This window comes from Osmerus mordax, chromosome 26, assembly GCF_038355195.1.
Source record: "Osmerus mordax isolate fOsmMor3 chromosome 26, fOsmMor3.pri, whole genome shotgun sequence".
In the NCBI taxonomy this organism is placed as follows: Eukaryota; Metazoa; Chordata; class Actinopteri; order Osmeriformes; family Osmeridae; genus Osmerus; species Osmerus mordax.
The window spans coordinates 6968381-7029328 of record NC_090075.1 but is presented as its reverse complement, the minus strand read 5'-3'; the positions used below and the strand labels follow the sequence as shown (position 1 = coordinate 7029328).

At 44.0% G+C, this 60948-nt stretch overlaps 1 protein-coding gene across 1 annotated transcript; it reads right to left on the bottom strand.

Annotated features, from left to right (window-relative positions):
- Window positions 1-2128: 2128 nt before the first annotated feature.
- Window positions 2129-32510, bottom strand: pex5la (peroxisomal biogenesis factor 5-like a). The gene is made up of 14 exons (XM_067229767.1): window positions 32397-32510; window positions 24441-24552; window positions 21453-21662; window positions 20641-20764; window positions 19980-20073; window positions 19428-19457; window positions 17633-17728; window positions 9968-10084; window positions 8954-9097; window positions 7253-7323; window positions 5677-5892; window positions 4427-4592; window positions 3017-3174; window positions 2129-2330 (listed from the first exon to the last, which is right to left on the bottom strand). Exons 1-14 carry the CDS (start codon window positions 32463-32465, stop codon window positions 2129-2131), a joined length of 1809 nt encoding a protein of 602 aa, XP_067085868.1. The 5' UTR covers window positions 32466-32510.
- Window positions 32511-60948: the final 28438 nt, after the last annotated feature.

The window sequence follows — 60948 nt, the reverse complement described above, 5'->3', positions numbered from 1 at the left end:
TACCAAAAGGTTTTAAACACACAAGGGCAAAGTTAAACTGAGTGTCAGTTTTGTGTGTTATCCCATTTAGTGCATTCTATGCCCCATTGAGTGTTTTTGTCCTATTAAACAACACCAATGATTCTGCTGACTGGCCAAACTACTGGATAACAAAAAAGTGCTTACAGGAAAAAATAAAAATGAATAAATTGGCAAACTTTTTGTGAGTGCCTCTCTTATGTGTTCCCTCCAAATCTCTTGGCATACCTAGTAGAAACCATGAAAGCAGTCAAACTTGGAAGATGGATGACTGGAGTGATGGTGTCTCTGCTAGACCCTGATAACATTCTATCAACGTGCAGAAACAGCACTTCCTTTTGGTCCATTGAATCATGCAGGGCAGAGGCATTTGACAATTCGAAATGGCCGCGTAAAACATGACCTTTGCATAGGTACCAAAACCCATTTCTTTCCTCTTAAACTATCAACCTAAACTGACATTGTCAACCTCAGCTGGTAAACATGGCAACACAAATCTACTTTACAGAGAATGTAAGAGACTTCTTCTCTGCTGTATGGTGATGGGGTGGCATGTGTTTCCCAGAGTGACTGTCAACCTGCCATCTGTGACGCTGCGGTCCCACTGAGCCGTTCAGCACCAAAAGCACACTTAAAGGGCTAGTATTTGTGTTTGACGTGAAAACAACAGCTCTATCAAATAACAGGGAGGATGTGGATCCTTTCATTTGGTATTTTAGGGGCCTCCACACTTCAATCACCAAATATGGATATGCAGACAACGGTGATACGGTGAAAGTTCAATAATTAATCCTCTAACATGCACCCTTCATCTTTTAAGAAATAGGGAGAACACAAGTACACAGACTGGGTTCATTGAGAACTGCAGAACTACATGTGTCATGTAGTACTTTACATTTACATTTAGTCATTTAGCAGACGCTCTTATCCAGAGCGACTTACAGTAAGTACAGGGACATTACCCCGAGGCAAGTAGGGTGAAGTGCCTTGCCCAAGGACACAACGTCAGTTGGCATGACCGGGAATCTAACTGGCAACCTTCGGATTACTAGTCCGACTCCCTCACCGCTCAGCCACCTGACTCCCCACTTTGCAGTTCTGAGGGAATATGAGGGTTTCCAGCTTCAGCTAGCAGTGAAGCTAGGAGAACGCTGCAAAAATATCTGGCTTCAGAAGCATTGGGCAGAGTGTAGTTTAGAGGAGGCAGAATCAGGAATAACCAGTCTGAAAATGGCTTACAATTTGTTGCCATAAAAGTAGTGTAAATAAATCGTTGTCCACATGCATTTCGAGTAAGGCTTTAACAATCCGGCTTGCAAACTCCGGTCGGATCCGGAAATATAGCAGTTTGTTTTTGAAAGTGCACACTCAAAGAAATAGGGTAATTCTCAAAATCATGAAAACTATTTTCTTCTCAGACAACCGTCGTTCAGTCTGTTTATGAAACTGCTTTTCATGCAGTGTTATTTCTTCTCCAGGAAAAGAAGAAGAAGAAAAAACGAACAAAGAAAGTAATCTATTGATCCTCTACTTAGAGCTCTCTGAGTCCCTCGGCTTATGGTGTAGTCTTTCTGGATCATTCTCACTAACTCCTTCCTTTAGAGTCTGTGTGACAATCTTTACTCTTTCGAAAGTAATCGGATAATAAAACAGGTCTTGTTGAACTCCAATCCTGCTCAGAAAACTCGGCATTCTAGCATTTCTCTCTCTCGCTCTCTCGCCCCCTCACTTCCTTCTCTCCTTCAGATCAGTTCCGCTCAATGAGTCCGTTTTTAATTGCTGAATTCTCGAAGGCATCGCTCGTACAATCATTGCCTGTCCTTGTGCTCTTCGGGGAAATCACAAATTGCAGTGCAAACCCATCGCAACGTCTCTCCAAGCACATGCAGCACTGCAGAGGTGTTTGGGCGAAGGAAAGAAAAAAAAAGAAAAAAACGGTCTAGTTCTCGTCACGTGCAAAACAGGGAAACGCGTCCTACGCGCGGCACCGAAAAAAAAAAAAGAAGTACTAGGGCCCCGCTCGTTCAGATCTGTACACTTTGGATTATTGGCTGTGGATGGGGGGGGGGGGGGGGGGGGAGTCCAAGAGCATGGTCAAGGAGCGACGCCTTCACATGTCCAGGTTGAAGGCTTTCATGAGGAGGTCCAGGTCTCCGATGTTGGCCGCCTGGAAGAGATCCGGCTGGTCCATCATGGAGAGGGCGATCCTCAGGGCGGCCCAGATGTTCCCAGACATCACCTGGTGGGACAGCTGCCGACTCCTGCTCTTCCTCTGCAGGCTGAGGGCCGTCAGGAAGTTGCTGGCTGCCTCCCTGAGGAAGAAGGAGGTGGCCATTTTAGAACGGGTTCAAAACAATACCACAAGCTACTTGAAGCCGCTATAGCAGTATACATACTCACTGGTAGGTGAGTTTTGGGGGGGGGGGGGGTTGGTCACATTGAAGTGATTACTGTCATGTCTATGGCAAGGCCATGGTTTTTCCCCAGTGGTTTCTTCCTGTTTTCCCTACCCCTAATGTTTTCAATCTGTCTACCTGGATACGTTTGTATTACAGTCCTTGTTTTGTCTCTCTCTCCTGGTTCCTGGTTCCCTACACACCTGTGTCTTGTCCCAATCACTCAGCGGTAGTCTTGTGTTCACCCTGCCCTCCTGTTTATACAGCATGTCTGCTTCCTGTGTAAGTCTTGTCATTTTTTGGTTTCCCTTTGTGTGAGTTGTCCTTTGTGTTACTGAGTTTGGTCAAATCAATGCATTCTTTTATTTAATCCTGCCAGCGTTTCCCTGCATTTGGATCCACCTGCTTTACCACACCCGTGTCAATGACAGTCAGCCGATAACATCGCAAACAAATGAAAGGTTGGTTCAGTTGACCATTCATCACCCTCCTCTCGCACCCTCGCACACCATCAGACCACCAAAGTCCTTTTCTTTCCACAACTCTGAAAAAGCCCCCAGCTGACTCCAGCAGTCTTCCCCGCCTCCCAGGGGCTCACCCACCTGTGTGCCCCCAGGTTGATGCAGCTGATGCCCAGGTTGTAGCGCGACCTGATGAACCCCGGCTGGAGCTCCAGGGCCCGGGTGTAGGCCTCCACCGCCTCTTCGCTCCGGTCTCCGTTAGCTAGCGTCGCCCCCAGGCGGTTCCACAGCAGGTAGTCCTGGAGGGGGGGAGGGAGGGGAAGGGGACCAGGGCACAGTCGCCAGAGGATGAGTGGGCGGGATCAGGAAGAGAGCTGTGATTTGAGCTGAAGACATGGAGGATATTGAAACTTTCGAATGTGGGGAGAATGGCATGACTGATTTCTCTGTAAGATGCTTCGTTTGGGTTTAACAGGTCTATTATGTTCCATTTCTGTTCTGACACCTTGTAAAGTGGTTTTGAGAGGGACACAGGACTCGCGGGTGCCATCTTTTCCCGGCATCGCAAGTGTGTGAATGACTATCATTTCACAACTTCACCATAATGTTCTTGCTCTGTGAGACCGCTCGTGACATCCCTGGAGTCTCAAGGATAGTTTTAGGATGCCTTTGGCTGTTACGTCACACATCTCGTCGGCTGTGTTTACCACCTGGGGTGAGATCTATATTCACGGGAGCCATGGTCAGATACAGTGCCTTGGCTTCTGGCCTAGCCTAGCAGCATGCTAGCATACTTTCGCATTGTATTCAGCTCAAAGTTATCAGCAGGGGAGCGGGTATTACCAAGTCAAATGCAAAAGGGGGGTGGATTTATCAGCATGTTGATATGCACTCTGCCCCGGGACATGGTTGAGGGAAAGGGTTTGAACAGTGTGAGACTGTAGATAGAGGTGTGTGTGTGTGTGTGTGTGTGAGGAAGAGAGAGTGGGACAGTGTGGGGACTGTGAGCTGTGAGGATGTGTGTAGGCGTGTGTCGGAAAGTCAGGAGTTCATCAGACTGGATTTCTCAGCTGAAAGCTCCTGTGTTTGGGCTGGGGTACATCAGGCCTCAGCGTGACAGTTAGCACGCTTCAGCGCCTCGGTTTGCTCGAGTTCCTCCTCCCTCTCTCCCTTCCCTCTCACTCCCTCTGTCTCGCTCTCTTGGTCTGGGTATCTCTCTATCCCTTTTCTGGCCTTTTCCCTTTTTTCTCTCTCGCTCTCTCTCCGGTACTTTCTCTTTCCCCTCTGCTTTTCATCCTGTTCTCTGAGGAGGTGTGATTTTGGGTCACTCGTGCCGGCAACAAGCCGTGTGTGAATGTGAGAGAGAGAGAGAGGTAGGATCACTAGAGGGATGGTGCACCGTACAGTCTTGGAATACCCTTTTCGTATCGTTCCTTGGGAGTTTTGACACGCGTTTCTAGAGAAACCAAAGAGCGGTTCGAGGGTTATTGAACATGGTAGGTACCCACGGGCGTTGTGTGTTCTCCCTCCTCGTACTCCGGCGCCCCTTACCTCTGGCCGTACCGACAGCGCGGCGTTGAAGGCCTCCACAGCTTTGTTGAACTCTGCACTGAGGTTGTAGAGAACCCCCAGGCCCGTCTGCAGGTCCGGGTCGATGCTATCCGAGTTGTGCTGGGCCGCCTCCAGGAACACCTCCTTCACCTCTGGTAGCAGGGAGCTGTCGGTGGGGGAGGTAGGCGTACAGACAGACAGGGCTTAGAGTGCCGCGCACACACACAGTGGCTGAGCTCCGGTTCGAACCCTGGCCCACGCGGGTGGAGAGTGCCCCCTCGAGAGAGAGAGCTGCTGCGTGCGGTACTTTGCGGCGTGTGGGTCCCCACCTGCGCCACTGTTATTCAATTAGCTTTTTTACCCCTGTAGGCAGGGAGGGAACGTAAACGTGACGGAGGAGAGGAGCAGGGAAGGGATAGAGAGCGAGAGAGCAAGGGGTAGATTGAGAAGGAGACAGAGAAGGGGCGAGAGAAACTGGGAGGAGAGAGGAAAAAGAGGGCGAGAGGAATGCATTTCTAAATGTCAATGTTACAGTGGCTGTCACAAAACGTCCTTTTGGTTAAACTTGAAATAAGACCATTGTGATTTGCTCAATGAACCCATGTACGGTAAGAGTATTATTGCTCTGCTGGCAGGGAAATTATACCTTTGCTAGCGGAAGCCAAAGGACCTTGAAATAACTTTCCCTTTCATTGACGACAGAGTAATTGGCATCGCAGTAAAAAATGTATAAAGTGGTTGGGCTAAAGATAACATTACTGAGATGGTGACATAAAGAACACTATTGCATGAAATGTGCCAGTCATCCTCGCTGCCATATAGGCTTGGTGCTTGCAGACTAGATGGCTAAAACACTTTAGCGCTGGTTTATATGTGTAAAATAAAAAAGCATCTACCGTAATTGTTGATCACAAAATGAATTGCTGCACTATTGCACAGGGGTGTCATGCTAAGTATTGTTGAATTATTCCGGTAACTGTTAGCAAATCCATTAGAACTCAGCATTATTACTGTAGTTATTTTACAGTTTTAGGACACATCGTACAGGTTAATAGACAATCTCTGATAGGTTTACGATACTTGATAATCCACTCCACACCCAATAAATTGTATGCACCCTAACTGTAATTCAATTAACGCTTACAATTCCCTAAAATGAAAGAACGGAAGCAGCAATCTACAGCACTCTCACAGTCTTTAAACTCAACCAGTCCTGCAGTGGTCAGTCCATCCAGCACCTGTACTCCTACCTTTCATACCTGCCCACGGTTGAGACGCGAGACATCCTACGTTGGGCGCCTGGCGAGCCAGCCAGGCCTTTGCCCTTCAGGATGTGCTTGTACTTGGGGTTGTGCTGGAGCCAACGGAGCAGGGCCTCGCAGGCATCCTGGCGCATGCCCGTGTTGGTCAGGCTCACCGCCAGGGCCATCAGGGCCGGGAGGTTGTTGGGGTGGAGCTCAAGACACCTGGACGGAGACAGGGGGGGGGGGGGAGCAAAGGAGCAGGGGAACGGAAAGGGGTCCGGGGTTTACTGGACTTCAAAGGAGATGGGATGGTTTGACGGACACTAATTGGGACAGGCCAGGGCTAACGAACATCAGGTGGTGCCTAATGAGGCCTGGGTCAGGTTGGAGGGGCCACGCCTCTCCTGTGCTGCCTTGCAAGCAGCCTCGAGTTGCTGTGTTGGAGGAAGCGGTAATAGGGTTGGTGCTGCCCAAGTACCGGCTTCTATTTTGTTTGTGGAGTCCATTAGTGTTGCATCGCAACTTAAGTTATATTATGTTCGCTCTTCTAATCATTGGGTGATGGGAACAACGCCACAATGTGAAATGATGAGTGAAAGACTTGAGAAAAGCCCAAATAAGATTTCTCTCTCATCAAAATAATGTTGTTGATAATACTCAATTCTCCAGCTGTCCTAAAAATCCGCTAATGGTTCTTCCACCAAAGTATTTTGGTCAGGCTTGTTTGTCGCATTTATGGGGACAATTATGTAGCCGTTGGAGTATAGATGAGAAACACAGATTCACTTTTCAATTTTACGTATTCGTAGGAAGAGAATGACTCCCTCCTGCCGTTAAAACAAATTCAGAAGGGTATGAGCAGGATTTCAAGGCTTTACTGCGATAGGAAGGACGTCGCTACGACACGAAAGCCTTAGCCTTTCAAGGTTAACCATAATGTTTCAGAGAGCAGCATTCAGCGAGGCGTCACCTTCCTGTTCGAAAGAAATGAAAGCTCAGCTTCTTGGCCCACACTAGGATCTCTTAAAATACCACTCTAATTGGATCTCCGGTGAAATCTTATGACCGCGAGGCGGAAAGAAAACGCGTCGACTTCAGAAGCACGTGAAGCGGGGAAAAAAAAGCGTTTCGTCCCTTTGCCCTGTGTTTATCCATGCCTTGCTGTTCCACATCTCCCTCCATTCCCATTGAGGTGCTCACCCTCTCACAGGCGAATGGAGGCGTCTTCATCTAAGTGCACCTACGAATGGTCCTGAGTGGAGCTTGGAGCCCATTGGCCCTGGCATGATGTCATCTGGCCCGTGTGACTCTTATCATGAGCCACATGACACAAAATTCTTGAAGTCTGTTCACCGGCTTTCCAGCGAGAAAGCAAGCTGCCTGTTGAGCCATCTGAGCTGAGGGGGTGTGACAGTTCAGCTCACGTGGGGAATGTCACGCGCCGAGGCGCGCGTTGCCAGGGATATGCGTGGCGTGTCCGGTTCTAGAAAACCACCCCCAAATCTCTGTCAGTGTCACCTCAGTGTCGTCCCGGTGTGTTCCACCCCCCCCCCCCCCCCCGTCATGCAGCACACCTGCTCACCTCTGGAGGGAGACAATCGCTGCCTGCTCGTTCTCGTTTTCCGCCTGGGTGGTCCCCAGCACTTGCCAAGCCTGGAGAGAAGACGACGATTTGGGAAGAGAAGAACAAACGGGTCAGTCATCGGCCGGGCTTTCCACCGCCTCACAAAAGACACGGCGTGGGCCTAATGCTTGGCTCAGCAGTCTCTGAGATGCACAATGACTCACAATACCACAGAACCACAGAGTCCGGCCCGGCTAGAGGAAGCACAGGTGGCGTGGAGCATATTAAACAGTTCAACTGAAACCGAATCTTTTTGGGGTTTTATGAAGTCGTTTGAGGACAACTCTAAATAAAACAGCTGTGATTAACATGGGCGGGGGGGGGGGGGGGGGGGGTTAGCGTGAAGGGTTTGGCTTCATTGGATATATTTTCAGTCGTCTCGGGTGATGTAGCATTGGTGAGTTTCCTCCCTGGCTTCATGTTTGTGTTTCCTGTTCATTCACATCGTTGACTGTATCATCCCTGAGGCGAGAGTAACTGGTAAATTAATAAATGAAGTTAATGAATGAATTAAGAGTCATGATTCACTGATAAGACACCACTTTGGCAATAGGCAACCTCTCCTGAGACGTCAAATGATAATTGAGGTGAGGTGACTTCTCATGCTCTGGCAACAGCCCAAATTTGTTAAGTGAGTTTGACCATGACTCATGCTCAGCTATTGCTCTATGAATCATATATGTGACCGGGACAAACATCATAGGCAGACTTCTTGATTGGAAGTTCGGGGAGTCCTTCAAGCTGGGGGACCCAAGTCTGAGCCTGATTGGCCTATTGTACTACATCCGAACAGCGATGACCTAAAACCACATTTGACATTCAAACCAACTATGTTCTGCCAAATGATTTATTTAGGTTAGTCTGTGTGCTACCTTGTTCTGTGCTATATGACTGATACTCAATTAGGAACATAGTAGCCTAAATCCAACCATATCTGTGGAGAAAATAAGTGGAATAAGTGGAGAAATAAACTATAAGCGTTTCAGAGGTCTTTTCTAGCGGTGCGATAAGCCTCAAAGCACACCGAGGCAGGAATTCTGGAATCATATTAGTTCCATACACAGCAGGATAATCCTTTCCTTGGGATATCCAACTCATTTGTGTGTTTTCCCTGGGATTCTTGGGTGGACGCCCCACACCTCCTAATAAGGTCACCGGTGTTGAAATTGGGAGGAAATGACTGGGAAACAAACCTGGGAACGAGGCTATTACTCAGCCCATTGGGCAAATTGGAAATTGTCGTTGGAATATGAGAAGGAGACAGGGTATTTTTTGCTACAGTAAACAACTCTATTAGCTGAAGAACTCCCCGGTTCCTCCTTCGGCAATCAGCCCCCGCCACTTTGCATTCCCGAGTGTCCACCTAGTGTAACACGGTGGATGGAAAAGTTCTTTTTTTGTCTCTGTACGGGGGTGTGTGAAAAGACTGATTGGAAGTCAAGGCCTGATCCCCTGAGAGGGGTGTGTAGGGAATGGAAGTGTATATGTGTGTGTGTCTCCCTGCAAATGAGTGTGTCTATGTGCACTTATTTATATGTATTTATACATGGCTATGTTCGCATATTTGTGTGTGTTTGCGTGCGTGTGGGTGGTACATGTGCATGTGTACCAGCATGTGAGTGTGTGTGTGTGCTCCTTCAGTCAAATATTCCTGGTTACCTCTGAATCCTGGGGGTCGTGCAGTATGGCCGCCTCCAGTAGAAGCACAGCATTGGGCAGGTCCCCCTCTCTGGCCTTCCTAAGCCCCTCCTGAAACGGGCCGGGCCAGTCCTTGTAAGGGTTATCCGTGTGAAAGTAGTAACCCTGCCACACACACACACCAGGAAACAGCAAAACAAAACATCGACTAGTCTCTTTTTTTTATTTGTCTCCTCATTCTAATTGACGGTGACAGCGAGCCGCAAGTGTTCTCTGGAGTTGAAAATCGAAGCAAACCTCTGAATTGATCTTTTCTTTTGGCCATCTGCTTAGCATCAAACCTGGGCAAAACACCTCAGGGCTCCATGTTCTCTTTAAATGTTAAACTTTGCATTTTCAAAGCATTATTACCCTGGTGTGCTGTTGCATAGCTCTGAACCCAATGACTTTGAACTTAGAATTTGAAGCGCTTGGGGATCAATCAGAGGACCTGATATCTGACGATTTTGCTGATATTGAAAGGATGCTTAATTTGGTGTACAGTTCAACTGTATGGTTGAGGAGCCTCCTTCACACACAAGTAGTCATGGGACTTGAAACATCCCTCCTTCCAGCGGTTTTCGAGTTGTCATGTCGATTCAAGGTGAAGAGTTAGACTCAAAACACAGCAATACTCCATGTTCTCCCTGAACTGTTTGATTTACAGATTATTGACCATTATATGTCATGGCGCCGTATGTAGTTTCAGGGAAAAGTACATTTCTGTGCCCTATGTGCCAATTGGATTGAATACATTGTCTAAGACAGTCCGTCATTTACTGTTAACTAAAACGTTCTGTGGCCCTCTACAAGATAAAATCAACGTTAAATCTGTAAATACACGAGTTGACAGTGTTTCATCAAATCCTTGTCACGAACATGTTGTCTTTGCGGAATGTGCGGACGTGATCGTGGCTAGAGTGACCGAGCTTCGACAAGTGCGAGTGTCTGAATACTGAGCGTGCGCGATGGGAGGTGGAAGGTCGCGATAGAGACCTTCTCATGGGGCGACACGCTGGAGGGCATCTGGGCCTGCTCGTTCTCCGTCAGCCAGTTCCGCCGCGCCAGCTCCTCCCATTCTGCCTGCATCTTGTCCCAGAACTCTGTATCCGACTGCCGAGAGAAAGGGGGGGGCATGGAGGGCATGGGTGTATGAGAACAGACGGGATGGACGGGGGGGGAGGGGAGAAGGGAAGAGAAGAAAAAGGAGGATTAGTTGACACGGGACGTGCAGCTCGGATGCCCTGATAATATTGCGTCCTCCCAAACGTCCCGTCCTCTCGGGTGACAATCTAACGGACAAACGCCACGCCTAACGACTCCGTCGCGAGAGGTGGCACGGGCGACGCAGAAGAGATCCGAAATGAGCTCGATCTTTTGGATTTTCAGTTGAAGACGTTGCTGCCGAACGATTGATGTCGCGTGCTAGTCTACGTTTCACCGGGTCGGACCCTTGTGCAGGCACAATGGAGAGACATCAAAGAGACACCTGGCTTGAAAGAGACATTTCATCTCTGGAAGGCTGTGGCCACACAGGGCTGTCGCAAAAAAACGGGTGCAGATGAGTGTGGAATGATTTCACTTTCAGTATTCAACGGCACAGAACGTGTATAGCAGGAGCAGGAGCGACTAGTGTTGGCTCAACAGATCTTTACATCTTCATCTGTTTACCAAACTTTTACAAATTCTTCAAAACTTTTTGACTGAATCTGGAAATGTTTCATATGAATGTGACTTCTCGATAAAAAAAAAAAAGGTTAATGGAGATAAACACAACAGACACTTTTAGCCTAAGTTAGGGTCAATTATTTGGGCAACTGAGTGTCCAAATCCTTTTCCATTGTTATTGTGATTTGTGCTTTGGGTACTAGAGATTTTAACTCGAAATTACAATTGTTGCGGACTAAAACATGTGTTCTAGTAATTGCATATCAGTGCACAGTTTAGAAATCCCAGATTAGATTATTATTGGTGTTGGAAATAGACCAGTAGTGACCAGATGTGAGCTGTCGGTTATGGCAAAATGTTTCTCTCTACCCATACACGTTCGTAAAGAACAGGTGGATGAGAACTCCCTATGCTCTTGATGCTATTAGCCCCCCCCCGCCTCTCCCCAAAATATCAGCCATGCAAACCACATCCATTTGACTTCACTCTGTAGCCACGAGGGTAGTCCGACATCCTCTGTTTGTGTCGCGATCGATGACAAAACAGTCGAGGGAGCAAAGTGAGAAATCCAAGTCAGAGAGACACCTGCGTCCAAACGATGCAGAGTGAGAAATCCAAGTCAGAGAGACACCTGCGTGCAGACTTGCCCAACGACCGATTGCCAAGACTACTTCCACACTTCCTCCACCAACGGATGACAACTCTCGACAAACGCTTTGTGACTCAGCATTTTCGGGAGGTTTTCTGACGGCGATGGGATGTGCAGCTTTGCCACATTTCGCCCTCCTAAGTGGATCATCGCTCTTCGGGGCTTCGTATCGAACTAAGTGGGTCGATTAACGATAATTGGAGCACCCCCGCCACAGCTCAACATGCAAGCAGGTCAAGGAGGAAGGTGGAACCCGGGTTTTATGGCCCATTATCCTGGCCAGCGGGCAAGGACTGACAGACTGCACCAGTCAAGAGGAAACGGTGGGAGCTGAAGAGCACCTCCAACGTGAACATGCTCTTCGTCTGATAATGAGCTGGAGAGCGGATGACAGGGTGGCACCTGACATTCACCAGGAACCAGAGTTCTGCACATCATTAGAAGGAGCTTTGATTTGAAGCCATACCGTCCACGCTGTAGATGTTGATGTCATTACGTTTAGTAGCAATACAACGGCATCATTCGTGGGTTTTTATCGACTGACATTAATGAATCATTAATTGGTCCTCAGATCTGCACATCGCTGTCCTCATCCCTCCTCCTTTTTTAAAGCCTGAACAATAGCAAAAATATATGACATCCATTACTGTCTAGTCAAGAATAATTTAGAAAAAAGAACGACGGAAAACACATTTACAGCAGAATACTGTGCCTTCTCTAGTTCTCTATCAAGTCCAGTTTAGTTGATTTCGTCCATGAAGTACATGCATTTTCAGAGAAACGTTACCTTGCTTTTGTCTGACAGCTCTGTCACTGTAGATACGGTGGCTTTTGTATGCTATTGATGTCTGAGTTGTGCCCAGCCAATCGCCACAGTGGAGTTCTATTGAAGTCGGCTAGGTCTATGATTCCCGGCTGTCTTCCTGTCAAATAACTCCAAATGGAGAGAAATACAGAACAGGGGCCTCTCGTGTGTCATTGAGTTCTCCACAGCGAGGAACTCATCTGTACGTGACAGTGTGTGTGTGTGTGTTTGTATGTCAGTTTGTGTGTAAGTGGGTGGGTTGACACCACACGGGGTGAGGGCTGGGCTGAGAACAGTGCACGTCTGTTGGTTTGTTTAGCCAGTGTGTGTGTGTGTGTGTGTTTGTTTTTGTTAGTGTGTTTTTGCATTTTTTTCTACACATATCCACCGTGTGTGTGTGTGTGTGTGTGTAGTGTGTGTGATTTATCCCTCGTGGCATGTGACACTAGGCCAAAGCCATGTCTATTGGAGGTGAAAGATACCTTGCAATTGGCTGCAGACTTCCAGACAAATTGCTTGTAAGATCTTGAGGTGAAACTGTGCAGGTCCTGTCAGCTGACAGTCTGGGAGTGTTCCCTAATTGTGGTTGAGGTGGCGGGTTGGAGGTGACAGCTGTTGTAGGGGGATAGGGTGACAAAGGAATTTGGATACTTGACAGCTTGACTTTGAATTCCATAAATAATTAAATGAAGACAAGAGTTTAGATGTTTTGCCTTGAAGGCAATAGTCAAAACTGTTGCATGTTAAACAACAGAAAAGCAATGACTGTTTATGTTGTCTGGTGATGTCGAAATCTGCCTCAGGATGTATTCACGTGTATGGGTTCCCATTAATTCTCATAGATCCTGTTAACGACTGTTTTATTACGAATGTTCTACTCTTAGATCACACTCCTTTTTTGGCTGCAGGCCACGGAAGGCATTATAGTTTTGAAAGAAGCGAGAACCGCTTCCAATTCACAGACCTACTTTTATAAACTGGACCATACATTGGGAGCCTACTTCAAAGCAGTGCCTTTGAGTTAACTGGTTTCTGTGAATTTCAAGGCATTTTTCCTATGCCCGGAACCCTTCAACTGAGAGAGCAACACTGTATTCTGCCGATCACAACCTTGGCCAAAAACAGATATTGTGTCACATCGCTAGACTTATGACTCTTCTATGCTCAGGGTAACATATTTTAATGAGAATGGGTGTGAGTGTGCACCAAACAATATTTCATTTCATGATTAAACAAGCATGGACACGGGGTCACTTTATGATTAAAACGACAACATCTTTGAGAGAGGCAATTAGGAATGTGGCCATTTTTCACTCTTGCGACAGTCACCCTGCAGAGGGCCCACCCTAATGGAGTGTACGGCCTCTGCGAAAGACAGCGTTGTCAGTCTTGCGTTTCGGACGCTGCTCTGCCTTTTAATTATGCTGTCCGGATGTTGTGTTTCACTGAAACAGGTCACAAATGAAACCATCCACTTACCCAGAGCTCTGAGGGGAAGCCAAATAACACTATACACCCGGGGTGACGACGGCACTGACAAGCTATCAGGCCACGGCGGCGATGACGAGTCCTGATAATGAAAACACGGTCGTCACATGTCCTGGTTCCAGAACGATCACCAATCAAAGGTGCACTGATTCCTGGGAATGTTTTGGGACACAGACAATGGTGCGTTTTCCCTTCAGATCAGCGTTTCTAGCCCTCGGAGCGGAAGGTAATTTATATCCCGCATATCAATGGAGCAGCACCCAGTCTTCTGACTTCGATTTCATCATCTCAGATGAAGTGTAAATGTGAAACGCAATGCATTCAGCATGGTGCTCCCTGCCTGCCAAAACATGTCACAACGGCATATAAATGAACTGGGGAAGATTCCTTTTTAACTTCATGAATATGTTGTGGCCTACAAAAGTAATTATAGAAATGATGCTTGAGATAATACCTGTCTTTGGTCAGTGGAGTCAGTCCAAGTTTGGAGCAAAATGTCTCCTTGACTGGCCCTCGAATGCAATTACTGTGTTCTGCCCAATCCATTTATTATACAGTAGAACTACTTTTCCATGGTACAGTTAGAGAAGTTAATGACTGCAGTTGCAGCTGAAATGTAGAAAGAAATGAAAAGAAATGATGTCACCAACCCCACCCACCCTCGTCCCGGACACAAACCCACGCACGCAAACTTCTTCATTCAGATATCGTTTGTAAGTTGTGTTCAGTTATTAATATTGACCCCACTATAACTGGAAACGCTATTTTCAGAGTATTATATTCAGTCATGGAGAAAAGACAAAGACGATTTTCTGGGTTTTGTCTGTTTACTTAAAGTGAGTCATGCTGTAGCTCCTGAACAAACGGCAGCAACGGGAAGCACAAGTGTCCCGGTCGCTGTGTTTTGGGCTCGTCTGTTCGAGTCCGTGGCTTCGTGAGGAAGCCCACAGGTGCAAGGCTGGTGGCTCTTCCTGTAAAACCACATGCTGTAGCTATGAAAAAGCTGAGGAGGATTTGCACGTCAGCGTAGGCAGAAAGGACAGAAAATGTATAGCTGTTTTGCATTGGTTTCAAAACATCAAACACACCATTTCAGACATGTAAATGGCCTGATTTTACGGTTTCAGTTTTCTACACTTATTTGTATTGCCGATTTCTATTGGGAGTGCATAATTATGTTGATATCCAGTTAATTTACAAGAATTCTCAGTTTTGAAGTTATTAACACAGAGATTGACCTATTTTTTCTGATGTCTTACATAAATGTATGAAATAATTCAGATCATTAAGATCTTAAGTACGTCTCGTCTAGTTGTATTTGTGTGCTCACAAGCCTTTCCACATCAAACTTGTTACTTGTCAGTCATTGTACAAAACAACAGTACATTGTCTCCTACTTGAGTTAAGAACAAGAGAGTTATTTTATATTAAACCATAACAACTGTAACTTTACACAACTGGAGTTCCGCACTTAATCATCAACAATCTCTCTTCCAACACGGGCCGCCTCGGAGCAATCATCTTAAAGCAAGAAGCTGAGTGCGTAGCCCGCTGCTTTAATCAAAAAACACAGGCCGACTGTTACCTTGACGCAGTTCTTATCAGTCTCTTCACAATCCCTGCCTCTCAGCAAAAACACAGTGTTTCCGGATGGAAGAGAGTACCAGTGGCTTTGGTAGGTTCCTGTTTGCTGTTTATTAAATAAGAACAGCATAATTTCCTTAGCATAATCTGATTCCTATTCGCAAATGGCTGAAATGGTCACAGCTGCCCTCAGCCACCATCCTCAGGTAACTATATAAGCTATATTCGCTTCATCAGCAATAAAATAAGCGGGTATTCTGTCGGCTTCCATTCCTTGGTCATTTCCATAATGTTGTCTCGACATAATGATTTCCCCAACTCATTAGGTCCTTTCTGGTCAAATGGGCCATATTTTAGGGATACATTCCTCTGGTTCCACAGTGCTTTTATGATTTCCTTGGACATTTGACAAGTCAGCTAATTGAGTAGAGGCCTGTGTGTCAGAGAGATGTCCTTTTTGGCCAGTTTCCCTCAATTTCCTTAATAAGAATGAAGGCATATACTGTATGCTTGGTTACCTATGGGACATGAGAAATAGGAAACAAAATGGCTGAATGGTCACATACAGCCCAGCTATTTGGGTCAGTGCTCGGGGGGGGGGGGGGGGGGGTGCCTGATCGAAGTAGCAAGATAGGGTTACCAATCGATGCCTCGTTGGTCTGGGTGCATCTCCGAGTCCCATCACTTATCGGAATTAGCTGCCCTCTGGTCAGTGCTCCTACCCTAACCGCGCGATTTGAGTACCAGGAGACCACTCGCTTGGACACGGAGTACCACACCGTACGTGACATCATCCGTCACTTTGGAATGGAGCACTCCCCTGGAGATGCCCCTCTCACTTTCTCACCTTCTTCCTTCCCCCGCTCCATTATTCATTGACTTTTACACATAACCTGGAGTGTAACATCCTACTGCAGCCCTTGGTACAGTGTAGGTAACTCAATAGGCCTGGTTTTTCGAACGTCAGCCAACACTGAAGATCTGGCAAAGAGGTGGCCAAGAGCTTTTAGTGGGATTACAAAGGCCCTTGGTCCACAGTAGACAAAATCAGGCGCCTCTCAAATGATCTCAGTTTCGAGGGGTTCCAATGAATTGTTTTTTAACTTTGCAATTCATCAAAATACTTTTAAACTGTGACAAGGCATTGAATCTGATCAGAACATTTCAATCTGCTCATTAAAAACCACCAGTATGTACAAAGGTGTATCATCACCTTATTGAGAAAAGACCTTACCAAAGTTAAATGGCTTCAAACTGTGTGTGGAAAGTGGAAACTCACATTGAATCAACAAGGGACCCCTACGAACAATGTAAAACAACATCATGCCCTTTTGGTGCCCAACGCTCAGACAACAGCAACCGCTTTCAACGAAAACACATCGTTCTGAAGCTCAGGGAAGAAATGCCTGGAACAAACTGGAACATACCATATCCATGTCTCCTGTAATTGGACTATTGGGTTTCTGAGAGCACAAGATTCACAAGATTCCACCAAGATTCCCTTTCTTTCAACGGGCTGAGACGACAACTGCGTACGACTGAAAAGTCTCATCAGATGCATTAAGCAATGATGAATCAAGCCTCATCTAATTACTGTAACTCCCCCCCTGTGATACCTGACACGTCTCACTCCAAAATGACTGACCCATTTACCTTTCTATTGTTAGACCGTGGAAAGTCTTGCATATAATTTTTTTTCTGGGTCAAACAGACCATGAACTTGGAATTTGAAGCATGGAAATTGGCATGGACTATTAAGCTGCCAGGGTTATGTTATTGGAGTGGAAATGAACACACAAGTGATCACCTCAAGCAGAGATAAGAAGGGGTTGGTGAGGCAAAGGGAAATCAAACCTGGAGGGCTTCAGGTAGACCACATCCCATACATGGGATCGGAATTTAGTTGCGCAGCAAATTGAAATGTGACATCAAAGGTGTTTTTTCTCTGCTTCAACAACATCTTAGATTTCTTGCAAAGCAATTCAGTGTTTTCAGAGCGGCTGTTTTTTTGGAAGCGGTCGAATCGTGATGATCGGAACAGACCCTTTAACCTGACTCACAGTAATACGGCTTGTGCAGGCTGCATCTTATGAAGTCATTAACTTTCAGCATCCAGTTTTTTTGTTCTCCATGTTTACTGATCCCCTTATAGCTTCTCCTCCAACGCCTCTTTAGAAGGAAGTTATTATGAAAGAAAGTGCAGGCAATCCAAGAGAAGTCATGAAATTCACCCAGTGAAAAATGAAAGCCCAAGCTCTTGACACCAGAGCAAACACTGGGACAACGAGAGCTCTATTAAAATTTTGACATGAACCACGAGTGCAAATTGAGAAGCCTTTATTTGTTTAAGCTATTTCATTCAGTTCCTTGAAAGAGGCTCAATGTCAACATGGGTAAAGGAACACCAATGGCCAGTTGGTTGTTCCAGCACAATTCTTTGTCGGTGCCCAAAGTACGTTGCACTTACTTCTACAGCTGCTTTGGCACGTTCAAACTCTTCCTCCAGGGACTGGTTCCTGGATAAGAGGGCACCGCCCCACTTCGGCTCCTTAGTCAAGCGGCCCTGTCGCATGCAAACACACATACACCCACACACACAAACAAACACACACAACAAGGAATACAGACAGACAGAAGGGTTGCAGGGTCAGCCTTCTGTGCATTGCTCGCGAGGGGTGAATATCCCTGCCTCGGCAAAGCCCTTGACATGCTCAGACTGGCCCGTGGCTGGCAGAAATGCCTCCGTCAGCAACCCCCCCCCAGCACTTCTCTCCTGATCCCAGCCCTCTTTACTCCACATATCCACCTGACCCTTCTCTCAATTACACATCTATACCCACTGTGCAGACGCCTTGGTCCTCACCCTTACATCGTGATCCCTTTGGCATTGTCCATGCGTAATCACACTTGCAAATATGCTGACCGTGCCTTTTAGTCAGGAATCCAATAAGCCTTGCCTTGTTCTACTCTTTTAAACCGAACTGGACCAGTTTGCATTGCAATGAGCATGTCTGTTATGTACAGTAGGTCCTACGTGTTTATGCATGTTTTGTAATTGCAACGACACTTAAAGAAAGCGAAATATTTACTGAGTTGTGGTAGTGGAATAGTCGGCTTGGTTGTGGTACATTAAGTGAGTTACTGTAATTGGCTATATCTGTGGCCCAGGGGCTACATAATCAATTATGAAGGCTGAATAATTGAATTCAAGTACATATTCCAAGTGGGGAGCCATTTTCCACCTGATGGGTAGGAGGCAAGACCACCGTCTCCCTCGCTATGCCGCAGCTGCCGAGAGATTCTGATGAGTAATCTGTTTTACGAGACCTTGTGTCAGCCCAGCCATTACCTGTAACATTCCATTTTCCTTTTCCGGAGCTGGTCATTAAAAGTCTCTACCTGTGCAGTGTTTAATTGGAGTTGGCTTATCTGTATATTAACGGCCTCGACAGAATTAGCCTCCCTTGACTTGAAGCCCTCAGCCTAGGTCAACAGGTTTAGAAGGGCAGAAGAGAAAAAAAGCATGCAAGTATTCCGTCAATATTTCCCAACTTTCCCAATGACGCATGCATTGTGTGTTGCCTTGTGTACAGAAGGAACTGCCCTATGCTCTCCGTCCTCACAGCGACATCCAACTTCTCGTGCAACACACCACTCCCCCTTTGTGCGTACGTGTGTGTGCGTACGTGTGTGTGTGCAACTGCGTGGCACCTGCCAAGTAGGAAACACGAAGCCTCCATTTACAGTTTCGCTGTCAGCAAGCTACTATGACCCCCTTGGGAGAAGCAAAGTTTAGCATTTGTTTGCGTAAAACTCATCATTTTCAATGGCTATCTTTAATCCCGGATCTATTATTTAGAGGGATGTTTAAAAGGTGATGTATGCTTAGCTGGCTCAGTCACATCCACACTAATGGGCCCAGAGTTAGGCCTCTGAATAATTCATAAACTATTAATCTAATAATGGCAGCTAGAAACCAGACTCCTTGGGCAGAGGCGTTTAGGACCCGTTCAACTGAGAAGCTTAAACGCTTCAAATGTGGACCTCACAGCACCACAAAAGCCAATAGGGACTTCCCTGACAATGCCCCCCAAAAATGAAATATATGTATTTGTTATCGCAAACCATTCATAGTTTTTCAATTTCGGTCTTCCTGAATTTGAGTTTTCCTTCAATTGTAATCTGTCTTTGTGGTGCTTTCTGGCCGATGCAAATGTGTAGGTCTTTTGTGAACATATGAAAGGATGCATAGAAAGGCTTACATGTCTTCCACTAATATACTGCCTGTTGAGCTGAAATGGAAGAAGTTAGGGTGTTAGCAAAGGATGGAGGGTTAACATGGTCACACAACAAGGAGTCTGTCTGCACAAGCTTTAAAGGTAGACTGCAATATGACGCCAAACCCCCCAAAACATGCCTCTCACCCGCCAGAGATATTTACCACTCCCAGAGTGCCTGCAGGCATGTCACAGACACCCAATGATTGGCCAAACATCGCATTACGCCTGCAGACATTGGCCGGATTGAGTGGCCCATTATTCGATTATCTCTGGCCAGTGTCCCTGTTCCTTTTTGAGGTTGATGTCACATTGCACAGTCTACCTTTAACATTGGGAGATGGGGGACAAACAATAGGTTTCCATGCAGCCTGATAAACCATCTTCAAATACGGTTAGTAGATATGAGTGCACATTTCGCCTACCATGGCAGTCAAACAGTCCACTTAAAGAAATACCAATTTCAGCTATAAACAAATGTGCGGTAACGGGGCAGGAAGGATGATTAAAACTGAAGAGCTAACAGAATGTACTTACTTGAGTTGCCAGGGCAGATTCTGTATCGGATTTGGCATTCGCTTCTAAGGAGGATTTAGTTGATGACTCTGATTGTGTTTTACAGTCTATAGACCTGGGAGGGAAAGATTCACAATGAAAGAAAGACATTTTTTTGTCATTCCAGTACTCTGCTTAATCTAGTATTAGGCAACAAAATAATACATCCTGATGTATCTCGACACAATCCTTTCAGATCTTCCATTTTCAACAGTTTTGAATAGGAAAATTGATTCAATTTCCACAGTTTTAAGTACATGCCACTGCTTGTGCAAATGCCGTCTGCATTAGAAACACCTACCGTACATTAATGTGAGACAGAAATGGAATAAATACCACAATGTCCTTTAAATGACCTTTTTAAGTATGCACCAACGAGACAAGGTTACAAAAATCCTCCTAGCCACGTCAGAAAAGGTAAAGTTGTGTCATCAACCAGATCTAAATATTCTCTCCATGTTGAGGGTAACTGTCTCAAAACATTCTATTCAGTTGAAAAACCTCAATAATTCCAATAACTTGTCACTTGTAGTTCAATAAATATGTTTACTATCGGCAGGTAAACTCTTGTCCTTTACTCTCTGTGACAGTATAGTGTTCTAAAGTGTAATATGAATTGAAAAGAAATAGGCCTTTTTCCTACCACAGAAATTCACTCGAGGAGTTTTTGGACGAACGTCGTCTTTCCAATTTCCACTTGCGGTTGCCGTTCCTCTCAGAGTTGGGGTTCAACTCCTCCCATTTGTCCAGAGGAGAAGCAACGTTGACTAAAAACAAGAACCAAAGACAAATACTCCACAATAAAACACAATTATCAACCATCTGCTACTCAAACTCAAACTCAGATTGAAATGTCACCATGCTTGTCGTCATACTCTCTGTCATGAATTCATCGGACGGGGCAAAGATTGCCTTGCTTTTCCTAATTAGAACTCATTTGAAAACTGAACAGACTTTAAGCTCCTCAACTGGCAAATAAGTTCAAACTAATCGGCCGTGACTTCTCAAGGCGTTTTAAGATGATCCCTTTCATTACAGGAAATTGCCGGATCCTTCAATCATGAATGAGGATGACTACACTCAACATGATGAGGCAAACCTCCGTGTGGGTGGGCAAGGGTTTTTATGATGACCTTTGTGAGACTTAAACATGAGTACATTACGATGTCAGTCATCCAAAGTCGTGAAATGATTGAGTAATTGTATATTAAAGATGTTATAGTGGGTGATAAGTGAGCACTGGAAAATGTATGATGGGTTTAGAATGGGGTAAGGCCACCAGTGTGTCATCCGAGTAAACCTGATCATTGAATACATGGATTACAGAAATACATTTCCAGTGGCTGTCAGATGGCTTAATGGCCTTTATTACCGTGGCGTTCCATTTGCGCACAATCCCTGTAACGTTCTGCACAGAAAGACAGCAGTTTTATCGACAACACAGAGTACCGTTACCCGAGTCGAGTGACGCTCTCTCTGGAGTGCGTGAGCTGGGTGCTGTCTGTTCCACGTCCACCTGAATCAGTTCGGTCTCGTCTATCTTCCTCCTGTGCGGGGTGCTCCTCTGGCCGCCCTCGCCCGACGACAGCGGGCTCCTTTTGTCCTTGCTGTTTCTCCTCTCACCCGGTTCACTGAGGTCTAGAAGGTCCAGTGACGATGTCAGAACTGGAGGGAAGGTGAAACCGATTCGGGCCCGGTGAATGTCGGGAGTTGGAATTGGAACATTAGCCATACACAAAGAGCCAGACACCTCCTGCTTTTATGTATGTATCTGAGACAGCAGAGCCGTGTTCCAATTGTAGCCTGTCTTACTCTTCGCTGTAGTCTATTTACTGTATGTTGTGTTGCCTCAGAGTTACATCATTCATCCAGAAGCAACACTGCCCAAATATACATGTCTTACACCCACAAGAATGGGTGACGTTGAGCTGTCATGGTTACCTGGGCTAGATCTCTACAGTTTCCCTTGGATACACATCCAAGAACGTCTTTACCTCTCCTCGCTGACTAACTGGGTATTTTCAGGACATGACCGCCAGGGCATGAGCAGATAAGAAAGCTCCGGAAGGGGCTCACCTGTATGGTCAATTAAGCATTTTCATCTCCGGCTATCAGACCAGCAAGGACAAGGAAGGAGGCCTTTGTCCATTTTCAGTCTCCCCTTTTCCCTAATCCCCTTTTTCAATTGCCATGGGACTAGCTTTTGAGCTCAAATGCATTTTACGTATTAAAAAGCGTTTACGATAAGCCTTGCTACAGATGTGGAATAAAACAGGGTCTTGCTTCACTGAAATATGATGTTATACAACAGGGGCGTTCTTAGACATAAAGCTCTACTGGGGCACAGGCCCCTATTCATATCCCTTTTTTTCTTTCAAGCTTGCAGCACACCATGCACTACTCGGCTATAGAAACTCCTCTTGCTTAACCCACTATACAACAGTTCAGGGACACAAGTTTGATATCAGCTTTGGCAGGGACATCAATAGTTAATGCCAGCGCACATATTTTTTTCACATTCATTTGAGTTAGTGTATGTATAACGAGCTTCATGTAATATTGTTTTCATGTTTTAGTCCAAATAAGATGATCTGTAGGCCTATCATTTCTTTACTTTTGTAAGGTTCTCTTAGCCTACCTCAATTCTGACTTGTGTGCCGAGTCCGACACCTGGACTTCTGTGTGCGTGCTGCAGTGGCTATTTGGCTGACATGGAATTCTGCAGGCATCGATTTGTGCTTTCGGTTAATCTGCTTTGATTCTACAAGCGTTGATTAGGATACTGCGTAATTTTTTTTAATCAATTATCAAATTATCAATCTAACTTAATGCACTGACTAATAAAGTAAATTGTTAAAACTCAAATTTTTGATTTTACTGGGGCACAGCTGATTTATACTGGGGCACGTGCCCCAGTAAAATGGGTCTAACGACGCCCCTGTTATACAATGAGACGATGCAGATATAAATCAGGATTTGACGGAACACTTAAAACTAAATATTATAAACGTCATGTATCTAACCCTTAATGTTAGTACAGCCTTCACACTGTTTCCTGTTAAAATCCCGATAGTCATTCGACGATTCGAAATGTGTAAAAGCCCACCGTAGAAATACTGCAAACATTAGGCAACGTTAACCACGTATCTGTGCTCTATGACACAGTGGGTTGTTTGATAACTCAGCCTCTGTTTACTTGTCAGCACACACGCCCATCTCTCAGTAATTAACACGCTGCTGTGTCATGACAAACAAATGGAACGACACCCTGAATGCAATTAGCCACTCTGCCAGTCCTCCATATCTCGGTGCTCTTCGAATGATAACCACAATTAGGAATCAAAGGGAAGCGTTCATGGGGGATTGAGATGGTTGTCTGAGGAGGCAGCTGTGAGGGAAGAAAGGCTCACTCTGAATGCAGGACGAAACGTTTTTGTCCCCCTTGAGGCTTCTCGAAATGAAGAGACTGCCTTGAAAGGAAGTCAAACTGGTACAGGTCAGCTGGTCATCTTCTTGGGGCTATGTTGTCATGGTTAGGTTCACTCGGATATTTGTCAAGGCTCTTTCTGTATCCTGTTTGTCCTCCTCTTTCCTATCGTCTGCAGTGACGTCCTGATGATTGGCATTAGCTGGAACACTGTCAGATTTGCAAGGACCCCCTAAGACTAAGAATGGTGCTGACATTATGCAGGGACACAGCAACCTGTAGACAAGTCTACAGGTTGGTTAGGAGATGAGGTTAGTCACAGTTTCTTATTTGTCAATTCCTCTTAACCTTGTTCTTGGTGATGCCACTGACCTTAAGTAGAGAACTCAAGCTATCTAAATGACTGTCACCCTGAATCAGACCAATTCTATCAGTGTGGGGGAAAAGCGTGTGTTCAGACATGGACTTTTGACATTGGCAAAAATAACTGCCTATTGTGTCTCACCTATATCCTTTTAGATACAATGCTCCATACAGTGAATTCTGATTGTATGATAATCTATTTTTTTACTGGTTTGTTTACAGTCTCTTATCTTGACAGCAATACTAAGATAAGGATTTTTATTGACTTTGGCCAACTCAAAATGAAATACAGAGCATGGGATGTATTTTTCAAGACGTTAAGCAGCAGCATTTGAAAAGCAAAAAGAGACGTTTGCATAAAAGATAATATTGTCTCTAGTTTTACCATGGACTTTAAGCTGTGAACTAATCCACAGTGCATATTAATGTCTACTGATGACATACTAGTTAATATTGCACCCTACTGGCGCTGCCCCTGGCATGCCTGCCTCCCGACCACACGAGATTCAGTCACCTTACATGTTATATAACCCAATTGATGACTAATATATGAGCGGCCTTGCTAATTGGTAGGGATTGGAGGGTTGGGGGAGCGGGGGGGGTGGGGGACAGTAAGACAGGGAGTGTTTCCGATGGCGGTGAAGGGGCCGTACCTGCCGTGTTGGAAGTCACTGGGCGGGCGGCTCCATCGCACTTGGTCTCGCAGAGGAAGTCGTCGATGGAGGGACTCAGCAGGGGGCGGCTCTCTTGTTGCTCACTCACCAGCTGCGGGGGGGGGGGGGGGGGGGGGAGGCGGGGCAAGGCAGACGACACGGCTCAAACACAAACACCCGACACGGCTCAAACACACACCCGACGCGGCCTTCGGGGCCTTTTTGAATGCAATGTCGTTGTGGCCGCGGTGTTGTGATAACATGCTGTGATGTGGCAGTTGTTCAGCTCTTTTGAATGAAGAGTTAAGGTGTTTGACCCCCCCAGCCCACCCTTCCCCTCCTCCCCTCAATGCAAAGGCGTCAGGATATGCTGCTTAGACGTGTGTCAGAAGGAATTTGTCCTGGAGTGGATGTATCTTGGAGTTTGCAATGTGCTGCTTCAAGACTTCTACTTTACTGAACAAGTGTGTCTTGTCCGTACAGTAGAATTCAATGATTTGATCAGTAAAAAGAAAACAATCGGAATATGAATATGAAGCTCACTTGGAGACCTCTCACAGTTTGGCACTTGCAGCTTAAAACCATCTTTTTTCCACCGTTTAGTCCTAGCCTCTTGTGCCTGGGATGAGAGCATCAATCTTCATCTGCCTCTCTCGGTGCCCATTCATCCAGACTGGCTGAGCGAGAGAGACTGCTGTGCTTGTGTCCCCTACTGTAATTGCTAAACCATTAGCAGTAGTTTATATCACTTTCCAAACCATGCAGAAGTTTAATAACCTTGCCTGGGAGGCACCAGGGGCTGTGGGGGCCAGCAGGTTTGCGAGCATCGTTTGGCATGGGGTTCCATTCAATCCATTATCGTTACCCAAAGTCTTGCTCCAAAGTCTTGCTCCAACTAGCCCCATCTGGCTCATCCTGTGCTGTTGAGAGCATACTGTATGAGGAGTTTTGTTCCATGAAAATGGCATCCGCCATCATTATTGTCTCCCGGTGCCGTGTGTACACAATGCTGGCAGAGAGGATACATGACATTTGGCATCCCTGTGTTCCAGAGCTGCGTTCGTGGGCAGAATGTTAATGAAGGCACTAAAAAATTCATTACCAGCCATGAGGTTTCTCACAGCCTGCCACATGTTTGATATGAAAGGTGTTACGTGTGGTTGCATGACCCTTCTGTACTGCATGCGCCCAAGCTGGCCTGCAAACAATAACAGATGCTCTTGCTATTGGATTTGCTTGGATTTAATGATGTGGCTGTTTATCAGCCATTTTGGTTAAGTAGCAAAAGAAGTTTGACTCCTCAACAATAAACTGCTGATTGCTCCTAAGCTTTTTTGTTGTTGTTTTTTCCTTGAAAAAATGTCACTTCATTATAAAAGTCTAAAAAAGGTTCTTACACAATTGAATTTTTGAAAGTACAGTACATATTCACTGATTGTTCATTGTTTTCTTTGAACAGGAAAGTTAATTACAGACAAAAAAAAGGATATAAGTTTGGACAAAACATTTAAATGTCCCTCAATATTTTGACATAATTGAGGGACTGTTATTGCAATTGGCCCCAATGCAATTTGGTAATAGTTCAACTGAGACAATGAGCTCTGATAAAGATGGAATACTCTTGGTTTGGTTGTGCATGATGGACTATGAGAAAATTCTAAATTCCTCCATGCCTCAAAATGCTGACTTTTCACCCCTAATTATGGTTTATGATGAGTTGTGCCTTGCTGGTGTCAGAGAGAGAAGTTTCTGTTCTATGCAAGAGATGGCTGGAGGCAGTTTCCCCCCCAAAAAACTAATCAAATTAACAAATAATTAGTCAGTGAAGTCACACACAGAGTTCTTATCTGTGTTTCACTGTGTGTCAATGGGGTGCAACACAGTGTGTAGATTGAATAAAAACGGAATGAATGTTATGGAACATTTTAATAATGAGTTGCCCTGAAAGGTTAGAATTTAGTAGCACATTTACAGATTGTACTGGCTTAGGGATCCACTTAGTGTTAGTCTTCTGTTGAGTATTGATACAGATTTGGATGTGCACCATAATGACACCCAAAGGCAGGATGCGTGATCAATGATGTTATAAAGGAATTGGAAGCCTTACTTCATTTCACCCCCCCAATCTAATAAAGCACAACTTCCTGCTGAATAACTGCCAGCAGAAGATTGGCCCTTAATAACAGAAGAGAATCATTTCGGCGGTCTTTTAGGGCCCCTGCTACTTAATTAGATGATTTCCCACAGTATTCAATTAAAATATGGTCATCCTTTTGGCACTAATATAAAAAGACTGCTGACATTAATGGGAATTATTAAGAGGAAAAAGTCCCGTCCTGGTAAGCAGACAAGATGGCTTGGAGTTGCCCTGTAAGCCCATCCTGACTGCAGGACACAGAGGAACAAACAGCTCTTACTCTGCACATCCACCCCGCTGGTATTATTTATTAATCACTGGAACTCTTCCTTCAAAGACAGTGTTGCAGAGTCTGGCGTCCCCCCGTTGCTTTTGTTAAAGGATGTGATCTTAAGGGAGACTGGCGGTGAGGAAGTGTTGTGTGTTTGGGAGATTCTGCTACAGTTGTTTGCCTGCGCAAACTTAAAGACAGCTGTGGTAGCCGTTCCTTCCTGTGAAACGAAAGTTCCTACATAAGGTAGGCCACGAGGATCATCAGAAGCTGAGTACAGTGGCAAGCGCATGATGAAATGTGGGCAGAGTCTGGCAACCAAGATCTAATCATATGCAGAGATTAAAATTGCTTGTGCATATCTTTGTTGTTGTTTCATCATATTAGTGTCTCATAGAGGAGGATGATGGAATGCCTCTCTCAGCTTCTTAGTATTCTTATAATTTCCACCCATGTAGAATTGAACAGTGTTCAGACTGTGTGGGGTGTTCAGAGTTCCCCACACAGTCTTGATTTGTAACTCATTTTGCATTAACATGTATAATGGATTGTGTCCCAAAACATTGATATTCCAAAACAACAACCTTGATGTCACTCATACCTTCAGGTGAAGGCTGAGATCCTTTGTGAATATATTGCATTCTGCACACATCTTGGCAGGCTCTCAGAACACTGTAGTATGAGGACCCCCATGGAAAGAAATACTTTCATTTCAATACTTTCTCATTGCATTTAAAATGTATGGATGCACATGATTTAATTTGAAACAGCATCACTATTTCCTACATTGACCACAAGGAAACATCTGGCAGTGAGTAATGATTTCCGTCACAATTGCGTAACTTCGGTTGAGGACATTTTCTGGAGAGTGATGCATTACACATAGGCGCCCTTGAAGGCCTCCGATCTGTTTAGTATCAAAAAGGGAAACTCGCCTATGCCAGTCTAAAACCTAGACTAAAGGCTGAAACCTTGTCTAAAGAGGATCCTGCATTTTGAGGCAGATCATCACTTAGCTGTTATCAGGAATCCCAACCCTGTCATTTTTGTGACAGACTGGTCCGACTTTAGGTCAGTCCCCACTCTATCAAAGGATTTACAGGAACGTTCCTTGACATACCTTTGGAGTTTTCAAAGATAGCATTTAAAGTATGGGATGACTGCATTGTATTTATATCAAGGTTAGGTATGTGCATCTAGAAAATGCAGTTATGAAAATAACTCATTTTAAACCATGTACCGGTAACTTCCAAATCTCTAAGCTAGTATCAAACAGAATGTGTTTTTGAACTTGAATAACGTATAATTGCAATTTCGGTTTCTTTGGCAAAATAAAACCAAAGGAACTAAATCACATTTCCAGATCATTCATATATCACTGATTTTGATTGAATGGATGTTCAATCGAGAAGATCTGTATTGATACCACTTTGCCTTTGATGGAGAACCTTGGGTTATTTCCAGTGAGCAGTACATAAACTATCATTGGTCAGGGTTTTGAAAGCACTTTGCCAGTGGTATGGTCCTTTCAAACTATGATAGAGACCACCACATATTCTTTGCTAATGAGACAAGGTGGACGAGCCAAATGCGCCAATTATAGATTTACCATCCTTTGGGAAAGCAGAACCCAAGTGAGTTGTTTACTGTCCTTCATGACTAATCTCTCTCTTTGTCTCTCTACCGCTCTCACTCTGTTTGATTCAAGGAGAAGGCTACCTTTTTTCCAGTACCTCGTGTGTTTTGCACCGACCTTTTGCTGAGCACATTGATACTTTGTTTACAAGTGCTTGAGGGGCACATTATTCATTGGAAAACTTCAGCTAATTGTGCTGCCTGGGCATGACTCCAAGAGAGCTCTCAGATGTTGCGGTCAAGGGAATCCTGTACCAGTTAAACTCGTAAGAGTGTTGAGGGCAGGGGGAGGTTGAGGGCGAGAGAGGGGAAAGGGAAGACAAGAGAGGAAGTACAGGATGATGGACGTGGAGTGGTGGGAGGAGTGTGTGTAGGAAAGCACAGAGCACCAAAAAAAAGCATTTTGTTTTGAGTCAGATGTTCTGGAGAACTGTTTCACTGAGAAGTATCGGTAACTTAAGGATATCTGTGAGCAGGAGTCATTCTGAATAATGCCCATCAAAGTCAGTGACTAAAGCTAAACTATAGCCTACCTACAGGGAGTCAGGTAGCTGAGTGGTGAGGGAATCGGGCTAGTAATCCGAAGGTTGCCAGTTCGATTCCCGGTCATGCCAACTGACGTTGTGTCCTTGGGCAAGGCACTTCACCCTACTTGCCTCGGGGGAATGTACTTACTGTAAGTCGCTCTGGATAAGAGCGTCTGCTAAATGACTAAATGTAAACTAAATGTACATACGGATGTGATTCTTGTCTATTAGCCAAGGAGACATAGTAGGATGTCACACTTAGCCTTAGGATACTAGCTGGCAAACACGGCATAGTGCATCTAGTCTTCCATCAGTGGGACTGAAGTCTGGATGTTACGTTTGTTCCTCTTCCAGTGTCCTCCTGCTTACTCAGCTCCAGTGAGATTGAAACTGATATCCTGACGTGAACATTCAATTCCTGTGCCTCATGGGAGAAAACAGCTGTGATATTTTGGTTGACTAAAATCTGAGTCATAATAAAAGTGAGATTATAGCAATGGAATAATATCATACTGTAATAACAAAACAGAGATGATATACTGGAAAGCTATTGAAAGTGGTCTTAGAAAATTAGAAATGCCATACAGTGCATTTAAGAGAGGGATTACCTCATCAGTGCCATTTTGTTCTGCATGAATGTGAGGGTTGAAGCTACTTTGCCTTGTGTTTTGCATAAAGTCTATGAACTTATTTGTTTAGTTGTTTTACCGGCTCTGACCTTTAACAATATCACTTTGCATCAGATAAAAGGCTCTGTCACTTTCGATTGGATTTATGGCTCTCGTCCACTTTACAGGTTTACATTGTGATTCGTCTGGGCGGGACTTCAGTACAGCAAGTTTTTAGGTTGAATGCAAATGTTTGATTTACATGGTATAGTGGACTTCAACCTTGTTTTATCCACTAAAGCAAAACCACAGCCAGTCCACTTGTGTGTTACACATGCTGAGAGATACTGAAACTACAGTACAGTCACAATCACTTCAATAGTTTACTAGTGAAGAATCTATTCCGAATGTCCAGGCCTAATCTGTTATTCTACATATGAACACAGTGAGAACACATATAACTGTTATGGGCTCTCATTATTTGTTGTTGTTGTCTGCAAATGCTTTTGATTAGAGATATGAAACAAAATATATGAGAAATATGATATGGTTAATGATAGAAACAGTAGATGCTGCTACAAAAAAAAATGCTTTGAAAATAACAGCTCAGGCATAAAATGCGCCTGACCTGTGATCTAAAATGCTGGCTAGTGACAGCCTGTGTTAGTGTGTGTGCGTCCGTGTGTGTGTGTGCGACCGTGTGTGTGTGTGTGTGTCTGCACATGGGCAGACAGCAAAGAAAATGAACGTGCATCAATGCAATGGAACTTGCAATGTATGCTGTACTATTTTTCAACGGTATTTATAGAAACATTCCATGTGATTGTGTAACAGTGAAAAGCCATTTTCCCTGCAGTAGCACCACAGGTCACGTTTTTCAAAAATCTGATTCTCGTATATAAAATAAAGGTAACTGAGATGTAATGGCCACATACTAACACTTACAGTCCAAAAAATGACGAGTGTGGAATTGGATCATCGGTTTTGTCGATACAATCTTTCTTAGCGGATTCTCCCTGGCAACAACCACTGACATCATTAAGAAAATATAGATGAAAGTGTTAAATCAGTCCTCAATTTACAGGCTTCAAGATTTTGAACACTCTCATGTCGACAGAGATAACGATTAAATTGTGAAGAAGGTGGTGGTGGAGAGGGGGAGGAGGGGATTTGCAGAGACAACAAAGTAATAAACAGTGCTCTGTGGACCCAGTGTCCTTTCGGTATAGATTTGTCTCAGTATTGGCATTGCTGCATGTTTGTCTGGCACCTGCTGTCAACTTTATCACCAACCTTGCCTGACTATTCTAATCCAATGAGCTACTCTATTTCCTCCTTTGGTCCCTTTTATGTTGATTGTAATATACAGTACACATGATCTTGCACTACAGTGATTGGCATGTTATATGTCAAGCGGGATGTACAGTGAAATGTTGTTCAATGTGGCATCACCAATGATTTTGATATCATCATTGATGAAAGTGAAGTCAAACCTCTCAGGTAGAAAGGAGACAGTATCCTGATCATTTGACTCTCCGTTTCAGTATCAGAGATGATATCTAGACATCGATCATTCCCTGGCTGGATTACCCAGTGTCCACTGAGAATGTTCCGGTGCGTTTACATTTCTGGCTACAAAAATGTCATCCATGATACAGCATAAAATTATATATTTTGGTCAATTAAACTCATTTACATGTCGAATATTACTCACAGTAAGTATGTGTCTTGCTTTGGGATATGGATTTTGGATTGACTCATCATATAGCATAAGCAATACATTTGAATCCTGAAATCTACTAACAATGCTGCAGGACATCTTTTATTAATACTTCATCACAACACACCAAAATACACACACACACACACACACACACACACACACACACACACACACACACACACACACACACACACACACACACGGCATACGTAGACACACACAAAAGCACACATACTATTTTCAGAACTCAAAACGGGTAAGAAATCTTACAATGGCATCTGCTACAGAAACACTAATACCCTCCACACACAGCAGCACTTCAAAGGCAAAGCAGGACTAAAAGACACCGAAATTCTGCAAAGAAGAATTTGTTTCATGAGCTTGAAGCCATGCTGAAACATGTCACATTTTTGGCCAAAGCCTAAAATAATTGCTGCTTATGAGGTGTAAACATGTTCTCTGGGAGTGGAAGTATTCTTGAAGTATACCGTAACCTAAAAAAATTGAGTCTCTATCTGAAAGAAAAAGACCCGGAATGGACTGTGCTGAAAAGATAAGGCTGATGTGGTAGTTGATTGCCAGTAAATGCACAGTAATTGTTACCAAAAAATGGAACAATGAGAGTGCTGTCTTTAAAGGACAGGTCTGGGGGGTAAAAGGGGGGAGACCTGTGCATTTACATTTTCTCATTACATCCACCAATGGATATCTGACTGATTATTTCACATTGTGTGGGTGCTGCAGGCTAATATATAAATATATATATATATGGCTAGTCAGTCTTGAGAGCTGCAAGTGGAATTCTTATTTGGTGATGTGTGGTGGATTTCTAAATGTGTTTTATACCCCATAGAGCAGCTGGAATAGTCAATCAAATCAATGCTGTTTTTCAATGCTTATGTTTACTACTACGGCAGAAGAATTAGGCTTACGGGTGGAGGGTAGCTATGGGATGTTTAAAGCCTTGCCATTGATTTGATCAGGCACCAAAGTAGGAAGGATTTGAGAGGGTGTGGGGGGGGGGGGAGAGGAGGGATTGCGATGGTTCTGCCCACCTTGGTTGTCACTGTGAGGAGGGGTATCCCTTCTGATGACGCCTTACTTGGTATCTCCTTCAGGACCATGGCAACAGTCTTATCTGCCGCCCTAGAGTCTTTCCCCTACAACAGTGAAATCAACAATGACTCGTGTCAGGACACATTTGACATCTCAGTGTACGTTTTTTTGCCCTCTTAATGACTTTAAGATGATATGACACCATGCGATAAACCATGGAGAGCTACCACACGAACATCGATTGAAAAACAAACCCACGACGACAGCAACACGTCGACAATGAAAGGGTTCACTGCATGATGGAAGGCTCACTCGGCGAAGATCAACACGCTGCACTCTGTTCTTTGCTGGGTTTCATTCAATCATACTATGTATTGGATAATGGGATGTTATGCAGATCATCACCAAAAAGCTGGTCACCCTCACTTGTTTAGATTGCATATTAAGTATACGTCTATTGGGTAGCGGACAAAGGGACACATGGTCATACTGGAAAGTCTCTCAGCAATGTGACCTCCATTAGTCGTCCACCCCCACTACCAGCCATATCCCCCCTCCCCCACTCCCAACCCCACACTACTGTACAATCCTCAGTGAAGTGCGTTGTCAAGCCTACAGCAACGATTATCTTAAGGTGAAGCTATGCTGTGTAACGGGGTCAAATGGATTTAAAAAGTCTTTTGTCATTTCCTTCAACACAAGTTTTTTTTCCAGAATCTAAGCAGCAAACCCATCATAAATGTATGAAAACATGAATAGCATTTGCACTACTTAGGGTCAAAAAGCATGAAAATTGCAATGACTGGGTAGATCAGAAATCCAAGACCATATTAATATAGCACATTTCAGACAAAAAATAATGCAAACTAAACGTAAAATAAAACTAAAATATGGAACCAATTGAAACATGAAGACATTAGCAAGGAAAGCAAATTGTCAAGTAACATCAATATAGCAAAAAAAGAAAGAGAGATCCGTTAGATAAAAGGTATGACCAAAAATGTAGTTTTTTTTTCTGATTCTCAGACAACTTTACAAACATAACAATTGTTCATGTCATTATCACTGACTTAACTTAACACCATGTGCAGGCATAATATTTATTTGGACATATAGTATACTGGAAAACAATGAAGTCCTTTTTGTATTTGTTTCACTTAACATTTCAGAATTAGTTTTTTTGCTCAACTGACTCTGCCAGTAAGCTACTGATATCATGGCACAAATATGTGGCATGGCCTCAACCTGGACTAACGCAGCCAGGCAGTGCCATGTCAGTAATAGACCAGATACTGCCACCTGTGCCCACGCTCCAGCTAAGTCAACCCAAATATAGGTCCAAGATACGTGAATTCATCAGTCTTGTCCTGAGAGACAATAATTAACAGAATAACACTTACTGGAGAGATTCTGTTAAATGAGAAAACATTTGAGTACACCTGATTTTCTTTTCATCTTTGGTATGGCTGATTACTTTTCCAGCAGAAATGAGGTGGGAGGAGGACATGTTGGTTATTATTCCGATGATTGTCGTGCCAGAATGTAATTGTGAATTGATTGCCCCATAATATTTTCTTTTTTTCCCATACATTTCCTCTGTCAGCTTTAGATATACTGCTACTGTATGACTCTCTGAGATACTGCTTATGGAGCCAAGCAGACGTGAACGTTTATATTGAGTGTTCTGGAACTTTCTTGGTCTTGAACCGTGAGCACATCCTTTTTAGATGGCGGTTGACTTTTGTCTGCTGGAAATTGATAGGAATTGAGACTTGTACACTTTCCTTAAAAGTGCCATCAGTAGTGAGTGTAAACAAACCAAAAAAACTTGGAAAATCAATAACATAAAATAAAACTCTCAATAAAATGTTTTGACCAAATACTTGTGAGCCACTATAGAATATATGAGTCTCTATAGTAACCATAGCAGCATGTAGAGTCAGAATCAGAGAGCTTTCTTAGTGCTGAGCAAAATGAAATCTCTGCCATGCTATTTACAGCCCAAGTATCGCTATATGCAAACATTTTAATCATCTGATTAGGTGTCATTGGTGGTCAAAAGAATAAATGATGATGTCTGTTTTGTTGCTGAGAAAATACAGTTATACTTTCCTGGTCATGAGACAGGATTAATCATTCCGAAATTATAGATTCCCTAGAAAGTAAATGTACATTCATGTAAGGGAATCCTAATGTGAAGGCTCTTCATCGCTTTATAAACTTGTTTTGTTGATTGAACACATGATGGTGGGGAAGACACAAGCTGATGACATCATTTGAGTATCTCCGTTTGGACTTTGTTTGAAGAAATATAGATTTGTTTAGGAATGTAAAATAAACATAAGCATTAAGTTTTAGTTAATGTCTCACTTCCATGGAAGATGGAAGGTTTACTTTTTGATAAGATACTGGTTTCATACAGCCATTCATGCGTGGCAAATCTTTCAATATTTGAAAGCTTACACACTAATTTGAACTTGTAACACATTTAAGATGGAAATGTTGACACTTGACACACAAGTGTTAAACTACAATAAGCTCAGAGAGTAACACTTGGTTCATTATTTTGTATTGTGTAACATTGAATACTACACTGCAGGAAATGTGTTATGCAGTTTCCCTTTATAGTCAGTTGACAAAAAACACTATTTTTAAAACCCTAGTAAAGGCTTTATCCCATAGGTGCGTGTTCACCAAATCATGATGACACAATATGATTAACATATTTGAATGCATGAATACTCATTCATACATTCAAACGACAACTTTACTATGAATGTAACGCTGTAAGCACGATGTCACATGGATTTGCTGGCCTGGAATGGCCACTTTGCAAACTGTCCCTGTTACATAACGGCAGCGTTGATAAAGCAGTTCCTGTTTGTCGCGTCTCCATCATGGCTCCCAGCATCCCCCCAACCCCCTTTCGCTTCAATTTATTGGATTCACGCCAGGCTTCAAAGGGAATCCATGAGCAATGACGAGATGGCAAGGACTCTAAGCAGACAGCCAATTACCCTGGTCGGAGATGAACCCAAAGTATTTGCACGCGGGAGGAAAACATCCCCCTCCTCTGCGCTTCCTCCTGACGCCTTGCAACACAATTGACAAAACATTTACGAAAGGTAGAGGAGCGGCGGGCCGTCTCCTCACGCTGAGAGGGACGCTCGAGGCGTCGCTAACGAATCCTGTGGAGACGCATTGGGAGCACGGAGCCCGCCGGGCTGCAAAGTTCAGCTTCCAAATGGGGACGTGATCCGTCCCCGGAGTACCCTGCAAATGGGGGGCCGTCACGCCCCCCCCCCCCCCCCCCCCCCCGCCTCGGCTGTGCTGGGGCACGCTGGCTGTTCTCAAACGGACTAACACGGTAACATGCATACACAGGTTGGCCATATTTCAGCTGGAGTCGTGAGAAGTTTGAGCTGGGGCAGATCGACTTGTGGTTCAGCTTGTTATAGCATTTGGGAATACACAAGCTGTTCGTGTGAGCACCTTTTCCGCAAGCATTCTCACGGTCTTAATGCTCAGGCTATGGTTAATAACTACCAATGCCTTTTTGATGAATCTACAATAAGTAAATAATTAACTCTTTGCAAATCTTTAGCCACAACAGGATCTTCTTCAAGATGTCATGGTTTGGTCCACAGTTTATTTTTATTTTTATGTGACAGGTCCAGCATAGGTCCCAATAGAAGTGGAGAGAGACATGGTTCTGTGGGAGATATCAGGGATCTAGGGAACACAGACAGAACCTTCTCTCCACAGTTCCGAGAGATTGAACCTTACTTTAAAGACCTAAAAACGTATTTCCAAGACAAAAGACCTATAGTCTCAATTCACCTCTTGGCTCTGACTTCTGGTGTTTGCCTCCAGATTCTGGGGCATGTACAGCCCAGCACAAATGACTGCTCCCTGGGCTGCTTATCATCCTTAGAGCGTGCTTCAGTACATATCTTCTACTGCCAAAGTGGTTTGGGAAGACTTCCAAAGGCTGATGATAAATCCTTGTTTGCCATGCAAAGAATGCTTAGGTCTGAAAACGACTGTAAGTCCTTAAAGAACTGTTTTGAATTGAAACTGCCCAAACACAGCTAACCGACAGTAAGTGAAGCTGACACTTCGGTTAGTGTATGTTAGTGCAGCTGGGACCAAGTTTATCTCTAAATGATCTACATTGATTTGACATTACTGAAGTGTGCACAGCCTTTATTCCACAAACTTTTTATTTTTTATTTTGAGTGTCTTTTAAATTATTTTGCCATTCCATGATCATCATTTCCTGCATAGCTGAAGTACACTTCAGGCCTATGAACTAATTAGAGCCTAGGGAGATTGAAACAGAAGCTGATTTTAATTGTCTCCTTCTCACATTTAATGTCATCTTATGCAACATTAGTAAATATTTATGAAAATGCTAGAAGCAGTCAGCAGAACCAATTGTTCTCTAAGAAGGATGTTTTCCCCTAGAACACGGTTCAGAAAGTACAGCACAGCTAAATGTTGCAAAGTGCAGAGGACTATGAATCATCTAACTGAACACAGAAACTTGTGATTGGCACCAGTCTTAAACCACATTGATAGGTTAGGAATGGATTGGGTCCCCGGAAACAATATTCTGACTGGATGCTAATCATGGAAAACAAATCCATTATAAACAGAGACCCAATAAAAGCTAGAGAGAGAGAAAGAAAAGCAGATATACTTCAAACAGACACATTTGTAAAGAAAACAAATTCAAGCAACTTGAAGTTGATGCCCATTTTTCAGAATGTTTTCTTGTGTTTTTAGTTTGACGGTTACAGTGAGAAAAACATTCATTTAAATGAAACATTGAGTTTACTATACGTACACTGTTTACACAGTTTCATGCACCAGTGTTTTTCACCCATTTGTTACCAGTGATAACTGTAAAACTGTTTACCAAAGAGGAATGTCTTCTAAACTGGTGGGACAGACAGGTCTGTGTGGATTAAGCTTAGTTGCTGTTTTAAATCCAACAAAAAGGGTTTTGAAGCGATTTGCTCAAATCTGCCCTGTTGTGTGTATGTTTGTTTGTAGTCCGTGCACGAGTCGCTTAACCCTCTAACGACAGCATTAAGAAGCAGTGATATTTAGCATGAGACTAAAGCACATCTCAGGGTCCCTCACAGGACCCAAACATGGTTATGGCCGCTACAGTAGCAAGAGTTAAAATACATTTTCTGTGAAAAGACTTAAGAGCTTATGAAATGCACGCTGCCAGCTATCCATTACAATGTTGGACTTGTTGTGTTGCCCTGAAAGGATACAACTTTCTCTAATGAAACGCAGTTCACACTGTACTGTATACTGCCTAGATATTGTAGTATGCATACCACCCCCACTAGTCTGACTCCCCGTCAGGATCAGAAATACCCTTTCCACCAACTTCTAACTCCCGTGAACTGCAGCACTGACCGTTCTGTCTTGAGGATAACCTTCTAACCGGGAGTGGAGTCAAAAATGAAGGGAGGCTCTCTAAGATTCAAGTGGACAGTAATGTTTCATAATGGGAGGGTTGCTGAGGGGCGGAAGGGGGGGTGGGGGGAGGAAGGGTGGGTGTGTGTGTGTGGGGGGGATTGTTCGTTTTGAGGAAATCCTCCTGTGGGGATGGAAACCGGCAGGTTGCAAGGCCAGCTCAGCAAATGGCCTAAACGGAAGTCAGCGGCATCAGGCAGCCAGACTATTGCGGACTATTGCCCACTCATCCGCATGCTCTTTGACGAGAGGTACTGTACCTGGGCTCTGCGAACCCGCTTGGTCTAATGAGTACACACTGAGTACCTCTCGGCTCTGCATTGTGGCGTTGTCTTTCATTCTGTCACAGCGAGGGCTGGCCAAATAAAGAAGAGGACTGTGTGGAATTGGAGGGAGACAAGCTGCCTTCTCGGAGTGGATTCTTCCACTTGATTTGGTATTCGAGCGTCTGGCGAGTGGCACAGCTGAAAATCCCAAGTGGTTTTTGACTTCATGTTATTTGAAACTACTCGCATGAATCCAAAAAACGGAGAGAGAAAAAAAACTCTGTGGGGCTCTTTAATGATGACAGTGTTTTTCAGCATCTCAAAAACAGGTAGCGAATATATTTCACACACGACTGGAGTAAGGACTGAAATGTGTGTTTTGTCTTTTCCAGCAATTGTCAAGGAGCCTTGCTGCAATAATAAGCCGTAATTTTAATTCTAATCCTAAGAGGGGGTGCAAATGATTCACACACTGCAGAACGCACTTCCAAGCTTCCGTTCTGAATAACAAAGTAAGGATGAATCATGGATAGCAAAGTGCGAGTCTGACCTTTTAAAATCAGTTTATTATTGAGCAACAGAAAGGATTTGCTCCTATAGACGGTGACATCACACAGACAAAGGCAACACGGCCTGGTACATAGTGACCCTCTCCAGCAGACAAGCTGGGGAATGCCATCGCCCCTTTCAACCACTTCCTTTCATGTCGAGTCTGATAAGACAAAGTCCAATTTCTCGATGAACAGACATATACAGTTAGTGTAACAACAGATGTGGTGTTGCTGTCCAGCTTTCTGTACATCAGACCTTTTGTTGTGTAAAAGTGAGAAACGTTGGCTCTGGCAGAGAGATCAAGCAGAAAAGCAAAAAGGCCCTATACTAGTCAACTCAGAAATCTCATCCCAGTTTTTCTCGGATTCTGATTAATTAGCTAGTAATGAACACACATTCTGATTAGTGAGTGAAATGGATTGGTTAAGAGGCTGAAGATTTTAATGAAACGACGGGAACACAAAGTTTTTATTTTTATTTATTTGAGCTAATGAAGTAATGGGCTTAATGACTCAAACACTTTATGGCCTGCTCAACAAACTCTTATCAGACACTCAGTCATCAAGCTAAGTATGATGAATGACCGGAATGTTTGTTGAGCCACTTTGTGTAGCAAGGCCATTGGCAGAAATGAGAAGTATACAATAAAGCCGTCAACTTCTATCAGTATTTGTCCACGATAGTTATCGTCTTCATCCATCATAAGAAGATGCTGACGAAAAGTAAAGACTAAAAACTCATACAACCGTAGTGAGGTATCGTTTTAGACACTCAGTGACTCAATGATTCAACTTTTAGAAGCCTTCTACACCATTAAATAAAGTCTCAGCTTGAAAACGTTTTTAACAGGGTATACATTTAGCTGTAGTATCCAAACACCCTTGCTGCTCTGAGATAACCCTCTCTGAGGTGGACTGACTTGAACCTCCCTGTTTCTCGTTTCAGAACTACTCTAACATGACAACAAACCAGACAATGCCAATCGGAAAAAAACAAGGTATTAAATAATAGGATCAAGGTTTCTCCCGAGCTCCTAATTGCCGTTTTCGGTCCAACAAACATGTCTGCAGGGTCCACTTAGAATTTGAACCTTTCAGCAGAAAAGAGCTGTTCTATCCCCGGAACTGCAGTGCCCCTGTGGTTTGTGGAGGGAAAACAATATGCTGCGAGGACTGTACCTTTCACCATTAGCTCTCTCATGCAGCCATAACACTGAAATGCTGTCGCTAGACGCTCCCCGAAAAAAGCCTGCGTTTAGAGACTTGAAGGATTGTGTGGATTTCGCTTCCCTGCAGTTGGTCGATCATAGCTTGAATCAAAATCTCTCTGTATTTTTATCAGTCTAGCACCTTGGCCGGGGGATGGAACATGACATCCATAAACCCAAAGATCACAGTAGGAACATGACATCCATAAACCCAAAGATCACAGTAGGAACATGACATCCATAAACCCAAAGATCACAGTAGGAACATGACATCCATAAACCCAAAGATCACAGTAGGAACATGACATCCATAAACCCAAAGATCACAGTAGGAACATGACATCCATAAACCCAAAGATCACAGTAGGAACATGACATCCATAAACCCAAAGATCACAGTAGGAACATGACATCCATAAACCCAAAGATCACAGTAGGAACATGACATCCATAAACCCAAAGATCACAGTAGCAATACTTGATGTGAAGGAAAATTGTGGTGTACAGTATGTAATAAAACTGAGATTTTGTACTGTTACAGATGTAGCCCAGAAATAATTCCGTGATATCATATGATATAACTTCATATTGGACCTTAAGCTAGACTTCAAATTGCATTCTTGTCTGGTTTCAATAAATAAGAATCCTCATACACTCATACACACAAATGGTTGCAAACGAAATCCGTCTAATCAGAAGCAATGGCACTTTCCAGAACATTCAAGTACAAACTGTAATGTACAAAGACCCGGAAAAGAGAACATGATACAGGACTCAGCCAGTGAGGGGGTCATGTTCTATGACTTCAATACAGTATCCCCTGGCGATTTGCTGGCCCTGTAACATGAACATGGAACCCAACCTCTTGTTCATGAAACATGCATACAACACATTGTATGTGAAAAAGTGTCTGTTTTGACTGACACACCGATCGCATACTGATCGCATACAGCTCACGGGAGAGGAGGAGATGATGGATATAGTGGGATTAAAAAACGAATTAAAGTGTCAAATAGACTTGCTTGTTCCATCCTCTCCGCGTACGCTCTCATATCGATGCTAAGGGCCTAACATGACTATTAGTATCTTTCATAGACACTTTCAGTAAAATAAGAACAATCGTCTCTTTACCATTAGCAACTCTCTCTTAACCAAGGCTGACATTTCAGTGTACCTACATTTCTTTGAATTATACTATTAATGGTCTTCTTATTTGCTGTAATACACCCTATTTTCATGTCTAAGTGAACCAAATGGATTTTAGAACCCTCCATGATGGCCTCGGTATACTTTACCACACTTAGAGTGAGCTGAAGGTAGGCTTTTAGCTGTGTTTACCCCGTCCTCTTCTCGTTCTCTTCCCGTCCTCCCCCTCTCTCTTATCTATTCCCTTGAGAGTAAGATGCCTTCCTTATCAGGTTGTGTGGCACCAAATAATAGGCATGGCTTTGTCTTCCCTCCCTCTCCTCCCTCTCCTGCCGAATTGGGATCGATGCACTCCCTAGACTCTTCCCTTGCTCCTCGTGTTGTCTGTCGCAGGGCAGACGAATGGACTCCAACCTTTCGAGCTTTTCCCTTTTCCCTTCACTAAGAAGTGCGCGACCACTGATGGTGTTCTTCATGATGCATGCCTGTCATGACAGTTCTTCATGGTCATGTGAGGCACAGCGAGCACATGCGCTGGTGGAAGACGTGCATGCGGGGCTGCCTTGGTCGGGAACTTCCTGTTAGTACACACGTCAGCCTTGAAGAGTGACAGCTTCATTTATTATTCATGAGATACATCTCTTTGGTTTTCTGCACTTTGTGGAGGACCTCGTCAAACTCAAAGCAGTGCATGTTCATGACTTGACTTGTACAGCTGTATGACACCTTGTGTTGGTAATTCCTTTAATTGTTTTTGCATATTATTTGACTGGGACAGTTAAACCTCATCCTCATCTGGACCAATAGTCCTGTGGTCACCTCAATAGGTTGTCTTTGAATTTGTTAGAGGCAGTATTGTACAACCTCCCTTAACGTAAATCCCTTAAAGGGATGCAGGTGGCTGAGTGGTTAGGGAATCGGGCTAATAATCTGAAGGTTGCCAGTTTGATTCCTGGCCGTGTCAAATGATGTTGTGTCCTTGGGCAAGGCACTTCACCCTACTTGCCTCGGGGGGAATGTCCCCCCGACTTACTGTAAGTCGCTCTGGATAAGAGCGTCTGCTAAATGACTAAATGTAAATGTAAACCCTTGTGTTATCTTCGGGTCATTCTGACCCATCAGTCATTGTGACCCACCGTCGTATTGCGACAACTTTATACCGCATACAAAAACAAAGTGAAGCATTTTCTTTTAACCGTCGGGCTGTCTCAGACCCCCCACATTGCGAAGGTTTAAAAGAAAATGAATTTATTTGGTTTTGTATTGGGTAAAATTGGGTAAACACAACGATGGTTCCTTGTGAACCTTTGGGTCATGTGACCCGAAGGCAGCACGTAGGTTCATATTTTTTCTTAAGGTCATCGGAATGGTCATGTCCATGGTCATCATCAAAGTCAAAATATTCATTCACTCCATGGTTGCGGGCACCGTCTAGCCCTTAACAACCATGCTGAAGTAACCCGAAGGTTTGCCTGTGACAATGTGGGGTACCATTTCTCTCCCAAGCTTGCTGAGCAGGTGTGTGTAGTTTAAAATAAACATGCAAACGCTGCATATCATTACTCTTATCTTCCCCGCCGAGGGCGGGGCAACAGGGTGCACCGAGGAGCAAATTAGCATGACGAATGAGCGTGTCCGGCCTGAGAGCGTGCCACTGCCTTTGGTCTTCGCAGATGGCTAATGTATTTATGAGCGCGTGTCTAGTCCTACAAAGGCAACATGATTAGGGAGAGCGCCGAGTCGCTGTTACCGCTTCAAAAATGGAAGGGGAAGACACCGCATTGCTTACTTGACACTGCGTTTGAGTGCTTAGCACGCGGCCAGGTCATTCAATCCGACTGGGAATGAAAAGGCGTTAGCATCAACTGGAGCACAACTGCCGTGTCGTGTGTGCAGTATTTGTGAAGTCATAGTTTGACTGTATTATGTCTCCATCCCTGACGCCATTTGTTGTGCAGTATGGTGTCTGAGCCTAATGGAAATGAGTCAGTATGCTTGCAGCCCGCGGCTGTTGTCTTCGTCTTATGCTTGATCTGCAGTATGGACATCCAACAGTCACGTGACATATGTAGGTCCCCCTCCTTAGACAGATGAAACAATGTACAGTAACCATCTGTTTAGCCAGCCGCTGCAATTAAAGTCTGTTTCTTGTCTCCTTGATTCAGCAAATTCTATCTGTGGAAAGAGACAGTGTGCTGTTCCTTTTCAAAAAGTTTTCTGTGAAATTGAAATCAAACTCACAAAAACAAACAGAAAGAGAATTGGACACGGCTCAATGTTTGATCTGCCCTGACATCTGCAACACAGCCAGAAATGTTGGAAGTTCACATGAAACGGCGCTGATTGAAGCTGTAACTCCAAGTGTTTGTCACGGTCAGCCCATGTTTCTCATTCAAGTCAACCTTCCTCATTTCCCTCATCACTGCAGCTGCTCCTGTGGTGTCCAATCAGAGAAAGGCTCGGGGTGAGATTGTCCGGCGACAACCCTGGCGTGCCGAAGTCACAGGCCTGCACCAGTAACGCAACCTGTCAGGCTGTGCATGTGAAGGAACAAAAGTCCTATTTGTCTCTCGGACGTAAACCATCCACCACACATCTCTCTGTCCCATTAACTTGGCAATATGACGGAGCACAGAACAGAACATCACTGACCTTGTTGTTGACAAAAGGCTGCAAAACTACAACACAGGACATAAATTCAGACTGGCTTTCAGGAGACTAACGACTTTATGGTAGATGAGAAAACTTCACCTGGTCAGCAGTTTTGCCATCCAAGTGTATGCTATATCCTGTACAGTATGCTGTCTGGTTGATTCATCCGATAACAACAAAACAACCCATTGTGCATTTGGGAAATCTCTGTGAAATATGTTGTATCTGTAAGGCCGATTCAGAGGCTTTCTATCTTCACTTGAACAGTTTTAATATCTGAGTTAGAAACCACATGAAAGAGTGGAGATAGCATCTGGCGAGGAGGAGACTATGTAGACAACAAGAGAGACAGACACTTCCAGTAACACTCAACCTTACCGTGAACCCCCCCCCATCCCTCTCCCCCCCATCCCTCTCCCCCCCATCCCTCTCCCCCAGTGGTATTTTCCATTCCCATTCACCTGGCCATTAAGGAACTTCAAGGCACTTCAAAAGCCCAGCTTTCGAGTAGCTTCCCGTGGTGAACCCATTTCACCGTACACTACGGCTAGCCGGTCTCGTCTTTCTGCCCGGACTGCAGTTTCTAACTGCAAGGAAGAGGAGAGACGTGGAGTGATCTGAACCGAGGATGGCCACGACCGGGCCGCGCTCCAGAGGGGGGGGGGGGGGTAACTTGATTACCGATGCAGGCCCAGAAATTGGCAATTCATTCTCATCTGATACCCCTGTCGCTCACCCAAACTCCTGCTGTCCTAGATCTGGACAGCTGTGCTCTCTCTCTCGTTCTCTCTCTCTCTCTCATTTACATTTACATTTAGTCATTTAGCAGACGCTCTTATCCAGAGTGACTTACAGTAAGTACAGGGACATTCTCCCCGAGGCAAGTAGGGTGAAGTGCCTTGCCCAAGGACACAATGTCATTTGTCATGGCCGGGAATCGAACCAACAACCTTCTGATTAATAGCCCGACTCCCTAACTACTCAGCCATCTGACCCCCCCTCTCTCTCGCTCGCTCGCTCTGGCCACGAACAAGGATCCCCAGAGGCACAGAGGTACCGACTAAGGCACAGGTGTGTAGTCTCACACTATTGTCTAACGTTCGTAAAATTACAAGAATTTTGGTATGTTGCTCACTCTTAAGACAAAAGATCAAAATAATCTGCGATTTATTGAGATGACAACATCCCCCACCGATTGCTCTATTGGAATTTTGGTTTTGGAAATAAATGATGTTGCGTGAGAAATGTATTATTTAAGGGAATTTATATAGAAGTTTATTGCTGAAAAAAAGGACAGTTGGAAGCTACTGCTCTAATGCAAACTTCCAGCATACCCAGGACTTGCGATGCCTACTCCACGACAAACTTTGTGGAATCTACACAAACACAGCTTAGGTGGCAAGAAAAATATCAAAAGCCCTGAGTGTCATGGGAACGGGAGCATGGTCTCTCTATCTCCTGGAGATACCTGTTAGCTCTTCTGTCAGGCTAATAAGGAGCAATGATGATGGTGAGGTATGGAATGGGCCATCAGCTCTCCATGTCATGGCTTGACTAAAAAGCCTGGTCATTAGTGAAATGCCCATAATGTTTTCTTAAGAAAATGGGACTGGGCCTGCATCATGGGATATATTTGGAAAGTATGAGTCAGCCAAAATTGCTATGAGGAAGACCAGGCATGTCAATAGACCATGCGTCAAGATGTTGTTTGATCTAGTAGACAATAATCTATCCGCAGACAATACAGGAGGTGGTTCTGTACCGTTTTTGTCCAATTCTTACGACAGTCGTTTCCAATTTAGAAAAAACTCTAATACAGACAATATGTTTCTACTTCAAAGGGTCTAAAGTATTCACAAGAGATATGCTAATAAGTTGACTTTACCTGGAATAATACTTTCCTGTCTGATAGCTGAAACTTAACACAGACAGCTGGGTTGAAATAGATCTCGTTCTATTTTGGATGTAAAGGAAAACTCACACACACAGTGTCAGTCAGTTGTTAAGAGGGAGAGTCACAACACTGTCAATCCAAAGTGCTATTTTCATCGGGCCATTCAAGGACAGCCTCTCTTTACATGCAACACTTAACTCCATGCCAACTGTTGCTACACACTGTATACAGTCCTGTAGATCAACCTAAATTATGTTGAGAATATCAGGGACAATCTAACACTGCTTCTCGACAATACTAGGGGAGTGTTTCTCCTTCTGCAATGAACAAAACACAGGGGATCATTACAACCTTAGTGCCTCTGATCGTGCTTTAATTCAGTCACCCCTCCCTCGGACAAATACAGGATACATGCACGCATGAAGACGTACACAAGCACACAAACGTGTACGCAAGCACAAACACACACACACACACACAATCCCGGTGGACGGTTTGTTTGTGATTCACCTGCTGTAATCAGGTTGCCAAGGCACTGCCCTGGTTACCTTGAGTGACTTTGGCCAATTAAAGCATCTGAAAACAGCGTGAGCGGGAGAAACAGGGGAATTCACTTTTCTGCTGGCATCAGCCCTACTCTGCCTACACCCTCCACTGAGAAATGAGGACCTCTGCTCCCCTGTCTGGCTATTGTTCTAGGACAACACACCTTAATGGACCAGGGCCCTGCTGTGCAAATGAGATAGGCTGTCAGCTGTTGGTTCATGTCTTATGTTGTGATTTAGTCCAAAATTACTGTTGGCAGACAGCAGACATTATAGCTGACCATAAACTGAGAGAAAATATTTTGTATTCAGTTTAACAACACGTATCTTGCGGTATGTTTGAAGAAATAGCTCATCTGCTTCCAAATGGGTTATGTGGTTGTGGTGGCACTGCTCTCTGTATTACCTGCCAGTGGGCATTTCAAAAGGTAAAAATTCAGCTCAATGGTTAGTTCAGTGTTTCTCCAACATTTCATCTAGCACAGGAAGTGTGTGCCTGTTTGAGAGCAAGCTGCCTTATCAGCAGAATCAGAGCAAGAAGCTTTTTGGGCCGTCACAGGCACAGACAGATCTAAATGATTAAGTAAACACTTTGAAAAGCCATTAGTGTAGAATGCAGAACACCAGGCACAAACAGGCCACAGAAATCACTGTCTCGATCAATTTTCTCTCTCTCTCTCTACTATAAATACTCGTCCCCCACAAAAAATGCCACTTTAAACAAATAATTAAAGTCTGATTTCCTTATTGTTGTTTGAAGGGTTTTCAGTATTATTTCATGTCTGAGCAACGAGCAATAATTTGTCATGGTGACCTTTGCTATTTTATATGTAAAACATAATTGGAATCATTTATCTTGTAAAATGGATTTTGAATTTAAATGTTCACAAAACGCCATGTGACATTTTCATTTGGATAGAGAATACCTGTCTTACGACATACAATACACACTTTGCATGTTCAGTCCAGTCTTCTGAACCATTTTGGAAACATGTCCTTTGACCATAGAATGCTTTGGATGAACTATCAGAATAAGTATTGCACTTTACCAATTAAATAACCAATTGTCTGCAATCCAATTTGACACAACCTTTTCTTCCATTACTCTTGTGTATGGTTGAAGTCTGTTGGGAACATTAGGGCATCATTGTGCACTTAGCGGGTCACTTTGGCTGCTCTTGTTTCAAGAATGTTTGAAGATTACTTTAGCCTTCTCTCCCTTGCTTCTCTGGCAGCCATGTCAATTATTCTACCTGGAAAGTAGATTTCCCACAATTCACTCATAGCATTATTTTAAAGGGGTACACTTATTTTCATTTTGAAGAAATTATCTCATGCCTTGAATCTCTTCTCCATCAAAGGAGAAGCCTTTTTTAAGGCTGTGCACAGATCATTACTCTTCTATCACAATCAAAAGAAATCTGTAAAAGGATAGATGCCAGGCAACAACAGCTGCCAGTCTCTTCTATCACACGTGCATACAGTTTGTGGGATAATTCATCCTCCCTAAATACATGTATGCTGCAAACATGCAATTACTACATGTAAAATGTTGGCAAAATACCACCTTGTTTTGGGCTTTTAACGGTAAAGCAATCCTTTTGGTAGTTCTGCAGTAGTTCACTTAGGCATGTTGTGACCGGGTTTCTTAATCTCGGTGAAAGAGGGTCTACTTGGCGCATGTCCATCCTTTCCAGGGAACGTGGCATTGCCAAGCATGCTGTTTCTAAGTGCTTCGGAGCCTGGGTGAAACTCACACTCGGACAGTGCTGTTTTCATGTCAAGCCCTCCATATCTGACAAGCTGTCTATAGCCTTACATCTGGAAAACAGATTAGGGATGACTACTGCCATTCATGCCAAGCCTCTGAAGTAGGGAAGATAGGGGAAACAGGCTTTATCACTGGTATTTCTCCCTCCCATACAGAGCCGACCGGTTTTGTTGTCAGTTGAACCAAAGAGTTGTGCATCTGTCTGGGACACCGACACAATGATCAAACGAATGGCCACCAGTAACTGTACACTGTGAGCTAGCGTTAGCCAGGTCATTAGCATCCAATGTAATTACGCTAATCTATTAGAATCTTACCCCCTGGCAAAAAAGCGCTCACAATCACACTTACATGGCTGATGTTCCATGCCAGATTGCACTGTACAATAAATGCCCATGGCTCTTAACAAAACATTTAATTATTTTGCTGTTATTGCTAAGAGCTGTAAGGCTTAATGCCTTTTATTAGTGCTTAAAACAGAACTAGAGTCTGATGGGTAAAACATGTATTGGTCTACAAACCGGAAGGCAATGTTGATATGTGTGTTCACATCGTTCTACTATGAGTTTCCAACGACTTTGTTGCGTGAACTAATTGGAGCACTTCAGGATAAGTTCTTAGGACAGATTGTTGGAAGTCTTGCATTTCCTCCCACACGAAATACAACAGATTTTCAACAGGGTCTTGACAGTCTATTGATCCACAGATCTAAGATTTCCCAATAGGTTTCAGGGACAGTCAATTCCAAACCACACACAAACAGTTGTCCTTCTCTCACTTGTTTCCCTCTAGACTATTACATAACTTCAGTGACGGAGCACCAACATCATTGCACACTAGAGTTTGACACAGCAAAGCACACATTCAATGACTATGAGAGGACTCGAGAGTGATGGAAAACGAGAGAACATGATTTTGTTTCATAGACTGTTTAGGGAAGACAACTCTTGCGCGTTCTTTAGTGGGGGAGAAGTGGGCGTCAGAAACCCTCCGGACCCTCCAGCTCCAAGACTGCGTGTTGGCCTACTCCACTGGCCATTTGACGAAGAACGATGTTACTTACTCAGCGCCTCCGTTCTCCACGCAAATCACCAGCGGGCTTGTATGCTGAGGAGTTCATCAACCCAAAGCTTAACTGGTCGTCACGGGCGCAGCAGACCGGACGAGAGTGGGGCACTTTAACTACGATTAGACGGCCGCAGCGTCTGTGATTACACAAGGAGCTGTGTGTGACATGCACGTAATCAAGCTGCCCAACCCAGGCTCACTGATGCCAGATTGGGGGCTCCCAACACATATTTCTCCCTCTTTGAATTTTGGGCTGTTTTCATTTGGTGAACAGGTCGATATTTAGGCTATTCAGTAGGTAACAATTTCATGTTGAAAATCAATGATTTCCATCCAACTGTTGTTTGTCAGGCGTTCAGTCAGCACTGAGAAGCATTTCTTTTTTTGAGAGAGGCCACAAACAGTTATGTTAAAATACCAAGCTCAGTCTGAGACATGAAGGCAATAACAAAAGTTTTAATATCTTCACAGCACATTTAATGAAGGAAAATATAGGCTATTACCGTCGCTGAAGCAGGAAGCTCAATATTATGAAACTGAATTTCCAGGTAGTAGGAGGACATGTGGAGGAGTGTTTTTTTAAGGCAGTACGGAGCAGCATTATTGCCTTTTAATTGCTAATTAGCCCACATCAGATTTCCTCCCGTGATCTGGAGTGTCTGTCGGTGGATCAGAGGGAATGCCATTGCAGGGGTATTGGCGGGAAACAGGATTAATACGCTATGGGCTGCTGTTGTTTTGCTATTAATAACACAAGTTCTCTCTGACAAGACGAGCCTCCGCCAAGATGAAGGCCGTGACTGACCTTTCCATGGCTGCATATCTGGAGGGTAGGCTTTAATTGACATGATACAGTTCTGGGGAAGAGAGTGAGACAGAGAGGTAGTGCAGAGGAGGAAATGACAAGCAATGAAACAGGGGAGGTTAAACTCTTTGAGAGCAACTTGTAGCTTCAGACCAAAGTGAAGATGATGATTGGATGGTATGAAAAGGATGTAGCCCAAACTCGAAAACAAGAGCGTTTCCCTTCTTTGAGTGGCGGTAAATAAGTCAGGAAGGTTGTGGTACAGCAGAATCGAATACGCAGTCTGGGTATTTTTCAATAAGACTGTCATTTCTAAAGGTGAAATATCCTTCTGAAATATGATATTGTCAATTTAGGAAAGTCCCTTAAATCTAACCCTGTTTCAATGCCTCACTGCACCCAATTGTAGACAACTCTTCTCTTTGACCTTTTCTTTCAGCCACTCTGTGTGTTCCATCGCTCTCTCTCTGTAACAAGGAAGTTATGTACCAGACCCTAGCATCCACTTCACTGACTGCTGGTAGCCCTGAAGTATCCACCTGCAATACACTCAAGAGTTTCTTTCCTTTTATATAACATGGAATTAGACCGTGGTTGATCGGTGTACAACCTCCTTGGTTGATCTTTGCGTGAGTCCACGAAAGCAGAACGGATGATTCATTCACAACACAACATGTTTGGTTCATTTCTCAGTATACCTACACTACAATCTCTTGGGATGCCTAAACTGGTTTAATCAGCTAGAATCAACTTTAAATAGTAATTACTGTGAGTTAGGGTTCATTACATGACATTGTCACATATTCTTCTCAAATAAGCACAGCATAATTGGAATCGTCTTCTTTCTTGTCTTCTGTGACAATACAGTACATAATAAACACAATTCAGAACAAAAATGTTCAAATAATTACAGAGTTTGATTAAAAGGTTACTCTTTCAGAGCTGAAAAACAGTAAATCTGTAAATGCAGCTGCTATGTTCTAAAACGGTGTAGGTTTTGAACAGTATTTTACATATTTTATTTATATATGCTGTATATGTAAATGACAAAATAAATCCTCACTAAAACATTTATAGTGTAATTTGCCAAGCACCTGTCCCTGATAAATGGGCTCAATAAGAAAACAAGCTGTTTCAGCAAAAGGCATCATGAAGAGAGCAAGGCATCCTGGGAAGTAGGAGTCAGTTGTGTCTGGTGAGCCTGGTGACAGTGTCACTAATAAAGCCACATGGACCACATAGGTGACTTCACACACAAAAGCATTGCTGACACACACACAGTCAGCAGTTCTGATTTGTGCAACATTTCCCAAAAAGTTAATTCAGTTTGTGCCACAGTTCCATTCTCACAAGTGATTATGAGAACTGTCAATAGTGGGATAAACGGCAGCCCCCCTTTATAATGTAATATTTTGGAGGATGACATTGAAAATGAAATCTCGTTGAATTAGTAATTGGAATGTGTGTGTGTGTTGCTTTTTTCTTTGTGGTAACAGGAAGCAGGCTGAGTTGTAAATGTGGCAGCTAACTGGATTTAACACACACACACACACAACCACAAAGTGACTGCATTCACATCAAAACCAAGTACACCAGTAGTGCAAGATTTGCTGCTAACAGTCCATTCATTTTAAGAACTTCATAGATTTCCTATAGAATCCTGTCCAAACGGGCAATCATCCTTATTAAAGTAAATAAAATACCTCAAAGACACTTTGAAAAGCTTGAGCTAGTCTGTAGACTGCACACGGCCTGATTTAAACCAACATCCAACACCTCCACTATCCCTCCTCCTTTAACCTCCGTGTTTATTCTTAACCAAAGGGACAGGCAGCCTTTGTGATCGTTCTCTCGCTCCTGTCACCTGGGAGTCCCGGCTGTGTGTGTGGGGATTCAGAGGGGAAGCCCGAAGAAGATGGCACGAAACGAAAACAAGCTGACGCCATCCTTGCCAGCAGCCGTCTGCCCCCACTGCCTCACAAGCAGGGACGGATGGTGGTAGGGGCAGAGCAGGAAGAATGGGGAAATGACCAGGACAACACTGTGAGGCAGTGTAGGAAGAGGAGCGCGTGTCCAGAAGCGAGCAACTCATCACTGGGAAGATAAAATCCCGCGATGGCGATCGCTCTTTGTTTGTCCTTCCCCTCCACTCTTCTTCTGTCTATCTCTCTCTCCTCCCTTAGAACCTATTCATCTGTCTCATCCTCGTTCCCTCTTTCTTCTGCTCTCTCCCTCTTACTGTCTTTTCACCGTTCTGTCTTTGTGTGGGACTCTTGGTCTCATTTGTCTTTCTCTCTGTAAGGACACCACGGAATGAGAGAAGGGTTGCCAGTCCCCGTATTTCATTCATCATAGGAAAGGGAGAAACTAGGGGACTTGACCTCTCCTGCGGTACCCTTTCCCCCCTCCCAGCATGCCCCCACCCCAGCCACGCAGAGCTATATTAATAACACCGGTACTAACAATCCTCCTTTTTTTTTCAAACTCACATTCACACCATATACACACACACACTAAAAGACACACGGTCTCTAAAAGACACACACAAACACCCTCCCATGCGTGCATACAAACACACACACACACACCAAAAGACACACGCTCGCTAAAAGACACACACGCAAACACACGGCCATGCGCGCGCACAACTGTGGCAGCAGATGGGGGCTGAGGGGAGCGTTCAGAGGGCAGCTGTGGTGGAATCACTGCCCTGCTAACTACAGGGTTTACAGTCTCCTCCCTCTGGGCCTCTCAGTGGGTATATCCTTGAACTCTGAGTACAGCCCATCTGTACAGGTAAGTCCCTCTGTGCTCCAGCTACTGTTTATATCCTAACCTTCTGATGCATTCAAAAGGAATCATTAGTCGGTTTGGCATTTAGGGATTTATGATTCAGCTGAGTGCTCTGTGAGAGACTGTGAGAGTGAGTGCAGACTGTAAACAATGGAAAATTAGGTGTGAAAGTTACTGGTGAGATATCAAGAGGCTACAGGGGAGAGAAGGGGCTATGTGACAACTTCCTTCCTTTGCTAAGGGGCTCCACTGAACACGAGAAAGAATCCTTTGAAGATCCCACTCGACAAGCTGTTTTTCAATTCTGTAACAATTTCTGAACTTTGAAACATCCTTTAAATTGTCCCACTACAGGGGCCAAATTCAGTCTTATTTCATGTCAGCGCAATGCCACTGGAAGGTACAGTAGGCTACAATTTCTACCACTCTAACTGAGATTGGTCCCTGTACAATACAAATAATCCTTACTTGACACTCTCTGAGGCAAGTAGGCGATGTGAATGGATATGATTTCCCTCCATCTCTATCACTCCCTCTGTGAGATCTCTGTAACCATTTTTTCCCCCAGTAACTTTAAAGAGTGACAGATCGACTTCGATCCAGCATCATTATCCTCAAGTCTTGCACAACAGAATCGGGGCTTCCGTAACATCAAAGATACTGTTTTGCAACGCGGTATTACATAAGAAAGACAAATGATTGGTTTGTGTTGCAAACAAGCCCTTGAAATTAATTTGGGGTGGGGGTGGGGAGGGATTAGGGCATCTTCTGTTTACGCTTCATCCCTTTTATCGGCAAACTGCGCTAGTTGTTTTTGTTCACAAACGCGGGATGCTGCTCATTAGTTAGACAATGGTCACCAGAGAATCTGTTTCCTTATCATTATTCTTCATCACTGCCACACTTATGAGGGTGGGGGGTGGGGGGGGGGGGTCTAATTGGTAGGTGAGGATCCATGTTAATTACATGATAAGAAGACTGGGAGTGGTTCACATTTCTTCCACCGGCAGTCGTCTACCAAGATGGCCCGACTCTTGGAGACAGCCATTGTGCCGACTTGAGGGCTAAACAAAAGGGATTGTTAAGTCCTGCAGAGTAAAGAGGAGAGACCTAATGAATGGAAATGTTTCTCCGAGCACTGAAACAGTCACGAGTCATAGAAGAGAGAGGAGGATGTGGGTCTGTGATAACGGAACTCCACAGTGTGTCAGAATGCGTAAATATCTGCTCAGCCCGAAGATTACATGGGTACCAGAATACTTGTTTTCTCTGTGCAAAAAGGGACTTCTTTGCCATAATCTCATTCTCAGCAAACAGCGTTGGCCAACAGTATGACTGTAATGTGATTGTGCTTACTATAAAATGAAAAGCCCCCATTATTTCATATCCTGTCACATACAATGAAACCCCTATTCCTCTAGGGTAAAAATCTCCACTGTATCGTACACAGCGGGGCATTAAGACGGTTTGTTTATGAACCCCTCTCCTCAGCACTAACCTATATTCCGCCGGAAATTAGTGTCCTCCGACGAACAACAAGATACATGCTCTTCTTCTCTCCTTGCGACGAGGTGCTAGCTTCGGGGGCAAATTAAGTATCTGTCTGAGGACGACTTTTATGAATGGGGAGAGGGAGTTGGGGGGGCTGAGGGGGAGATGGATGAGCTAGCATTGTATCCCTCCCCTACCCCCACCCTGCCACTGCCACCAAGGCCAGGAAGGGAGATGCTGTGGGCTGGCCTAGTTTCTGAGGAAGAAGATATGCTGAGTGGCTCAGGGGACTCTACACGAGTCAAGCAATCCTGTGTACGTCAGCTACTGTGGAATATACACTAGCTGGCCCACCGGTTCTCAAACTGTAGGACGAGGCCCCAAGAGGAGGTGTAGCGTCATGGCAGAGGAGTGAGGGGGCTGGGAGAAAGAGGATAGCATCATTATCGTAGGGAGGAGAGAGAATAATTTTATTTTTTATTTTCAAAGGCGAGGGGGGCCAGGTGGAAAGTTTGAGAGCACTGATCAAGCCCACCAACACGCCCACAGGGCGATCTGACAAGCAGTCTTTTGTGATGTTGTGGTGACTCCTGAGGTAAGAGAACAAATACATAGAAATCAATTGGAAAGTTGAAATGCATTATTATGTCCATCCACTCGTGAGTGACTTGAGTGTTTTCCAGAAAATGAGACGCAAAGTGCCCCTTTGTCTCTGTTTTCTCTTAAAACCCTGTCAGTAATATTCCAACCCACTTTTGTTCTTCAAAACTAATGGGGTCATTAGTTTTGATAGTCAATCGCACACGGCATATCAATTGAATCGCCTTGATAAGCCCAAAATGTGCAGAGTATAATTGGCATATCTCATAATGTAAAATTGTAAAGCAATTATTTCTGTTTCAGGAAGACATAATTCTACCCGTTAGGCCATTACCCAGCCACGAACACACACCTGTGTCTCATCATCACTAACGACCTCGGAGCTTGGAGCCCAATTGGAGTTGGAAGAGCAGGTTGAAGGACCATGTGGGGACAAATTCAAAGTACACAGAAAATGCAGAGTAGAGAACTCACTTGCCTGCAACTGATGACTGCCAAGGACTGACTTTCCATTGGCCTTCAGTACAAATGTGTTTGGACAGAAAGCTCCATGCTGGCAACACCTAAAGCAGGGCTGCCCAACGCTGATCGAGCACACCTGTTTCTAAAAATACGATGATTTGCAAGATGAATTTGTGATGTAAAATTGGAGTTTAAGTGAAACGCTAGATCTCCAGGAACAGGATATGGGCAGCTGTGTATGGTATTAAAACAGACCCTAGTTTGTGCTGGCTCAGCAATTAAATAAGGATATAGAGAGATAAAGACTTGCTGAAAATCCTCCGGCCCACACACAAACACACGCACAAACACACACACACACACACAGTAGTATAGCTGCTCTTAATGGACGTGACCACTCCTTATCATTAAGGGATAGTTTTAACTAGGAAACCCTTACAGGGAATGTAAAAGTGTCATTAATACTGTATAACATGTACTACAGGAAGCTCCTACTGTGGTGCAAAGCTTCAAGCCTATTCCCCTGTGTCAAGGATCAGAAAGAAATATGAAATGTATACTCTGAGAGTCCTTGGTCTGGATTGCATATCTCTCTCTACGTTCTTTAGCTACCTAATTATCTGCCGGGCAATCATTCTAAGAGCCATCACATCTCAGCTACCTGCGTCACACATTTGATTGCGTAGCAAATTAACCCCTAACATTCCCTTGCTCTGAGGCTGAAGTTTTGCAAAGGCAACACGGGGGTCTGTGTGTCGTTCCCTGTGGTTATGTTTAAGTGGGACTGCCGAGGCGGCCCATCCAACCCTCTTAGATCTCGGCAAGTGCATAGTGAGCTGGGGGGGGGGGGGGGGGGGGGGGGGTTGTGTAAGGTTTATATGTAGAGCTAAAGCTATGTGTAGAGAAGGTTCTCGACAGATGCAAGCATGACATTTACTTCTCTTGACTGTGGCAATAATCACCCTTTGGGTTCTGTAGATATTTTCTGTTGTTTGGAAGTGTGACATTACCCTTTGAATATCCTAATGTTATTTCAATCAATACCCATTTGGCTCTCTTTAAAATTCTTTGGAATCTGCTTCTTGTAATCTTATTGGATTACTGTTCTTGGCTCATTGTTTATGGCCTGTTGGAAATATGTGCCCTTTGGGTGTTTTCAGTTCTCTATGAGGAACTTTTTGCCTTTTGCAGAGCTGTGCATTGTTTGCTATGTCTTGTTGTCTTTAAATTGTGTATTGTTTTGAATAATATTGTGTGTGCCTGAAGGAACCAACAAATCAAAACAATGAACTCCTCAGGATGAGTAACTCTAAGATAAGCACACATATTTTTCACTCTTAGTGCTTTCCAGCAATTAAATTTAAAAAATTAAACTAATATACTTTGTATCATTTGTCGTCAACATCCAGGATAATGTTCTCTCTTTTCCGGATATGGAATAAAATATTATGTAACAGATATCCTGAAAATAAAAAATATATATCTAATATCTCAAGCACCAGCAAGAGAGTGCATGGCATGCTGCAAAATAATACCCCTTTGACCAAAGTGCTGCAATCAACTCGTCAAATCAGTAGTCGCAATTTATTTACTGGCAATGTAATAGCTGCAGAATGCGGTGGTCATGCACATCTCACAGTGGCTGAAGGATGTCTCTGATCGAAGTGGAAGAGCACACTTCTGTTCAGCCACCGTAGATCAATCATTGGACTGATCTTCATTGATTTCTGCTCGATTTTCATATGTGGCAACTTTGTCAAGCTAGGATTTCACCTTCTCACTGCTGTAACAGATTGGTACATTCAAAATTAGGACAATGAACCATTTCCACTGTAAAGGGTTAGACGGAAATAATTGACGTTTGAAATGACGCAAATCGACAACGGAAGAAAACACTTTTCTCTATCTAATCTATCTCTCTAACTCTTGACCTCCCTGGTCATGTGTTCCCAAGCTTTTGTGTCTACAACTGTAACTGAAATCAATCCTGAATAGGGAATCACTAATTCACCGTTTTAAAAGTAGTGACCCGGTTGGATAATAGGCAGATCTGTGGCGAAGAGCAAGCGCTCAATAATGTTGGGAAAGTGAGGAAGATCCTCGGTTGCCCTGGAGTCAGGTAGGAGGCTTGTGTCTGTGTGTACATGTGCCCTTTTCAAAGGGGACGGACGTGTGGTGTCTTAGGTTCTATTCACATTGTCACATCTCATAGAGGCTCCATGTGGGGTGTGCCAGTCTCCTGTGCAGTGGCTCTGCTTGAAAACACACATAGATACCTACAAACACACACACGCACACACACAGATACAGACATACGCATCAAAGCAGAGCTGGAAACACACATTTACTGACACGCGCTCGCTCCCCTACGTAGTCGCTCTCCCACTTTCCCTCCCTCTCTCTCCCTCTCACGCACTCGCGCGCACACACATCTGCAGCAGAGCCCTGGTGACCTGCCTGTCACCCCCTGGCATGACGCTCTCTCTCATTGATCACCACCGGAGTCGTTAGGAGGCTCACCTCTGGACAACAGACGGTGTGGGGTGAACCGTTTTATGCTACAGCAGATGCTGCAAACCACTCATGGCACAGCTAAGGGCTTGCACAGGACTGTGCCATGTGAATGTATTATATGTAGGTGTGCTAAAACCTGGATTCAAACAAACAAAGCATATGTCAGGGATGGAGTTGTTCTTATGGGACAGACCTTGATATTCCGTGTTCACAAGCCAGGCACTAAAGTACTTTGCAAAATCAAAATGAAACTGGCAAAGGGAGGAGGATTAGTTTTGCGAGTGACCTCAAATGTCCAGTCCGACCCGAGGAGCATATTCCCTTTCTCCTGAAATTTGCTGAAGAACAGTGATGCAGATGAATGTCAGAAATTGACCTTCTTCTCACTCAAGTCGGCTTTCCGGCACACAAGCAGCTAAACCGAACCCCCTAAAGAGCTTTCCTCTCAGCCAGGGGTTAGATAGACCGCAGCAGCCCAGGAGAGCATCACTGTCTGAGGGTTTTTGTTCCAGTCAGAAACCACCTGATTCAACTAATTATCCTACCTCCTGAAATAGACAGGGCAATTAAATCGGTTTAATCAAGACCACAATTCGTTAAATCGAGGGGGTTTAGCACCTGTCAGGAACCAGTCTCCAGCCAGACACCTCAAGCCCCACGGCCAGCCACCTCTGTCAAAGAACCCCCAGGAACACTTGATTTGAGGACTGGATACATGTCCTAGTGTGCATTTTAAAAGACCTGTGAAAGATGTATGACATTTCTCAATTGCAATGTCTACAGTTTCAAGAGTTGATCAAGCAATATTTCTACTTTAGTGCTCTTCAGTTCCTAGGGGATGTTGGCTCTGGTAGTCTTTGGATCCTGCGGAACACCAGAACATCTGATTCAGATAATCAACTAGTGACCAAGCTCTAAATTACTCCGCGGAGATCTGTTAGCTCTTGGCTTAAACCAAAAGCCAACATTAATACAGCTTGATTGTCACTGCCACCTATTTTGTTACTAGAATTGGAGGATTCCAATGAAGTCCTACTGATTCGGAACTTGGAGTAAAAAAAAAAAAGCTATTGTCTGAGTTGTAACTCTTAAGAAGAGATTTACAACAAGAGAGACCATTACAAAAGAGGAATACACTTTAGTGTGGAGACCAACCAAACACCAACCAAGGAGACTAACAAAGTGAAATGTTAGACTAACAATAGCAATTACACTGTTGAGCCATTTCGAATTGAAACAGATAACTCAACCTGAGATGGTCTTCAATCCTGAAGATCTATGATTACGTACTCAAGTTTTGATTTGCAAAGCAAGTATGAGCAAACAAATCCTAAATATCCCTTTCATAAATCCACTGTATATCCTCTCTGATGCTAGACAAAGAAATCCAACTGGAAGCGTTTACTAATGAGTTCTGCTGTGAATATCTTACTGTAAATGTCAAGATAAGCCACAAGGTTTGAAAAAGATACAAGATATCACGGCATCAATAAGACTTGACGTCAGCATGGATGATAATATTCATCTAGGCTTCCACGTTTCTTGTGTGGACAAAAACATTTTCACATCATGGAGACTTTTTTTCCCATCCCACTGATATAGGAACCGTATCGGCAATTTTTCGCTGGTTGCACATTTCAAACTTTACTTTGTCACAAGTAAATAGAAGAAATACTATAACTAATACCTGCTGAGTTTTTCTTCAGCCTTATCCGACGCCTTCAGCAACACCTCAGGTTCACAAGAAATATTGGCCAAAGTATTTGTCATCATTGTCAGACCACAAGCATACATACAGTATGTCACATCACTGTAAGACAAGGCCAAACACTGCACAATAGAAGATATCACTAAGTATGCAAATACTGTTGTTCTGCCTGTTTAGCACAAATAAAAAGATGGTGGATTGTGGTGATGGGGGTGAACTAGCAGATTCTTTGCCAAACTTGGTCATGCCAACCGTTTAAATTGCCTAAACAATACCAGACAGTGACCCCGTTTGCCAACTCTGAGGAAAGGATGTAGCTGAACAACTACGAATATAATGCCAAGACATTCTCCAATATTGTCCGACAGCCATATCACCACAAACCACAGCAACAATACAAACATACTGTTTATTTATGGAAATATGAATCCAAACAAAATTTATACAGGCACCATAGTAGACAGGTATGTCTATATTATGAAAAAGACAGCACATGAAAGCTGCAAGGAAGATCCATAAAGGACAGAGGGGCCGAAGGGGAGGAGGGAGGGATTGGGGAGATCCATTGCCTGAGAAATTGCATCCAGTGAGGCACATTGCAATGATTCATTTTAAGCCAAAACGATTCCACTACTTAGTGTGAACAGCCAATGAACTGGCAGTTAAGGTAGGAAAGATGGAGGACAGACTGCAACTCCACGAAGCATAGCACAGAACACAGATGGCACAAAACATAAACAATCAACAAATGATTTAACGTCCGTGGTGTCTATTCATCAGCGTTGTGATGAAAAAAAAAATCAGATTATCAATAAAAAGGTTTGACCGATATGTTTTATTTGTATGAGCTCTGTCACACAAACAATTTACAACCAGTCTCCTCACTCATGTCTTTGCTTGAAGATCCATTACAAAAAAGTCTAGATGTAAAGGCAGGAATCTCTGTGTATGTCTGTGGATCCATTATCTCGCCAACCAGGCACTGCAGAAAGTTGAAAATCGTCAGCTGTTTTCCTCATGACCCAAGAACGTGCAGTGTCAAGTGTAAAGTTGTTTGGATGTTTGTGAGAAATCCTTCTAAACACGTCTGCCGCCATGTTGAGCCGCACTAAGCGATGGAGCCATGGAACCCCCTCCAACACATCCTGCCGCGCGGCACATCTCAAAAGTAATTCCTTCAAACGGGCACTGCACTCATAACGACCACGCGGTAGGGAGAGGAAACGGTTGATATCGAGCAGAGTTTGTCTCCACATCCACCGAAGCAGAAAACCGCTCACTATGCAATTATGGTACACTTGAAATGGGCTTCAAGGATAAATGTGTTTCAGTAAAGAACAACGAGATCCAGGAGAGAAGGCCAACCGAAGGAGACAGATCCGATTAAGCCTCTGGCTTGCTCTGGCTGAACATTGGAGGCCGACTCGCCTTCCATTCACAGCATGGTCAAACCTGGCATCTCGTAGAGTGGCACATGCATGCTATGAGAGCCAAGCACAGCACAACTGGCTTGCATGTGCGGAATGGGAAGCTCAGATAAAAGTAATTGAATCGCTTGTTTGGTATCCCAACATGGCTGTT

Excerpts from the sequence above, each read along its gene's own strand:
- pex5la (XM_067229767.1), bottom strand. The coding sequence starts at position 32,465 with ATGGTCCTGAAGGAGATACCAAGTAAGGCGTCATCAGAAGGGATACCC. Across the intron at positions 19,458-19,979 it reads AATCTGCCCTGGCAACTCAA|CTCAACAGGCAGTATATTAG; the intron begins GTAAGTACATTC and ends CTTCCATTTCAG. Across the intron at positions 2,331-3,016 it reads ATCAACCTGGGGGCACACAG|GGAGGCAGCCAGCAACTTCC; the intron begins GTGGGTGAGCCC and ends CTTCTTCCTCAG.